This window comes from Limanda limanda, chromosome 4 (genome assembly GCF_963576545.1).
Source record: "Limanda limanda chromosome 4, fLimLim1.1, whole genome shotgun sequence".
Classification (NCBI taxonomy): domain Eukaryota; kingdom Metazoa; phylum Chordata; class Actinopteri; order Pleuronectiformes; family Pleuronectidae; genus Limanda; species Limanda limanda.
The window spans coordinates 16574509-16635456 of NC_083639.1; the positions used below are offsets into that span (position 1 = coordinate 16574509).

At 42.1% G+C, this 60948-nt stretch overlaps 4 protein-coding genes and 2 non-coding genes across 7 annotated transcripts in view; all 6 read right to left on the reverse strand.

Annotated features, from left to right (window-relative positions):
* tafa4b (TAFA chemokine like family member 4b) overlaps positions 1–6356 on the reverse strand; it is a 17831-nt gene extending 11475 nt beyond the window's left edge. The window contains 1 exon segment of the mRNA XM_061069270.1: positions 6236–6356. Within this exon segment, the coding sequence (XP_060925253.1) occupies positions 6236–6350 (115 nt within the window). The 5' untranslated portion in view covers positions 6351–6356.
* An 18230-nt stretch (positions 6357–24586) lies between these two features.
* eogt (EGF domain-specific O-linked N-acetylglucosamine (GlcNAc) transferase) lies at positions 24587–37685 on the reverse strand. The gene is made up of 15 exons (XM_061070406.1): positions 37482–37685; positions 36640–36740; positions 36287–36395; positions 36021–36115; positions 35819–35923; positions 34715–34821; positions 33697–33800; positions 32680–32772; positions 31472–31543; positions 30717–30803; positions 27087–27155; positions 26671–26732; positions 26412–26531; positions 25744–25846; positions 24587–25456 (listed from the first exon to the last, which is right to left on the reverse strand). The coding sequence occupies exons 1-15, from the start codon at positions 37683–37685 to the stop codon at positions 25310–25312; spliced, it is 1578 nt and encodes a 525-aa protein (XP_060926389.1). The 3' UTR covers positions 24587–25309.
* On the reverse strand, positions 29862–29933 carry trnae-cuc (transfer RNA glutamic acid (anticodon CUC)). The gene has a single exon. It is a non-coding gene; the product is annotated as a tRNA-Glu (tRNA).
* Positions 35321–35393, reverse strand: trnar-acg (transfer RNA arginine (anticodon ACG)). Its single transcript has one exon. It is a non-coding gene; the product is annotated as a tRNA-Arg (tRNA).
* Positions 37686–40042: 2357 nt separating the features above from the next.
* Positions 40043–50942, reverse strand: tmf1 (TATA element modulatory factor 1). The gene is made up of 17 exons (XM_061069435.1): positions 50320–50942; positions 48490–49871; positions 47552–47655; positions 47176–47302; positions 46893–46998; positions 46309–46451; positions 45514–45680; positions 44948–45104; positions 44333–44425; positions 44075–44231; positions 43684–43876; positions 41873–41942; positions 41697–41789; positions 41451–41573; positions 41185–41343; positions 40816–40941; positions 40043–40708 (listed from the first exon to the last, which is right to left on the reverse strand). The coding sequence occupies exons 1-17, from the start codon at positions 50456–50458 to the stop codon at positions 40568–40570; spliced, it is 3480 nt and encodes a 1159-aa protein (XP_060925418.1). The 5' UTR covers positions 50459–50942; the 3' UTR covers positions 40043–40567.
* A 3208-nt stretch (positions 50943–54150) lies between these two features.
* uba3 (ubiquitin-like modifier activating enzyme 3) lies at positions 54151–60153 on the reverse strand. 2 transcript variants are annotated; one of them, XM_061069709.1, is made up of 17 exons: positions 60132–60153; positions 59311–59431; positions 58739–58819; positions 58562–58644; positions 58382–58462; positions 57680–57723; positions 57211–57275; positions 56901–57056; positions 56716–56818; positions 56430–56543; positions 56118–56171; positions 55920–55956; positions 55735–55816; positions 55541–55641; positions 55386–55449; positions 54826–54880; positions 54151–54698 (listed from the first exon to the last, which is right to left on the reverse strand). In XM_061069709.1, exons 1-17 carry the CDS (start codon positions 60149–60151, stop codon positions 54610–54612), a joined length of 1350 nt encoding a protein of 449 aa, XP_060925692.1. In that variant the 5' UTR covers positions 60152–60153; the 3' UTR covers positions 54151–54609. The 2 variants fall into 2 exon arrangements, with proteins under 2 accessions (XP_060925692.1, XP_060925693.1); XM_061069710.1 differs by lacking the exon at positions 60132–60153 and adding an exon at positions 59771–59789.
* Positions 60154–60948: the final 795 nt, after the last annotated feature.

Here is a 60948-nt window from a genome sequence, read left to right on the forward strand (position 1 = left end):
CACACACACACACATACACACACTCACTTCTGCAAACACACACACACAGCACACATTCACACTCTGCAATGGGTTCCATTTCTTCAGGCCATGGCCCCTCTCATCCTTTCTGATTTAAAGTTTGTTTGTTCTCTTCTCCAGAGAGCCCCATCAATGATCCCTGGCTCTCTGAGGGTGCCACTCCGCTATCATCCCTCCACTTTCATTTCCCTCACTTCTCTGTCTCAGGCTCTCCCGAGGCTGGAGCAGCTGCCAGATTACACCCCCCACTACCCCCTGCCCTCACACACAAACACATACAGCCTATATCTACAGATAGACATCTACAATAGACGAGAACAGAACTCAATGAGATAAGAAATTTCTTCTTTTTTTTAGCTCTGATGGGGAAAAAAGTGAAAGTGTAGTTCAAGTACTATAAAATCGCCCTTGTTTTAATCAGACTCAAGGCCCCATTATCATTATTGAAATGAATTCAGTGGTGCCTGGGTAAAAGCCCCCTATCTCAGAAACAGGCAGCTTGTTAGTGAGAAAGAGAGAGCGAGGGACAGAGGAGGAGAAGCGGTGTCACAGGCGGCAGAACGAACAAAGAGCGGCTCAACTCCCGTTGGCGTAATGAGGTCAGAAGGTTCACAGGTCTCCGCTATATACTGCCTACATCTGAGCTGAAGCCTCTAAAGGTGTGTTTGTGTGTGTGTGTGTGTGTGTGTGTGTGTGTGTGTGTATGTGTGTGTGTGTGTGTGTGTGTGTGTGTGTGTTTGCCTTCATCAGAGAGCAAACTGCACGTTGAAACATTTTGTTGGCTTGTAAATATCAGTAACTGTAATAAAAGGATTAATAAAGTAAGATAAGGTACTTTTTGCTGTATTTCTTGAATATTAAGTAATTCAACTCTGTAAGATTTATAAAATACTGAAAAGTTCAGATATCCCACAGATTAAACACAGCTGTAAAATAAAGCTGTATTTTCTTGTTTCCTGTATGTGATGGTTGTTGCTTTTCCAACTGTGAGACATATACATCAATTAAATATTTTCAACTGTCTCCAGTTCAGTGGTGAGGTGGAAAAACTGTTTGTGTGATGTCAGACAAATGTTAAGAAGTTAAGAATAGAAGCACGCTGTTAGCAGTAACAGAAGTCTTAGTTACACTATTGCTCTATATCAGAGGCATTCACTCCTTTTTCTTGCTTTAATAATGGAAAGCTGACATTCTCTCGCAGGCAGACAAGGTTTCACCCTCCAACACAAATGATCAACGTGTTGGTATAGGTGAAAATAGTCTGATAATTTCTAAAATAACTAAAATTGCACGCAGCAGAGCTCATACCTCACGCCAGACCCACAGCAGACCCTTCACATTCCATCAAGGCGCACCAAATTGCACACACTCACTAATATCAGTCCCCTGAATAAGTCTGAATATTATCATCAAGATCAGTGAATTGTTCCCTGAGAAATCATCCCCAAATTTGTTGTATAACCTAAAAAAGACAAAAAAAGTGTCAACAGTACAAAAAAAACCCAGACTTTTTGTAAGACAAGAAAAACAGGTTAAAGTTGACCAGATATCTAAAAACCAATGAGTGCATTTGATACAGTAAGACCAAATAAAGTAAAGCGCATATCTCTGCCTAGGCCCAACAGTCCCTTTATCAAGTAAATTCTATCAAGCTGCACCAAATTCCACACACTCATATATATCAGTTCCCTCAATGTGCCTGATTCCATTCTCATCAAGAACCAGGAAGTATTCCCTGGGAGAATGGTGGACATGTTGAAAAACACTGTGTTAAAAACCTGGATTTGCACCAAAATGATTGAATGAGTTCTTCCCTGATGCATAATGCAGCCTTCTACAAGGTTTCATGGTAATCCATCCAGTAGTCTGTATGTAGTCCTGCTAACTACTGAACTAACTAACTGACTAACTACCTTGCACAGACAAAAGCTTATCCTCCTTGGTAGAGGTAATAAAATAACATTTTTAGTTTGTAAGAGCGGACACTTCCTAAGCTCAAGTACACATCGTAGGTGGATCTATGATTTATAACCTTAAGCATCCAGGGTATTTAATCAATAAACAGAGGTTGAAGAGTCATACAGAGTTTACAGTCAAAAACTATCTTATGTGGGAGGAATCAATTCAAACCATCCACCCATGCTGCCTGAAACTTGACTTTTCTTGTCTTTATTGCAAAACACGCTTGTCTGGGATACTGTTAGTATCTTAACTGTACATTGTTTCTGTCTTCAGATATGCTGGAAAGAATAAGTTGTATGTGTATCTTACAGAACAAACTTGTTGAATGTTTCATGCTCAGTGCAACAATACTGAAATACAGGAATTTGTCAATATAAGGACCTAATACAGACTGTTACTGAGAAGTGAATTATTCACTATGTCCATTGTTTGAGGTATAAAAATCATGAAGTCAGATCAATATCTATCAACTCCAAATCCAAAAATTCTGATCCTAGCCTGAACTCAGTGAAATTGTTTGGTTTTCCCTCCCACAACCCGTGTTCGGAGAGCTGGAGCCTCTCACCCCTCATCTGCTAATGATACTTCGGTTGAGCAGTCCCCCCCCCCACACACTCAGCCACCCCCTAGCTATTTACACATAATAACACTGTATCTAATGTCTCAGTGTTGCCTTTAAACTATTCTGTTATGGCCATCTCAGTGTAATGGAGCCCTGCACACGCCGAGATGAAAAGACTTCTCAAGCATGGCTAAACGCTTCTATTCCTGTGGCAGCCAAAAGGGAGGTAGGGTCGTGTGTGTGTGTGTGTGTGTGTGTGTGTGTGTGTGTGTGTGTGTGTGTGTGTGTGTGTGTGTGTGTGTGTGTGTGTGTGTGTGTGTGTGACAACAGTAACCCAGCAGCCAACAAACTTAGTTACCTTGAACCGATGGGTTAGCCAGACGTTTGATGTATTCTGACAGACACAGGCAAGCAGGAACAACTGTGCAATTTATCAAAAGGCCGTGTCTTACCCTCGTCAATATCTGACAAGCATGTCCACCGCTCTGAAAGACCAGATATCTGGCGTATCTGTCAGAGGTGGCCAAGACAGGAACCCACTGGTAAATTTCAAGGCAGCAACATTAGAAAGGTCAGCTGCGTGGGACAAGGTGACAAGGACGTCAAACATATATTCTCTAATATAAGGCAACATATTCACACTAGAATCTCCAAACCATTTGAAACTCTAACCTTTAGTTTCACCTATTTTCTTTATTAATTTTCCCTCTTTAAGACCGATCACTCATTGCCCTTCCTTCCCCTGCTCCACTGCACAATGCCCTCCTTATCCAAGTCCGCCACAGCCCATCAATCCTGCAGACATTATCAGGGCTTAACAGGCCCGCGTCAGGCATCACCCAGCTTTATGCAAATGGCCATTACAAGTTGCTGGTACGACCGAGTATTCAGGTGCTACGAATTCCAAGCAAAGCCTGCTCGCTGCAGCTGGTCAGAGCTGTTGTTTTTTACGGAGACTTAGATAAAAACAGATTGCAATCGCGTACACTTGCGTGGACGTACATACATGTAGGTGTTGTGTAAGATGTGTTCACAAGCATGCTTATATTTAAAGAATGAATATGACAAAAGCCTTGGCAGTAGCACTTTTCATGCAGAAATTTCCTGGTATGCATTCTTCACATGAGCCGAGGTGAATGCAAAAACACTGAATGAGAAGTGTATGTTTCTGTTAAAACAAGACGTCTTCTGTGATTAATAGTATATTGAAGTATATGAAGAAACCAAAAAAAAAAAAAAAAAAGAGCGAGCCCTTCTCCCAGTGTCGCAGCCTCCGGCAGGAGAGGCCGTTTCCCCATACTGTAATGGTGCTATAAATAAATAATAATAATAATAATAATAAGTTAAAATGAATCATTTCCATACATTAGTAACTGACCGATTGATCTCAGATAATTTCATTTAAAACGAAAAGAAGAGAAGCGCATGAGAATTTCAGTGGAAACTTGCTCAGAAGCAGAGCCATGAAAACACATTTAGTTATTTTACCTGTTTCAATAAGAAACAACACGAAAGGTCGAAGTGCATAATTTGTAAATTTGTGTTGCGTTACATCGACACCTCCTGGAAAGCAATGTTCTGTGTGACCTGCTTATGAATAGTTTCATGAAAACGCAGTGCAGGACTAAATGAATAGTGATGAAAAATCAATAGGTGTGTTAATTTGCATTCTCTGCCATAGGTTTCATTTCTGCCCAGCTTTGTTTTATCTAAGTGAGAGGACCAGCTGTGAAAATGGCTGAGAGATGAATGAATGCATCTGTTGATCATGTTTGATGTTCCAGTGTTATGGCAGAGATGTGCCACTCTGTCTGTGCTTTTACCTGCTGCGATGTGTGTGAGAATATTAATTATCTCCATGTTATTGTCTTAAAAGCCTTAGTGCTAGGGATCATAGAAGCTACAAATCCACATATACAATTAGTTTTATTATTACTTTTCGAATTTTAAAAATATATGCAGTACTTAGAATCTACAGGTCACATAGAAAGCAATATGGATTGGTGGATAAACAGTTTTTTAGATAATGTATGCAATATTGAGAGACACAGTAACACTGAATGGAGGAAATGTCCAATGGCTCATTTAAAAAAATGGATACCGCAGAGTTCTGCTTGAAAATAAAAAAAGCAGATGCTATGTTTTCACACTAAATTTAAGTGACAGCTGTCAGTCTTATCATGTCTGAATGGTTAGTTGACATTCATTCTGCCCATTCCCATTATAGATTTGTTTTTTAGGTGAGTTTCTTTAGGATGACAGATTGCCTTTAAAAATGACACTGAGTAAATGAGACTAAGATTTTTTTTAAACAAGATGAGCATTTTTTGACCTCTAGAGCCACCATGTGGCAGCAGATGGTACACCACCAGGAGGTTGGCTCAAACAAATGCCTCACTGACCTGCACGGAAAAACAACACTTAAGTGGGAAACAAAACAAATCTACTATCTAGCAATCCTAAAGCACCTTCAATTATTTGTTGGCCTCAAACCTCTGTTTGTGTGTCCACAGCCAAAGTCTTCAACTCAACACTAATTAAAGTAAACCCTCCGCCAGTCGGTTTTGGGAGAGAGCCCCCTTGTTCCATAGCGCAAGTGAAACAAGGATGGGGCTGGTACCCAATCTGACCTTCACAATACACAGGGCCTGCAATTAGTAGTGTCCCTGCCGTAAGCACGCTGCCTCCTCTCCGTCAAAAGGGAAACTAATACCATCACTCACTGAGCAGACTGGGTGCTGGTAGCATTTCCGTGGCACATAAAGGTCACCTTGCAGAACACGAGCAGAGAGAGCAAAGAAACCGAGAGATAATTAACGGAATTGTCACAATTAAGTTCAAGGAAGAGGTGGCTTGGGAGGTTTGTCGCCAACAAATCTGAGTTTGAGATCCTGTGTGACTCTCCCAGTAGCCAGCCCCAATAAATTATTAACATATGATTGTAAAAATGACTCTACTGTTCATTTTGGGGGGTTGGGGGAGGCATGTCTCCATCACCAATGGAAATCACAGATAGAAGTGTGTGTGTCTGTGTGTGAGAGTGTGTGTGGTCTAGGTATTACTCATGTTGTGGGTCTGTTTATGCAGTCACATTATAGGGACAAGTCCAAAGTCCAAATAACGTAACTCTTAACATTTTAAAGTGTAAACAGGTTTAAAGGTAAGGTTACGATAGGTTTTAGGATTAGACATGTAGTAACTATGTGTGTGTCTGTGTGTGTAGGGTGGGGGCCTTGCAGCCTTGCATATTTCAGACCTTGGCAATTATGATCCTGAGGATTAGAAGTCATGAGCCTCTGCGGCCTCTTCTACGTGACACTTCAAGAATAAAGAATCAGGCCAGTTGAGACCAGCATCACCTCTGACCTCCTGTTACCAGAACACAGGTCAGACAACACCCACACTGATCTGTTGACAGCTTCCACAATTTATCTGTATCCGTTGGGTCTCGAGGATTCAGAGGGGGGTGCTTATGCATCCAGGCCCAAAAACAAAGTATCATCTGGTTCACGTTCAGTCACACTGTGGGTCATTGCAAATTGTCTCTGAGCCTTCCTCCAGGCTGGGGATGGCTCAGTCTGCGACAGGCTCAAGGAACATGTGTTGTGCCTCTGCAGTGACAGTGTAATTAACCTCTCTTGGTCATGGGAAGGGTGGAGGGGAGGGGGTTCGGAGCGAGACCTGGTGTACCTGTCGGTCCCCGGTGGTTACGGTTGCCAGCAGACACCGGGTCAACACTGAGCATCACCAAGGCAACGAGGAAGGCCACCTGCAAAGGCCAAGCTGACCTCCGCCACAGTTTCATCCTGAGAGAGAGACAGAGCGGACGGAGAGAGAGAGGGGGGCATAGAGGAGAGCAAAGGGGGACGAGAAAAGAGATTAGGACCAAGACCAACACCACCACCCAAAACAGACACACACATCGATCAGAGCACAACACAGCACAGCAGACAAAAACATATTGCCTTCCGTACAAGCAGAAACAATGTGAGAGTCGAGCTGGGAAAGGTCAAAGGAAAAAGTGACAAGCCGGAGAACAGAGTAGACCCGAGGAGATGTTTTCTTCCAGCACAGACACACACATAGTTTTACTCTGCCTATTACATAAGGATGAACTCCTTCGGTTTTACGATTTTCTTAGCAATCGACATTTATGAGTCATGACAGGTTTAAATAATACTTGTAATAACATATGTACAAAGGCTGCAGCTATTCATTATTTTCATTGTTATTGTTGATTATATTGCAGCTTATTTCTTTATTATTAGTTACACCCAAGGCCAAATTACAAAACCTCATATGCAAACGCATGAGTAATTAAAGTAAACCCAAGGGTTAAAATCTGATGAGTGAGGGATACATAAGATGTTTGTCCAAAAATTACGAAAAAAATGATATCAGAATTTCCCAGACTGATGAGTGCTGAGTTAGTTTAAAACTAAGTATATTATGTTTAACATATATGGAAAAAGATGTTGATACAGAGGTGATTTTATTTTGCTGGAAAAAGAACTGAAACGATACCTTAGAAAAATAGCGTTTGATCAACTGTCTGTTTATTGACGCTGTTTAAGCTCGACTGTTGTTTTGTTTTTATTTCCCTTGATGGACAAGAACAGTGATAATGGATTAATAACTGAAGGCATTTTTCAGGAAAGAAAAATTTGAATATTTTATGATTTTCTCAGCTTCGTATTTATAACAATACAAGAACATTACATTATATTAATTCAAAAATAAATGAATCACTGATAACAACTAATCATGAGCTTTGGACTATATGGTTTAAGAAGTTTTATTATCTTTTTCTATTCCCCTGCGATCGTGTGTGTGTCACAGGACGTCATCTCACCTGTTGGTCGTCTCAGTCTCTTTTGATCTCTCTTCCTCTGAGTAGCTCCTCTATGGACAGAGCGTAAAGGCCATGGCTGCATTCACCCACACCTCAGCTCTGTGTCACCCTCTCCTCTTCCTTGTCTCACTCCTGTTTCTCCTCTTCCTCCTCTCAACCAGAAGAAACCCCTATAGAGAGAGGACGTACAAAGATATGCAGTCAGAGAGGTCAGTCTGCCCAGGGGTTTTCTCAATGGCCTCAAATGGTCTTGTATGAAGGTCTGACACACACACACACACACACACACACACACACACACACACACACACACACACACACACACACACACACACACACACACACACACACACACACACACACACACACACACACACACACACAAGTAGAGGTGTGAAGGCCTAGATTCAGTCAGATCCATTGTTTACTATAGGTTCACCTACCCCCAGGCTGAATGTGATCACCAATCAAGTCGTCACACACAGCTCTCTCCCTCTGTCTCTCTCCAACATGCACACACTCACACGTGCACACTTCATCCGAGGCTGTCATGTACAAACACGAACAGATGGACGCATTAAAACAGTCTATTTAAAACAGTAGAACTTAAATTGATTCATGAATGGGTTTGCATGAGAGAAACCTGCATAATAACCATGAGATGATCAAACAAGCTATAAACACAAGTTGATGCTCTCCACACACACACACACACACACACACACACACACACACACACACACACACACACACACACACACACACACACACACACACACACACACACACAGACAAAGTACATTTGCACAGTGTTTGCAAGGTAAACTCAAACAGTGTCAGAGGAAAGTAGGAGAGACTCTCCCTAATTACAGCTGAGTGACAGCTCCTGATTAATGTGCACTTCTACACACTCACACACACTTGCGCGCTCAGGATAAACAGCCACCCTGCCGCTGGCGTGTTTTAACACACCGCTCTTTACAAAGGGACTCACTCTGCAATCTAAATGAAAGACAACAGATTCACATTAATAACAAAATGTTCTCTCCTCCTCGGAGCTTCATTATTCATCATGACTCATTGAAATGCAGCTCAGTCTGCTGAAATGCTCATAAACTTCCAGGCGAAGGTGTCAGCTCCCACCAAGTCTCACAGCTCCTCACGCCTAACAGTGTAGTGCCACTGCCCCCTAGTGGAGAATAGACCGACAGCCACAAATCAGCCAAAGTTCTAGTATATACAAGAATGTTGGTTGTGCACAAGTGAGGAACTAGACAAGCGGTGAAAGTGAGAGAGAATAAACTGGGAACTGTTTGTGACAACAAAGGTAAATCATCTGTCGACAACAAGGAGTGTTGCTCAGGTCAGTAAAACCAACATGGGATCATATAGAAGGCAAAAGAGAAAGTGAGACAAGGTGAGAGAAGAAAATTAAGAAAAGCAAATATGTATTTTTTTCTATTAAACTAAATGATATATCATGTTTGCAGAAGGAATGTGTCTGCAGAGGAAGTGGAACGCAAATGTAGAACAACATCAGCACCATCCTGTACAGTATTTGTGTATTTTAGATTAGCATTTTGTGTGTTTATTTGTTTATGAGTGCTTGTGTGTGTGTGTGTGTGTGTGTGTGTGTGTGTGTGTGTGTGTGTGTGTGTGTGTGTATGTGTGTGTGTGTGTGTGTGTGTGTGTGTGTGTGTGTGTGTGTGTTTCAGTACAGTATGTGAAAGAATGCAACGTGTGTGTGATTTAGCATGCGTGTGTGTGTGTAGTGTTTAGGCATGCATAGCAGCAGTAGCCCATTTCTTATTCTCTTTTTAAAGGCTGGGCCATGGCATGCATTTTTATCAGCCTTGTTCTCTAATACACTCATTTAAAGGGCACCATAGTTCGTGTGTGTGTGTGTGTGTGTGTGTGTGTGTGTGTGTGTGTGTGTGTGTGTGTGTGTGTGTGTGTGTGTGTGTGTGTGTGTGTGTGTGTGTGTGTGTGTGTGTGTGTGTGTGTGTGTGTGTGTGTGTGTGTGTGGTCTCCAGATACAGCTCACTCTTGTTGGGTCTTCAGGGCCAAAAACGTCCCATCTGTCACACAGTGATGTCACCTCTACTAGTTGTCACACATATACACAAATTGCGGCATTATAACAGAGTAAGAATAAGTTAAAACAAATAATCAATCCATGCTTGCGCTCATGAAAACACGTCCAAATACATTTTCATATAAAAAATTCAAGTCAAGTGTGTGTGTGTGTGTGTGTGTGTGTGTGTGTGTGTGTGTGTGAGGGGCTCAGCTGGTCATCACATCTGTGAGAAGTTGTTGGATTTAGCAGCAGAGCGCACACACACACACAAACACTTTCAAACAAACAGTGCAAAGACATGCTCAAGATTATTTGAGAACATCAAGTTTCGCTCTTTCTAAAATTATCCTTCCGTCTTTATCACCCTTTCCACCTCCTCTCTCTCTCTCTCTCTCTCCCTCTGAGTCTCTGAGGGTTGAAGGGCTGATTTGTGTCATTTCTCGCAGTAATCACACAGGAGTGACATGGGGGCTCATTGACATGCAATGAGATCAGCCCACCTCGGCCACAAATATATCTCTGTGCCCTGCATCTTAACAGCATCATCTGCCGGCGAGCACACACGCACAATCCCCAACGTAACAAATGCACACACCTCATCTGCAAATAGAGCGACCTCATCTGCCACATCGGGAAAACATACATGACACACGTCAAAATATAAAACAAGACACTTTTTGCATGATGTGCACGTTACTGGCTCTGTGCTGTTTGTCAGTCAGAGAGATTATATCGGTTGTCAGGGCAGCACAGGAAGTTCCCGCTCTGCTCCTGCAAAGAATAGAAACTGCATTATTACCTGATAATCTCAGTGTCACCTGTTTAGTATGTGACTGTGTTCTTCCCTGGTCTTTTGTTAAACCTTTTCTTTAAATGGATGTGCTATCTGTCTGCGGAATAATTGCACTTTCCAAAAGTGCTGTTTATCAGAGTTGATGATAAAAACAGGAAGCAGATATGAATTTGTAAAAGTTGTTTTCAGATTGATTGATATTGCCTAATTAGCCAATGAAGTGTGAAGACGTTGGTCATTTGATTGATACATCTGCAACGATTGGCCCAATCTACACCTTATTTCTTATCATGAGTGTGACAGAGATGAGGTTGGTGACCTTCTATCTGGCACATGAACAGGTCAAACTTCTGCTTGATCATAATTGGTCAGCGACATGATAATTTGAGGATAAAGGTCAAAAAAATCTATGATACTCATATGTGACACTGGACAAGAACATTTCAGTGACCTACTGAGTTTTATTATATTCCACCTACAGGCGACACGTTTCATAAGATAGCATAAGGAAGGATCAAGAAATAACCAAAAGAAAACCATCAGGATGAAATAAACATGGAAATTCACTGAGGTACATTTATGTTCACAACTCTCTTGAAGCACAAAACTTTTCCACTTGTGCTTCATTTAGTGCAAACTACAAGTCAAGCTTCATTATCAACACATGATATATTGGATGATTGCCAGAATAAATAGTGCATTTTATTTATTGAACCTTGAATTTTTAACAATGGATCATCAAATTAAATAATTTGAGTCTGTTGGTTAATTTGAAATACAAAATAAAGCTAAATGAATTTTTTGATCCCAGATAGAGGAGCAAAAACGTCGGCATTGATTTTGCCATGGATGGGTTTGTGGGTTTTGTTTGTTCCCTGGCGTGCATGTGTGAAAAATAGAAAGGCAACGAGATTGAAGACCACACAGGCATCACACCAGTAAATCTCACTATGCTGATTCTCTGTGCCCAGACACAGACCAGGCAGACAGAAAGCATATCAGTGTAAAACAAAGTGCATCTCCCTTAGGCGGAAAGATATTGAAAATGAAACGAGCGACAGCACAAAGCCCAATGGAATCTCATGTGAAGCGTTTCAGATTTCTGCCGATATGCACAGTATTAACATTCAGTCAGGGTGTGTAATGTTCTGCTTCTATATATTTGTCTGCCTCCGACTCCAAACCATTACAGCTCCTCGCTCCTCGCCATTTCCTCTGGGTCGCTGGGCAGATAGAGCGGGTGTGTGCCCACACACAAATGCACACACTCACACACAGAGGCTCACACAAACTTAAATTAACACACCATGTATTCAGAAGCTGAGCCCCTTACATTTTTCTATCCCCTCATGATCTGCCCACTATTTTCCCTGGTGGTTGTTTGCTCGTGCTTATATCCTCTCTCCTTCCATGTGTGTGCATGCCTCTCTCTTTCCCCACTTTCCTCCCTTTATTAGTGTGCACAAATGTATCTCTGCTTTCTTTTCTACGACTGTTTTCTGTTTGCTTCAAACAAAGTCAATATACCCCCCCCCCCGACTGCAGGTACTAATCCTGTGCCAACAATTTTTCAGCGTATACACAAATGTGTATGTGTGCGTGACACATTGTGTGTGATGCTGTGCCAGCCTGTGCATGGGAGTTCCTCTGGCTGGGGCTTTATAGGCAGAGGCGGTGAGGAGGACATCATGGACATACTGCATGTGAGTCAGACACATGACGGACACACACACACATTACAGCACACAGCTCATCAATTGCACATAAATTACTTTGTTTTTGTGTAATTTGTGTACATACATATGTTATAGGACATTGTGCTAATACTTATTTCGGCTTACACACACACTACACTATTTGATACATGGTGGCTTAGTTGTATTAGTCGTTTTGTTTATTATACAGTACATTCCATTAATGGGTTATGAACAAATATCTAGGTTTAATCTTGTATGGATTCTGTATGAAAGTGCCCACAGCCGAGATAAAGATAATATGGTCCTGCAGGTAAGGGTATATTTCTAATATTTTATATAGCAGCCTCTTATAGGCTTTTTATAGCTGAGGGACACACAATATAACATTGCACATGTTAACTGCTGTTCATGTACCCCCAGCACAACCCCCCAAACTGGATTGTTACCACCTATACACCAACAAGCAATTAAGTGGAGGATCCTCTGTTTGGTGAAATGTCCATATGGGGAACAAAAAGAGAGGAAAGACAGTTGAAGTCTGAATTCAGGGCCATTACCTGGCTCTGCTATCGACTGCAGAGTTCAGAGAATGGCCCTTGCACTAAGGTACCATTACAGCTCGATTGATCGGCCTGCACTTAAGTCCAAATCCCACCTTGTTGCACAAGCCATCGTCTCAGGATCCGGTGACCATGGGAATGCGTGTGTGTGTGTGTGTTTTTGTGTGTGTGTGCATATGTACAGGAGGCTGTTTCATCTGATTTTGTGACACTAGACTGATGTTTTCTAAAGATGCTCTTTGTCTCATATCTCATTCTCAGCATACATCTCCTTTTCCATCTATCTGCCATCAGAAATGATCACATGACCCATGCCTGTCTGAAGTGTCAGAGTAGTCGACCAGTCACCTCTACATCTGGTTTACACATCTGAACACGACAGCAGACTGACGCTCTACTCAAAAGTCTTCGTTCACCGTTTTCTCAGAACGAAGAAGAGTTTTACAGTCTGGTTTTGCTGAGTGAAGCAGTATGATCAAGAAGTTCCAATGTACGTCATGTACCAGGCTCTCTGCAACTTGCTTTACTGAGACGAAAGAAAATCACAGACATTAACACACTAGACTAATAAAAATTAGCTCCCTCACATAACAAGTCTGCAACCGCACGACCCGGTCTCTGGTTTCCTCGACGTGGAGCAGAGCAACTCTCCTCTGAGTCACTGACAGACAGAGGCACCGGCCGAGCCGTAAATCCAGCGCACTCTAATAAAACAATAAAAGGCTATTAAAAGTCAGGGTCCCTTTGCAGTAGCTGGAAGACGGATGGAGAGGTGGAAACAAAAGGAGACACTGTTAGACGGCTGTATACACCCACACACGCCTTTTTGTCAGGTTTTCTTTCCCTCTTTGCTCAAGACAAACAAAGTATCTGCAATATTGATGCCTTCCTCCTGCTTTTTCACCTCTTCTTTCTTGCTGGCGACAACTTGCTTTTGTAATTTAAAAAAAAGAAGTAAACACTGTGAATTGTAATCTTTACTGTTCTACTCACTCTGCACCCTCTCTCTCTGCCTCCATGCAAGGTCTACTGAGTGGTTTCCTGCAAGAATGATTTCATAACAAAACTTGTGAATGCAAACACACCCTTCCTTCAGTCACACACACACACACACACACACACACACACACACACTTACATGCACAACTTTGTATTTAAAGTTGCTTTTCACATCCTGTCCATTCTTAAGCACTATTACTAGACTTGTCTACAGATCCCTTTTCCTTTTCATTATTTTTTTTCTTTCAATGCAAGCATATTTTCTTTGCTCGAATGTATATAATGTATTTCTTTCCAACCAGTCGAAGTGAAGGATCAAAACAGGGACAGGTGTAGAGGAGAGAACATGTGAATCTGATCAGAGAGGAGGAGGGAGCACAGCCAGTCCTTGTACTAAAACATGTTTTCAAGCCCAGTCACTGATCCTTACTCTGTTCTGTACAGAGAATAAAAAACAGAAAGAAAGTGTGTGTGTGTGCGTGTGTGTGTGTGTGTGTGTGTGTGTGTGTGTGTGTGTGTGTGTGTGTGTGTGTGTGTGTGTGTGTGCGCGCCTGCTGTATATGTGGCAGTGTATCGCAAACCTTGACTGGACCCTTCATCTTCTTTGGCTCCTTCTATCAAAAGACGGCCCACAGCCAAAAGAAAAGAAAAAACAGTCCCTGACAGTGACTCTCCAGAGAGCAGCGGCAATTCATTGTGCTTTGTGCCCAAATTATGATTAATGGAAAACAAACAACCTTGATGTGGAGCCTGCCTTGATTTTCTATGAGCTTCGACCTCTGTATAGTTGTAGCTCCTCCTCGTGCCCAGAGAAAAGCACCGGACAACCACTTATTGAACTCAAACTCGAATGGACCTCATGTGGCTTTAAAAGGACACACTGGTAAAGAAGCTCACAGAGTCTCCTTTGGCTTTACACTATACAAACACACACATTCTCTATTTTTGCATCCAGATACACACAGAGACTCTTACATGCAGACGAACCGACATCTTAATTATATCAGTCTCCTCTGCTGCTAATGACCAGCATGCGAATGATAGTATTATTTACTGTACGTGCCATGCCTGTCAACTGGTCGGCCAAAGGAAAGGCAGAGCATGTTACAAGGAGGAAAGAAAAGAAGAAGACAGGATGAAAAGGAAAAAACTTTGAGGAGAAGGATCTGGAAGAGAGAGAGTGATCAGATGGCAGAGTATGGGAAAGAGAGGTCGGCGAAAATAGAGTGTCAGAGAGCAAGAGATAGACAAAGACGGAGCGCAGAGAGAGAGAGAGATAGAGAGAGAGAGAGAGAGAGAGAGAGAGAGAGAGAGAGAGAGAGAGAGAGAGAGAGAGAGAGAGAGAGAGAGAGAGAGGAAGCCTGATCAATTGTTCATTTTACAAAGTCACTGAGACGTGTCAGCAGTGTCAATAAGTGAATTAATTTGTCTGTGGGTCTCTGGAGCATGACACCATATCACTCAGCTCCTCTGAGACAAGCAGGGCCTCTAACCCCTCACACCCCATCACACAAACAGCCACGCACACACACACACACAGTCTTACAAAAGCGATTCCACACAAGGATCGTACACGGATCAAATATGAATACGCTGACACAAAAACATTTTAGAACAAATGTACTCTCGCTTGTTGAGGCAATTTCTGGCCACGCACACAAATGCTCGATTTTATGATTTGGTAGGACTTTGCATTAACTTACACTCCTAGATTGACTCTATAATCATTACACTTCTGACCATTATTCCACCAAAAAACAAAATAAAATGGTTTTCTTCATGGGGAGTTACTTCACTTAAAAAATAAATTCTTGATAGGAATAATTTCACTGAAACGGTATGTGTAAATATGTTCAAACCACCACCCTGGATGAATTCTGGAGAATTCCATTGAATGCAAAATGACCACACACACACCGTCACTAACATGTGAATCCTCTTCAGCCGAGCAGCCATCCCCAAGAGAGGCTGTTGTCTGCTCGTGACTGACATCAGTCAGACACCAAGAGGCCCCTCGCTCACTGGCTGCCTGCTGTTTTCATTACAAAGCCATCACCCCCAGCATGCACACACATAAACTGTGCACAGAGACATACACATTTACACACACTCACTCACTCCTCTGACAGATTCCCCCCAGTCCTGACTGCCCGTGCTCCTCTCTGATGAAGGCTCTCTCACACACATCCATTCAATCTGGTTCAGCGAAACACCCGCACCGGGCCCTGGCTTCCACTCTCACCCCCTCTCTGTAGCCCACCCTCTATCCGCCCACCATTAGCCCCTCTCTCATGCTCAGCACCCCACAGGGTTAGACCTTCTACCCCCTTTCATAAGGCGCTGTGCTGTTTGAGGGTCACTGTGATGCTCGCCCCAGGCCGCCACAGCACCGCTTCCTTGCCGCAGCGTCACAGTCGACCCATGCTGCAGAGCATGTTGGGAGCTTTTCATAAATCCCACAAACCTACTAACACTCCCACACACTCAACACTGTCGCTCACGGTTACCGGCACATCTGCCAGCTGTCAGAGGGGAGCGAACAGGCGCTCGCTGTCTCTCACACACACACACATACACAAATACATACACACATGAGTGGAAGCAGCAGATTGCATCCAAGGTGATAGATAGAGCACTGTGGCAAGGAACTGTGCCCGTTCAATTACAATCATTACTATCACTTAGGGAGATTCGTCATGGTCAGAGTGAGTCGGAGCTGTGGAGAAAATCACCTTGAGGCCCATGAAGCAGGGATATTTCCAGTGTTCGCAAAATGTTTACGGCGTCGTCAAAACTCTTGCCTTCAAAATGACTTGTATTAAACCTGAATTCATCACTCCAAAAATCCATGCATATTTTTAAGAAATAATCCCTCAGCATTACACAAGTCTTTAAAAGCCCATGACGAACGAGACATGAGGAAACCATGTGGCAGAAGGAGCTGCCCATCACAACATGACCTAACGGGCAGGAAGTAAGAGTCCGGAGGTCGGAGACCAAGGCCTCTTTCGCTGACTGACAAAGACGAGAGAGCAGTTAAGTACATCCATTGATATATAGTTATAGAAAAAAGACTATCTACAATTATCTAAAAAAATAAAATTTAAAATTACATAAATAAAATATTGAGCCTTTTAGGTGCGGCCTGACTAATGCTGGATTTCTGACAGTTTTATCGACACTGTCAAGTTTAAAGAAATCTCCGCCGATATGTAATCAATACAAATTAAAGGAAACCCTAGATTGATGGATTGTTCTGTGTTTGTATTGATAAAATATCTGCTGAGATATCTTTGAACTTGAAAATATGGATAATGGTTTGAGAATCCAGTATCGATAATTACAAGTTAACAGATATCTCAATCGATATATCTACCAACGAAAATACATTATTTACAATTAATCAATCTTGATGTCAATGCCTTAATTACTTTTTTGTAAAAAATGTTTCTTGCCTTTGCCATTGGTGACATTCTTTCCTTATTAAAATAATGTATGTGCACTGCAGGTTATTAATCAGTTTTCCCATACACCTACAATAAGCTGATATATATATATATATATATATATATATATTATATATCAGCCTAGTCCATTTATAAGCTATTTATAAAACCATGGTTAATTGCGGTATAAAAATATGAAGAAAAAATAATCCATTTATTGACTAACTTCCATAATTAATGGGTTCTTGATGCAGATTTAGCCGGAGATAAAATCCCTCTGAGCTTCAGTTTTCCAACCGGTTATGAATCATTACAGTAACTGAACACCCATCTCATTCACGGAGTCTCAAATTCAATGGATGCCCGGGCCACCACACACTATGAGGAAGGTTTCACAAAACTGTCAGAAACATCTGAACTTTACCCTCTCTCACCCTGAGGGTCAAGACCTCTGTCCAACTGTGGTTTTGTGGTTGAGACAAGAGACAGATACACAGCCTGCGTACAATCATTTTTCTAAGATCTCTCCTTCCTCCATTGGGGTTATGGATCTCCTGTTGGAGAAGAGACATCAGGCCCTGAGTGGATTTCCCCTCAACCTGATTTCATGAGGATGAGTGAAGGTGTTATTGTCCACTGCCTCTGTGTGACGCTAATTCATGCTCTCTGACTCAATACACCCAGGGGCTGCCCGAGATGAAAAGTTGTCCGGGACACTGTCGTTTACAAATGAGAGGCCTCGCTCCATCTTTCTGCCGGTGGCATGAAAAAACGCCTCTCTACTTTTCTCCTCCTCTCAGTTGGGAAGTAGTCATTCATCACAGTCAATCTGTTAATGCCAGTGTGTGTGTGTGTGTGTGTGTGTGTGTGTGTGTGTGTGTGTGTGTGTGTGTGTGTGTGTGTGTGTGTGTGTGTGTGTGTGTGTGTGTGTGTGTGTGTGTGTGTGTGTGTGTGTGTGTGTGTGTGTGTGTGTGTGTGCGTGCGTGCGTGTGTGTGTGTGTGTGAGGTGATCTCCAATCTGTCACACTGCAGTCACCTCTCAAGCTCGTACATGCCGGATTCATCTAGCATATCACAGAGTGCGCCTTTTATACATGAACTGTTTTCTGTCCTTTACACACGTGAACAGGCACACGGATACAAAAGATTCCATTGTGTAAAGTTGCTGTATATTACTCAGGCACACACACAAGCCTCTTTCCTTGCCTCATCTCTCACAAATATTTTTTTCTGTCTCTCCAGCTCATTTCTCTCGCCTCTCTCGCTCTCCTCGCTGCCGCCCGTCGCCTCTCTGCTTGGACGTGTCCTCATGCACAATCACAAATGCACACAATTCCCCCCACCCCACCCCCCCTCATTCTCAGCCAGTCATCCTGAAAAGCTCTCTGTGGGATAAGGAGATCGGAGGCTGTTGAAACATGTAGAGCCGAATGGCCCTCAGAGGATAGTGTCAGTCCCACGGCTGGAAGCTGCTCAGAGGTGGACCAGGGGGGGGTAAAGAGGAAGGGTCCAGATGTGTGTGTGTGTGTGTGTGTGTGTGTGTGTGTGTGTGTGTGTGTGTGTGTGTGTGTGTGTGTGTTTGTGTGTGTGTGTGTGTGTGTGTGTGTGTGTGTGTGTGTGTGTGTGTGTGTGTGTGTGTGTTTGTGTGTGTGTGTGTGTGTGTGTGTGTGTGTGTCTGTTTGTGTGTGTGTGTGTGTGTGTGTGTGTGTGTGTGTGTGTGTGTGTGTGTGTGTGTGTGTCTGTTTGTGTGTGTGTGTGTGTGTGTGTGTGTGTGTGTGTGTGTGTGTGTGTGTGTGTGTGTGTGTGTGTGTGTGTGAGTGAAGGAAGGGTGGGTGTGAGGGGATGGAAAAGGGTGACAAAGACAGAGGAGAGGCCATCTACTGCAGAAAGGAGAAGCAGCACAGCCAGGCGTGAGAGTGCCATCCTCATACAGGTGTGTGTGTGTGTGTGTGTGTGTGTGTGTGTGTGTGTGTGTGTGTGTGTGTGTGTGTGTGTGTGTGTGTGTGTGACAGGGGGGTCAGGTTGGAGAGAGTAATCTCCCCAGGATTAAGAGTGCTGCTCCTGTGTTAATGTGACTGTCAATGAGAATTAAGTCCCTGGACCGATCCTCTCCTCCACCGGCCACTCCTCTCCTCCACCCCCCGCCCCCCCCCTTCTTTCTCCCACTCCTCCTGTCCGCCCCGTCACACTAATGACACCACTTTGGAGTGGAGTGCCAGTGCCGCGCGCCGAAAACAATGGGGGAATAATGACACTCTCTCAATACAGTACAAATTGCACAATCGAGCAGCGGGACGGAGAGAGATATAAGCCAAAAGAGGGAGAGGAGGGAGGGAGGGAGAGAGAAAGAGGGGAGCGAAGGAGGGAGGGGTGGAGACAAGGATGACTAACAATTACAACACGATAGGGGTTGGGTCTCATTACTGCGCCCATTAACATGCACCAAGTAATTTTCCCCATCTCACCGTGTGTGTGCGTGTGAGAGAGAGAGAGAGAGAGAGAGAGAGAGAGAGAGAGAGAGAGAGAGAGAGAGAGAGAGAGAGACAGAGAGACAGAGAGAGACAGAGAGAGAATGGGGGGGGGGGTACGTGCGTAAATGCGTGCGTGTGTGTCCAATAGAGATTGCCAATAGGTTCTGCAACATACCTCTCTCTCTCTCTCTGTGCGCAATCTGCTCGGAGAGCCCGGCGGCTCCTCATCTCTCTCCCATATGTGTGAGCTCCAGTGCGCTCTCACTCCTCTCCTCTCCTCTCCTCTCTTCTCCTCTGCTCTCCCTCCTTCCCCCTTTCCCCCAGCCGGTCACGATCCGTGCAGCGCGACCAGAAAAGAGCCCAGGTCAGCGGATCGTCCCCGAAAGATCACTCCATGGGTGTTGAGCATCGCCGAGCTGCCACAGGATCGTTTATTCGACCTCACAGTCGCGAAACATTGCATCAACCTCACCTCCATCTCCCCCCCGCCACACACACGGTCAGTGACACCGACCCTCGGCGCGTCATGTGTGCCATTTCTACGCATGACAAGCTCCGGCTCACCTGGAGATCAGGGAGGTGTGTGTTGGAAACCCGCTTCTCTTTTTAAGAGAGCGTCCCTCCCTTCAAAAAAGAGGTGTCCGCTGCGCCCGGAGACAAGAACATCAAAGTTGCGTTCAGCTCACCAGGCGTAAAGTGAGTCAGTCAGCCACTCACCAGCCCTTCTCTCCCTGCTGCCGCTGGCCAGATGTTTCCATCTCTACAGAACAAGTCTCCCCTTGACCTTACACTAGTCTATTGACCGTGCGCCGTGGCGAGGCGCATTGAATTAAAACGGGAAAATATGTTACATTCGAATAAAAAAAGACAACCTCTTACCCAAATCTATAAACTCGATGGCATGATCACTTGGAATTGTAAAGGATCCAGGTGAGCCTTCCCACTTCCAACTTCAACTCCACTGGTTTTGTTTCCCACTAATCTCCAATCCTTTTGCGCCTGATGTCCATGGGTCCTGGAGTCCGCGCACAAACACACCGAGCCGGGGGGGGGGGGGGGGGGGGGGGGGGTGAGGTGGATTACAGCCACGCCGGGGGAGAGCCAGCCCCATGGAGCCGGCTGAGAGACCAGAGCCCGCGAAGAAGTGGTGATGTGGTCCAGTCCGGCAGCGGGAGCTCACCGCGTCCCGGCATCTCAAAACCAGAGTGGGGAGAAAGTCACCAAAAAGTGCGTAATTCCCCTAAAAAAGACACCACCGACCCGATGTGTTCTTTTTTTTTTCTTCTGGCGACCACTCCACACACACACACACACACACAAGTTCCTCCACCTGAGCGCGTAAGAGTCGCCGGAGAGATGCTGATGAGAGTGATGGTGTGGTGATGTGAGGAGTGAGAGTTGCTCTCCCGTCGCTCCTCCCGAGCGGGGATCGATTGGACACAAGAAATGCGAAGCGAGTCCGTCTTCCCCATTCAGAACACGTGCAACAGCGCCCGCCCAGTTCACCAGCTCCCAAAGAACAACCCCCCCCCCCCCCCTTTTCTTACTCCCCCCCCTTCCCCGCTGATGTCATGTAGTTTACAAGTAGCCTGGGTTGTTGGGGCGGAGGGGACGAGGAGCACGGTTGTCATTTTATTTTTATTTTTACTATTACTCGTCTACTTTTAAGGCGTTGGTTCAATGAGCTTTCCTAAAAAGGTGACAAGAACCACAAATCAAACATGAACAACACATCACTAAGGGACAAAGTAATTATCTTTTGTAACAAGAATGGGATCAAGAAAATACAAATGGAAAATTCAGGGTGTACACGCTTGGTTTTATACGCCTGTAGGACTGCAATCAATTTGACATATATAGGATTTACCCTTCCTACGTTAAACGAGTCCAATATCTGAGAAAGTTTTACCGGGTTTGTTACAACAGATATAGAAGTTGCGCAAATATGATAGAAGTCACCTTGAGTTTCCACTACTTCACTGCCATTGTGCAACTTACTGTCATGGTCCACATTGCAGCCCACCTCGTGCACAACACTTGGTTCTGCGGGTGAAGTAGTCTCCACCTAACCCCCACCCCCCCTTCCCCCCCCACTCAACGACATGTTAAACAGAATTTAATCACAGTCGCCTCTCCATTACGCACAAGGAGACAGCCTATCAATTATTCCATCCCTTCACTATACACCAGTGCGTTGATGGCGATTGATTGCTTTGCGCTGTATTTGCAGTCGTTAAGGCTTAGAGGAGGTCGATGTCTGCTAACGACCCAAGGTGAGAGGTATCCGATACGTTCAGATGTCTCGCCGTGCAGCACTGATGGTGCCATATACGGCGGGCCAGGTGTCATTGGGAGTGGCGTACAGATAGAAAACTAGAAATAAAAGAGCCATGCACCAAATGTGATGGCAGAAAAACACACAGCGCAATCCCCAAGCATCCACTGTCCCCCACCTCCTCTGACCACTTCTGCTCCTTGTGCATAGAGTGAGAAAAGTGTTGTTATTTTATTTTCAGCCGATTCATCTAAGGCTTGAATCTGTTACAAATCGATCCGTCTGGCTTGGAAGTGAGAACAGATTAGACGCTGATGCAGGTTTGCCAGGAGTGAAGCCCTGTTAGTTGCAGGAGTCAGATGAAAACATTAAATTGAAGTTAAAATAAAATAAAATCCCTGCTTTCAGCACCGCGGACAGAGCCAACCGCGCTGCATATCAATTCAGCACCACGGACAGCTCCTGGCTGTCCTGTCACTGCATGGGCTTTTCTCTGCGTTTACTTTGCTGTCAAGCAGTTAATCCAGTTTTCAGACTGAATAGACAAAAGTGGTTTGACTGTGTGAAGTGGAATCGAGGCGGAAAAGTTGATAAAACATAATAGATCCTGTCTGCACTGTCAAGTGGTTGAACCTGTGTGTCACAATGGTAACCAGAGGCCTTTTAACTTAAAAGTGAGGCAGCTAATGGATTCAAAAGCCCGTACAGCACTTATCTCATCAATCCTTCCTCACATCGGTCAGACAGTATCAGAGGAAACCACATCATTTTGCTTTAACACTCCGCTGGACTAAATAGTGTGAGGTTGAACGGTGTTAAATTTGATTTAACTCCCTATACTTCCCATTGTTGTTACAGAGCAATCCGTTTTCTGAACATGTTTCACAGTAGGCCTATGTATCTGTTTCCCATTTGTAAGCAGAAGTGTTAGGTCGCACATCCGAATATATAACGGCACTGAGGGCAAGGTAAGAGCATATAGGCAGAAGTCATCTTGGAGTGTCATGTATCAGAGATGAGGGGGTTATAAGATCTCCTGTGGGATTACTGATCTCCTGTCCTCACGCGTCTCAATAATCTTCTTTTCCTGAGCAAACGACCTGTATTAAGGCGCAGCAGAATCAGTTATTTAACGTTTCTAAAGGAAAACACATCATTACTTTTATGGCATGACGAAATAAGGCCACACAGGCGGGGCTGTTGGAGAAGTCTGAGAGGTGAATTTCCAGAGAACTCGAAACGGGGCCCAAGGCAGTAAATGTGGGCCCTGTTTGTAGATGATGGGTGAGAGAAAGTGTGCCTGCAGCACCTCGAACTACATGAGCGCACAAACTGCGCCCTGGTGGCCAATGACGCAATAAGGTTAAAGTTACTGAGCGCACAGAGGCCACGCACACACACAGGAGAGGAGGAAGTTGGGTACTTATGACTTTGTGAAATGTTTTTTGTGGGAAGGTTGGTTGAATTATCGTGTTTTCTTCTTTATTTCTGATCTGTTCTCTTCCACTCTAGTGCTCCGTTTTAGAGACATCCAGCGGCCGAGCTTTGCGCTGAGAAACAGGACTTGGCCATCGATTTGGAGCTGCCATGAAGGTTAATGAGAACAGACATCTTGGTTCCTCTGCTTTTGATGCCCTCCCTGCATAGAGATTCTTCATTTCTTTACGAGGTCACTGGCAGTAACCCGAGCAGGGCCATAAATAGTGTCCATCCCAGACAGGCCCGGTGTCTGTCAATACTCAGAAGGTTTAGACACAACATCCGCAAAAAGAGCGGCCCGGGAGCACGACTGCTGACATCAAACTTGTGATATTAAAGCAAACACACTTTAACAAACATCGCCTCCTTGTGACCCAGTGGATATATTGGTGCATAACTCATTCTCGCTCTCTACTCTGTTGGAAACAAGTCTGTCAGGGGCCATCACACAGCGCAAGGTGAGGATTTGGACTCATCTGTGGTGTTGTACTGCCCCCACGTGGCTATAATGTGCTACAGATAGTTTTTGAGGCCATCCAGATTTATTATGGTGACAGTAAAAACTGAACTAGTGCCCTTTTGCGGAGAGCTCTTTTCCTCCTTAGACCTGAACTTACTAAAATAATGAAACCCGCCGCATAGAGCTGTCTGGCATCAGCAAGAACTGGCAAGACAGAGGCCCCACTCCCCCCCGCAAGGTCAGACATCGAAAGATGATTGATTATATTAAGATGAATTAAATCTCTAATGCCTCATGTGGCCGGAGCAGACAGGAGACATGCTTCAGCATTTTTGGAATTATTTATTTCAAAATGTTACACAGCTTTAGAATATGAAATCATCCAAAAGACCAGCAGAGCCCTGACCGAAAAAAAAGGTCTGACTCAGTTCAAACTGGTTTCATCGATAAATAAAACATCAAACTCATGGAGAGGCCAAAAAAACACAGAAATGATCTTCTGATCTCTCAAATGCTCTTGTGCATTGCAGCAGATTGCATGCAAATTGTGCTCGTTCTCTTCCAGACTAATTTACTGTAAAGTGTAAAAGCAGCAGCACTCAAAGGGCTCGAGGAGTGATAATAACTGGCGGCAGCCCCCTCATCGTTTGACCACACTGAACAATAATCCAACTGGACTTGAGTTTAAATAACAACTGTGACAAATGTAAAGAAAACTATGTGAACAAATGGAAAAGTTAAAGGTAATATTAAAATAAAAAATACTTTAATGTTTAATTCGCAATACTTAATATTAACCAACTGGACTTGAGTTTAAATAACAACTGTGACAAATGTAAAGAAAACTATGTGAACAAATAGAAAAGTTAAAGGTAATATTAAAATAAAAAAAACTTTAATGTTTAATTCGCAATACTTAATATTAACCTGTTTGAAAGTATTACTGCACTTGCATGTACATATAACACGAATACTGATATCGATATTTCACAGATACAAAAGAAGCCTCTTAACAGTTGGAGTCTCTCACTTACCCTCTGTCTCTTATTATGTGAGTTTTTGGTGAACATCACAACATGATTTCACAACCGCAAAGTAAAAAAGTTTGCTGCTACGCTATACGTGAAAAATCCAGCATGTGAACGCGACACATTACGTTAGAGTGGTGCTGCCGCTGCATGTGCTCAGAAGCTCTGCTGTGATTGTCAACAACTCGGAGGAGGCTTGCTTCAAGGTGACACTGATCAAATGTGACAAGATGTCGCATGTGACAGGACGCGGCAACAGCTGCTCATTAGCTAACTTTGTCGGCGTGGAATGAAGTCGACGCAGTGGAGGTAATGAAGAAACATAGGACACATCTCATCGCTCAGACTGCACACGCCTCGTCCTTTCACTGATTTGACACTCATAGAGCTGATGACAGCTATTCAAAACCGAGTTGTTGGCCATACCGCTTTCACTCATCCATACTTATCAAAGCAGTGGACAGGAGGTGACAAAACGTTCTGTCAGACCACTGGTGAATGAGGTAACTTTGAAATAATAATGCTAAACGTACACTGCCAGAGTCCAGATGTCTTTTGATCACAACAAAAGGCCGGATCATGTTGGAAGTTCTTCAGCAGTCAGATGTTTGTATCCTCTCTGTGTGTCTACAGTTCATCATGAAGGGCTCTGCGTGGCCATTTGGGATGCTGTGTGATGAGATCGGCTTCCTCAAGCACGAGCCGCATGAATTCCCCCACATCAAAAGAGTAGTTGGTAAACTTTGGATGGTCCCCGAGGGTGGGATGGTGACCCTGCGAGAGGGGTAAGAGGAGAGTGTGTACAGTGAATGAACGTGAAAGCATCGGGAAGCAACACAACCAGGCAGAACAGGAATGTGTGTGTTTGTGTGGGTGGGCTTTCCTCTCAGGTGACACACACACAAAATTAGAACTGCACATTTGTTCTGCTGTGTCTATAATTGCACATAATTTAAGGTGAGAATGGGAGTGCAAGTGGTTGTGTGTGTGTGGGGGGATTGGTGATGAATTGAGAGAGCTCATGCTGAGGAGCCGAACGCTGGTACGGGAGTTTCCCCTACCTTGTCCTGTGGGACCACTTTGTCCATTTTCTGCCAAGTCACGTATCGAATGCCCCGCAGCCGAGCCAAATCTCGATAGCAGCTCTCGTCCTGACAATTATATCTGGGAGGGACAGATGCAACCACTTTATCTCTTTCTCTCCTTTGTCTGCCTCACTTTTACTCTTTCTGGCTCCATCTCTCTCTCTCATTCTCTCTCTCTCTCTCTCTCTCTCTCTCTCACTGTATGCACACTGTGGCGCTCGCACACACACACACTTCAATCAGTCGCTCTACACTAGGTAGCTGGGTGTGATGAATGCCTGGTTAATTAGGCATTATTTCACAGTCATACACCAAGTGGCTGAGGGGCACTTTGGGCTCAGAATGCTGCCAAGCCCATCGCTCTCTCTGTTCCCCTCTCCCTCTCTCTCTCTCTTTTTCTCTCTCTCTCTCACTCACAGGTTTTTCGATGCTAACTATTTAAGTTATTTTACTTTTAACTATGTTACCACAACATCAGCTTAATTAGAGCATTAAATTGATGAGCAATTATTTTCTATGTATACATTGACTTGTTTTTTTTTATAGTTTTAATGAACTTAAACATCTCTCTCTCTCTCTCCCTCTCTCTCTCCCTCTCTTTTACGCATACCCATACACATAGGCAAACATGAAGTGTCACTCACAGCTCAAAGATGACAGCCCAGTCAGGGAGGAAGAGGAGGTGTGTGAGACCTGCCCCGTGCATCCCTATAAAGATGTCAGAGTTGTGGGTGATCCTCAGCTGCTCCAGGAAGGGAACATCCCTGAAAGACAGACACGGAATCGGACATCGATCATCTTCGTTGTGTGAGCACTGTTATATTACATACAGTTTAACACCTTCTTTATTCTTACACAGCACTGAGCGGCACTGAATAGCTTGTGTAGCCCTCTATAACTCACTTGTATTTGTAGTCCACCACATTGACCTGCAGTAAAGGCACGGTCTTGAGGGCATTTACCAGCTGTAACAACAACAGAGGGACGTGTTGTCTGATCAATGAGAGAGCAAACAAATATGGGCAGTGACCATATAAATCACAGGCCAGTTTTTTTTACTCATACTGTTTATAGCAAATAAGATTTTAAATAGGCACTTAACAGAGGCGGGCAGTAAATCAATGTTAGAGAGGAGGGGCTGAGGGAACGGGAGAGTTGTATAAAGTGAAGGAAGAGAAAGAGACACAAAGAGGGTAAGAGACAGACAGGAGAAAGGGAAAGGAGGACAGGTGGTGGAACACGATGAAGGGAGAACAAGTGCAAGGAAGATAGAGGAAGAGGGAGAGAGAGGGACGGAGGGAAGGTGGTGCTGGACTCACCTCCACTTGGTTTAATATCCTTCTGTATTCCGTGCTGCGTGCCAGCAGGGTGACACGAACACGCCCCTCCTGAAAAAGGCGATGCACCCAATAATCAATCAGCCAAGGACAGAAAAGACAAGTGGCTGGGAAAACATGATGTTCATTCAGAATCATTTAAAGCCCTCTTCTTCAAATGCCTATAAACATCAGGGATGAACAGATAAAAATTAGCCGAAGTCAAATTAAAAAGTCTCTTTTTAAAGTGTAACCTCAGGTTTACTTTTGTGATATGCACTGGCAGTACAGAGATGTTTCTTTTCTGCATTCTACTACTGCCACCTTGTGTTCTGACAGAGTACTTACATTTTTATATTTTAGGTGTCACCATTTGCAGCATATGCGGGCAATTAATATAGATCATAACATGACTATAATTGAATGACATTTATGACAATTACAGCAAGATAAAGCCTGTGCGACCACCTGTACTTATTAAAGAACCCTCAACAACACCACCTCACTACAAGCAGTGAGTGTGTGTGTATTCAGAACAGATCCATCTTCTTTGGTTTAAAAAGCATTTAAGAAGGTATTAAAAAAGATGCTGTACTGAGGAGACAGGAGGAGAGGGGCTGAGGAGGAGGATGAACCGAACACAATGGACGAGGGCAGCGGTTTGAGTCCCTGGCAGTGCCATTAATCTAGGAATGAAAGGGGGAGCTGAGGAGAGGGTCAAGGCAGAGGAGACCTTTCATTCAGTAGCTGCTCTGATATCGCCAGCGGCCTCATGTCTCGCTGAAAAGCTTCTTAGCATATTTCCAATGAAAGCCATGAATTCCCAATGAGTTGCTCCACAGGAAGGAAAGAGTTTTCAGGGGTTTACGGGTCATAAAGATACAGTCAAGTACTTCAAACCCGGGATCATAAAAGTCCCATGAGGAATGTTGGAGAGTTAGAGATATAGGACAGGTCTTCCCTTACTATTATAAGAGTGAAGTACAGCTACTAAAGATGATGAAAATAAACTGATATGATAGTAAAAAATAAACATTCTTGGAGTTCTCTCCAACTCTGAAGAGAAATTATACCATACTGGCTCGAATACAAGACTTTTTCCTGAAACTTTGATTTATAAAAATATTCCTGATGACAAACAAACAAACCATGCAAATCAGGGTGAACAGGGACACATATAACCTCCTTGAATGGTGATAATAAATGTTCCCTGACCAGGAAACTGCGGCGGTGAAAGCACCCAATCGTAGCCACTAGACCACCTGGGAGTCCAAAAACTATTTTGGCAGCACTTTTACCAGCATCATATGTATTTTACTACAGCTATGTGGTTATTCTGAAATATAGTGATATTTATAAAAAATATCAACTGTATGGATAATTGCCAGAAAGAAGTAAGAGGGTGAGTCAAGGAAAAGTCAGCTTCTAGTATTTATCAGGCAGCGTGCCAAAACTACTGAAACTACTCAACTAATTTCATGTGTTTTGGAGGCGTACCTTTAACGTGTCAGTTAGAAGTGTAGGCTGCTCGTTCTCGCCTTTTCAGAATTACCAACCCTAGCTTTAATTAGTGTTTCCTAAAAGACGATCTTACTACCTTCGGCCTGTCTTGCAGGATGTTTAGCCGGTGGAGGACGTGCTGGGATCATAAAAGTCATAAAAGAGTTATAGATATAGGACAGGGCTTCCCTTATACTATAAGACTGAAGTGCAGCTACTTAAGACAATAAAAAAAACTATGAAATCATAGTAAAAAAAAAAAAACATTCTGAAAGTTCTCTCCAACTCTGAAGAGAACTTATACCATATTGGCACTAATACAAAGACATAAAGATTTGTGGAGATGATCGAAACCTACTAATTCACACACTGTCTGCATTAGCAGCTGTTTAAACTACTGAGAGAAAACAAATGCAGTAATAAAACATTTCGTTCCCTCACTGGTAATAAACCCTGGGGACAGATGCAAGTGCATCAGATGTTAACCACTAGAGGTGAAGATATTGCTAGTGCAGCAACAGCGGAGCCATTTGTGGGTGAACGTTTGTAGCAGGTCTTAAGTTAATGAGACACAGAACACATTAATGTTCCTATATAAGTGCAGAAAAGTTTTTAATTGAGTGATTTGAACAGGCAAAGAACGAACCGTGACTTGTTTGGTAACACTCTGCCAGTTGTTCCTTTCACTCATGCTATTTTGGTACATGTGTTAAAAGGACACCGAATGCGCAAATGTGCAAGCAGGCTCTGGTTTCAACACTGTGTTATCACTCTCAGTTTGTTTAGTTTGGAAAAAGGCAACGAGACATCCTAAATATCTGTTGTGTTTTTTATCCGAGCAGGATTGAGCAATAATCCTGCAAAAAGATAAGCACGCTTATGTATATATTCTGAAACACAAAGTAAAATGGGAAACAACATACCACCCTCACGGCCCGGCCTTCCACTCAAATTCAATCAAGCTGCACAACATTCATAGATATCAGTCCTTTAAATGTGCCTAATTTTTTAGATAAAGATCCATTGTTTATTCCATGGGAAGTCTGTGAAAATGACAAAGAAATTGTCTATTATTAAAAGTATTAAGATATTCCTGGATCCACTTCTTTGTCAGGGTCTGTACCAAAATGTAACAGTTGTTCCTTGGCCAATTTCAAGATCTTTACCCATATTATGTAGAATCTGTAGTATTTGCATATTCCTGCTGACAAACAAACAAACCATACTAACCTAGTGGACAAGGACATATATAACCTCCATGAGCAGTGGTACTAAATGCTCCCTGACCGGGAATCGAAACCGGGCCGCGGCGGTGAGAGCGCCGAATCCTAGCCACTAGACCACCAGGGACATATTACCTAGTCAATGTAAACAGTTTTTTTATCTTATGTTCAGAGGTTACACACACGCTGAGATCTGTCCTCAAATAGATGAATAATGAATAATGAAGTCACCACTCACCTCAGTGATACACAGTAAATATAAATAAAATGTGACTCATAAATATGTAATTTCACTGTAATAATTCTAAGGTACTTAATGCTTTCATCTACTTCCACGTAGTGTCTGCAGTCACATTTGTTGCTGTGATCATATATCTGAGGGAGCAAAAAAATACACATGGCCTCTCAGAGCAGTGGCCCAGAGGAATGAGAACATACCCAGGGAGGGATCTGGGGGGGTGGTTTGTGAATCTGTTCCATTTATATTCCTGATGACAAACAAACATACCATACAAACTGTGTGGACAGGGACATAAAACCCAGGATCATAAAAGTTTTAGGACAGGGCTTTCCTTAATATTATGAGCGCCGAATCCTAGCCACTAGACCACCAGGGAGTCAAAAACTATTTTGGCAGCACTTTTACTACCATCATTTGTATTGTACTACAGCTATGTGGTGATTCTGAACTATATTGATGTTTAGAATAAATACCAACTGTATGGTTGATTGCCAGAAGTAAGGGGGGAGTCAACGAAAAGTCGTCTTCTAGTAGTTATCAGGCAGTGTGCGTTCATGTGTTTTGGAGGCGTACCTTTAACGTACCTGTTAGAAGTGTAGCCTGGTCGCTTTTTGCAGGATTACCAACCCTACCTTTAATTTAGTGTTTCCTAAAAGACGATGTTCCTACCTTTGGTCCGACTTGCAGGATGTTCAGCCGGTGGAGGACGTGCTGGGAGAAAGCCCTGAACATCCCTTCACTGTAGCAGTCTGAGATCTGCCATCAGCACACAACACAGGGTCCATGTCAGTCACACATGCAATTTATTTTAATGTTCAATTCAAAATATTGTATTACAATAATAGTTTTGTTATACAGTCATTCAAAAAGATTAACAATATCTACTTGGAAGTAAATTTGATCTGACCACACTTGGACTTTGATTGAAAAAAAGTAATACACTGGGAATATGACAATTGTAAATATGTTTCCTTATCTCTCTGGAATGAATATCACATGAGCCCATGCATTACTCAAGTCTGAGAATTTCTCACTGCAGCTGTAAATGTGAGCACATGAATATAAACATGACATGTGCACCATGGGCAATCAAGAGCCTCAGCCTGAGTGTGACCTATCAATATTTCACACATCAAGGCAGCAACCACAGGAAAACACATATTTACGTTGTATTGTCTTTATAGTCATCTCCTTGGAATTATCATTTATATGACATGAGCTCTTGCAGAGCTTCTGAATACATCACATTAATATTTGAGCTGAACTGCATGTTTGTGCATTAATGTATCACCAAATGTGAGATAAAAAACATAAATGCAGACACAAACAAGGCAACGCTGAAAGACTAGGACAGTACAATTCGATCAGATGTATGTTCTGTTAGTGGACACACGCACAAATATACGTGTGGGGTGGTAACTTACGAGAGGTGTGTTGTAAAAGAGACCATATCTCATTCTGGGAAGTAGCGAGAAGAAGGCTTCTTTGAAACACACCTATGGACAAGTGTGAAGAAGGAACGAAGACAGTATTCAGCATGGACCAGAAATCTGTTTGTGTGTGTATATGTCATCATGTAATACTCACATGATAGAATATTGATGGACATTGAATATGTGTCGATGCCTGATGCTAATTTTTTTTTCAAGGTGTGATTGAACATACTAACTTTGCAGTTTGCCATATATATTCCAACAAGACCATTGTTGCTGTTTGTGGATACAGGCAGCAAACACAATATTTTCTATGACCTAAATTAATGTTCCTGTGTTAACATACCAGAATTATATAATTTAGATAACATTTTTTTTCTTACCAGCAATTCAAGATGGTAACTACAAGTTTGCACAACGTAATTTTAATTTTGTGTCTTATTTACTCATCTTCATTCTGGTGAAAAAAAGGAAAGATAATGGTGCGATTACTTGTGACACCCAAAAAAATATCTACAATATCTAAAGTCCCTGTAGCTTGGCTCACACAGGAATAACTACACCCTGTCACAAGATTTAGTGAAATATAGAGGAAGCATAGTCACAACCAAGAGAACCCTGTGGCTAGAAGCATTTAAGAGTTTTCAACAAAATCCTACTACACTGAGATAGTGATTAAACTCCCAGACGAGGAGGAGACGTCAACCATATCCTTTTGAAAAGCTTTACCTTTACAGATTACATAACTAAAATGACAGAATCTCCCAAAAATGAATAAAAAGGTGCATCTGTTGATGCAACTTCCTTTCTCTTTCTCTTCCTGTTGTCTTCTTGACAGACAAATATTGATCTAAATTGTTTCCTAGTTGCCTGCTCTGTCCCTAATGTGGTAACATCAGTGTTGTAGACGTACATGATTGTAAAGCCATGCAGTTCTCAATCACATTAAAAGTGAATGTGTTTGTGTCTATATATTACATTGTTCTACTTCATATTAGTGATTTGACAATAAAGATCTCTGGTTGAATGTTGCTCAATGAAAAATGATGTGAGCCTTTATATGTGGACCTTTTTCTGATTATTGCCTTCAGTGTGATCCAGCTACTGTGAAAGTTTTTCTGTATGTGTCTTTGATATTATTAAAACACATACTTGAGTATGATTCCTTCAAGGGACCCCCTACAACACGTTATACCTACTCTTTTCGAGTCATAGGTCTTCAGGTGGATGATGTCATAGTCTGAGAAGGCCTTCCACGTTTCCCTGAACAAATCTCCATAACCATAAAAACTCTGAGGAAAGACATAAAAAAGAAGGGAACAAATGCTGTTTAAATTAATGGCACAGCTAAAAATGAAAAACAAAGCAATAAAATTAAAACCATCAACAGATGTGAGCAGTGCTTGGAGTCACTTGTCTGTTATCAAACTTTTACTTTACTGAGGCTTAAGTTTTAAACAGAACCTGTAAGCGCACTATTATCCGACAGTCGGATCCTGTTCGGTTTGCAGTCTGTGATGAAAGGTCGCTGCTCTCCTTCTCCCTGTCAATTCTCCCACCCCCTCTTCTTTTACTCTCTTTCCTTTTTTCTCTCTACCTCCATGTGTGGTGGGGGAACAATGGGCCGGATAAGGCTGCCCATAAATCATTCTGTTTTTCAACTGGTGGTTCCCCTTGATGTCTTCATCGGGCTCTCATGCCACTGACAAAAACTGTGGACATTGTAAACTTCAGCCAATCTAGTGTTTGGATTTCTTGCGTGGTTACAGTGATCATTTTGGATTCTTGTGTTTTCATATCACAGTAACATCAGACAAGAGAGAGAGGAAGCTAGAATACATAACTCCTTCTGCCAAAATATTGAAGCGCTTTATGCATCGGCATTTTAAAATCTTGTGTTGTGATTCAAGAACAGACTTTAATGTCCTATAAACTGAGCCCAGCCGGAGGATTTAATTTGATAAATGTAGCTAGAAGACACTATCACCAATCACTAGAGGCAGGCCACATGGAAAACCTACCCTCATGTTTTATTTTCACACATAAATAAAGATGTGACATGACCATATTTAAAATGTGTCTTCTTTTGCATCAGTCTGGAAGAGTGACATTAAATGCAACAACAAAGTCAGTTTTTAATGAATAGCAGTAACTTCCAGCTAATATAGCAGGAATGTTCCTCTCAATTTGAACAAATACATCTCATAACAACCCACCGTGTCCCACATGACGATGTTGATATCTGTGCTGAAGGAGTTGTTGATGTGCTGGGAGATGTAGAGGTTGACAAAGTCACAGAAGTGGTGGTACATGTTCACCCCTGAAGAACACACACAGTGAAAATAGAAAATAAGTGAACTGGCATCACTCTGTTTCATGCGTACAAACTAAAAGAATAATAAACTAGAGTCAAGCTCTCACTACATTATTACCTCAACAGAGGAGGTTGTGTTTTCATCAGTGTTTGTTTGTTAGTTAGTTTGTTAGTATTACACAAAAACAACAGGAGAGATTACCCTGAAGCTTGGTGAAGCTTTATAACACCATGCTGAAGAGGAGGGGGGGGGGGATCTTCCCTGCATAAGTCTACCTCAGTCTGCCCTCCCCTTCTCTACTCTTCTCTACTCTTCTCATCTCATTATTATATACCAACCAACTGTTCATCCCTTTACTGGCTATAGCCCCATGCACGGACTTTACCACCACATATTCTTATATATTTATATATGTATATATTTTTGTTGTTTTATATATATATATATATATATATATATATATATATACACATATTTTATTGTACTTTCCACTTCAGCAGCACGAGAACACTTCCCTACTGGACACTGACACTATCACATCATTGCATTCCATTCCTGTATCTGTAAATATGTTCTCCGTATGTGATTTTTGTATGTATGTCAGTGTGGTGTTTAAGTGTTAACTGTATAAGCTACTGGATGATCTGAATTTCCCTCGGGATAAATAAAGTATCCATCATCATCATCATCATCATCATCAACATCAGAAGGATGAGATATGGGTCAGGGAAGAACCTATTACATATTGACATATTTAGGGGACTCATCTTTTTTTGGCTGTAACATGTTATTACATGCTGAAACGACTGCAGGGAAATCTTCAAGTTTAACATGCACAGGTACGTTTTGGGGTAAGGTTAAAGCTACTTGTTTTGATTGCAGGGCTTAAAACTAAGTCAGGTAAATCTGTGTTATTTACCAGCATCCAGCTTCATAAAGACAGTGGGTTTCTCGATGATGATTTCACAGTGTCCATCCTCTATGGGATGAAAGTCCAGCTCTGTGTATGTCTGAAGCTCAGCATACCTACAGAAACAGCAAATAAATGTAGTATCATAGGAAATACTGTAGAAATGCTGCACAGGTGGCACAATGTGGAAATAAAAATCATTACAACCCCAAAATATGATTGTTTTCTACTGTGATTTGAATTATGCTCAAGCTCCTATATGTAAGATTTAAAAATGTCTGACTTTGGTTGTTCAAAAAGTAAACTATATCAGACAGAAATGCAGACTGATGACTCCAGCATTTGCATTGACAAGTGGAATGAAAGCATTAAAAAGGTCAAACTAATTTTCACAGCGATTATAAAATGTTCCTCTGAATATCTGGAAAAAAATATGTAATATATTGTACTCTATATATATATTATGACTACAGGCCTATCTCTTGGGACCAAAGATCAGCAGGATGGAGTGGATTCATTTCATTTTACATTGGAATAGCATGGAATATGCTGACTGTGACTACAGTAGAGCATGCTTTACATATCATGTATCAAATCAGTAATGGAAAAGATCATCGAGCCAGCCAGGAGTCGAACCTGGAATCTTCTGATCCGTAGTCAGACGCGTTATCCATTGCGCCACTGGCCCTGTTCTCCCTATGAGCCCCACCCCCCAATTTTGGCCCTGGACATGTTCTCATTCCTCTGGGCCACTGCACTAGGAGGCCATGTGTATTGTTTTTTTTACTCCCTAAGATGTATGATCACAGCAACAAATGTGACTACAGTAGTGTCTGCCTTAGAATTATTTGAATGGCATTACATATATACGAGTCACATTTTATTTATATTTACTTCTACTTCTGTAACTCAGTCGTCAAGAGAGTGTGTGTAACCATTGGGAAACATGTCCCTGGTAGTCTAGTGGTTAGGATTTGGCGCTCTCACCGCCGCGGGTTCGATTCCCGGTCAGGGAACTAAACTTATGGCCTGGTTGATGAACCATGAACACATATTCAGCATTCCCAAGAGCTCATATCAAAGGGAGTTGCTGAGAGATGTGTATTCACTCACCAGGACTGCAAGGGGCTCTGGTGCTTTCCCTCAGCAGCGAGTGCTTGCTTGTTCAGTCTGCAGCGACCACCAATCTCCCCCATCTGGATGAAGTCCTCCTTGTACCTGTAGGACAAACGTGAAGAGTTTCAAAACTCTCTCTCATCAGTATTGATGTCAAGCTTTCTTTAAGCTTGTGTCACTTTGAGTTGTACTGACTGACCTCTCATGACTTCTGCGTGGCCTCCGTAAGTCCAGATAAAGGTTAGTTGCCTTACAGAATCTAGTGTGGCTGCTGCATCTTAGTGATGAGTCACCCTGGAAAAATACATTAGGTTAGAAATATGGAAGTAATTGTGAGAGTGGTGTCTGTATCGTTTGAACTGTGTGTGAATCAAACTCCTGTTACACACTGGGTCTCTTTCTACCTGATGTTTCTTCCTGTTTACTCAGTAGGCCCGTGGGAACTAAGGAAATGAGCACACTAACCGGCTTGCTGGCCTTGCAGAGTCTTTTGAGCTCAGAGAGACGTTCTTTGACATAGCCAAAATCAGCCTGCTTCCAGAAAAGCTCCTGGGCTGCCTCCAGTGAACGAGCCCTAACAGATCAGAGATGTACGGACAGATCATCAATGATTCACACTACAAGTGGGTGAAATCACTACCTATGAATAAAAGAGCACTATTATTTGTGATACTTAAGATTACAGAGTATCTGACACTTCACAGGTGACTAAAATGAGAATGTAGAATGTAAATTATGTAAAGTGTGTTGCATTATACAGATGGGAAGAACAAAGTGAGAACATGACGTGTGGAAGACAGTGATGTGAGGAGCGGTACCATCCAGAGTCAGCTATGGTACAGACTGGATAACCGAAGCGCTTCCCTGGATCACAGTTCTTCTCATAGCCCCAACAGGCCGACAAATCCAGAGGTGCATCCTGTTGTAACACGTGTGTGTGTGTGTGTGTGTGTGTGAGAGAGAGAGAGAAGGAGAGAGAGAGAGAGGAGAGAGAGAGAGAGAGAGAGAGAGAGAGAGAGAGAGAGAGAGAGAGAGAGAGAGAGAGAGAGAGAGAGAGAGGGGTTTAAGTTCATTAAAACTATAAAAAACCAAGTCAATGTATACATAGAAAATAATTGCTCATCAATGTAATGCTCTAATTAAGCTGATGTTGTGGTAACATAGTTAAAAGTAAAATAACTTTATATAATAGTAAGCATCGAAAAACCTGTTTCGCCCAAATACTCTTCTTACTACAACTATAATTGGAATTGTATGATTAACTCAACTGCTCCAATTAGAGTAGAACAAAATGCTCGGACTGACCTATTTAAAGAAGTTAGAGGGACAAAAAATAATCCTGATGTGTAACAAATGAGTAAAGTCTGAGGAGGCTCAGACATCTGTCAGTCTATGAGGCATCGGTGACACCACAAAAGAAAGAGCTGGGACCATCATTTGAGTCTTCTAGCTCGCTACAGGAGAGCAGTGTGCACATCTTTATACAGAAATTAAATCATTTGAAAATGAGTAAATAATGAGCCAGCTGACAAAAGATGTGACACAACAATATCCAACAATACAGTAAGTGCATGTGGTTATTGTTGTAATCATATTGTTAAAAAAACAGTCAATGATAATATATACGACCAGTGAAGCACTCACAAAGTCCATAACTTACTTTAAAAGGGCAGAGTGGGTCCAGACGACACTGCTTGGCGACCCTCTTGTTGTTGTAGAGGAAGTAAGGTATGTGCTCTGGCGGCAGGGAGATCCTGCTGTAGTTGAGGAGCGGTGCTGGTGGTTCGTGGTGTGTGTCCGCAGCCTCCTCAGTGGGGACCACAGCTTGAGAAAATATTGTTCCCAGCGCCACCAATAGCAGCATAGTCGGAATTACACAAACATGTGAGACGGCCGCCTGGCTTCAAAGCCCTCTGTGAAAAAAGAAGAGACGGACAAGGACTCAGACTTGCACTGTGTGATCTTGGGAGAGAGCCTAACACAACAGTATACAAAGCGTGTGTGTACAAGCTTAAGTGTGGGAATGTAGCTCCAGGCGGATCTGGGGTCCACAGAAGGAAAGGTCCTGTTGCAGGAAGTCTTACTGACCATTTTTTTTACAACTGTTGTCTGAACAATCAGAACTGAGACTGGAGGGGCAGCATGAAAACTCCTGGTTGGTGATAATGTGACATTTAGATTTCCAGACCAGTGTTTATACAACACTTATATTTCCAGGACCCAAGTCTCAAGCATTTATCTTCTGAACAAACCATTGATTTAAATATATTTTTAGCTCCTAAAATCACAGATGGATCAAACGTGGGACCTCCACCGAGGAAGTTACGTTACCACCCCTGTTGGTGTGTTATTCTCTTTGTTTGTACACAGCATTACGCAAAAAGCACTGATCAGATTACCACAAAGCTTAAAGGAGGGATGTGTTATGCGTTAGAGAAGAACCCTACAGTCTATGGGAAGAACATGGATTAAGGGGCAGATCAAGGATACTTCTTTTCAATTTCTTTATCATTCATGGAACAGGAAGGGAATGGAGACTGGTGATGCTGGATTTAGAGAAATTAGTTAACAGTGTATTCTGCAGCTCTGGTGACACTATGAGTTGAAGGATAAAGTCTGGGCCAGTCATTAATAACACATTTTCACAAAGTTAAATTCAGATAAGAAATTGACATGTTCATTATACTTTAAACATAGACACGCTTTCCACTATGGTACACACTTTTTCTTCTAATCAATGTTGTGAACACTGTTATTGTATCTCAGTTACACATGGTATCTAGTGCACTTCTGTGGCTCTCTGAGGTTTCTAAGATATTCCCCCTGTTAATAAGGTAGGTTTTTGTAATTCTTATTGAGGGTTAGGGGCAGAGGATTGGTGAGTTCAGTAACAGTAAACTTTGTGTCTGTAAAACGACGTCTCGCTTCATCAGTGATATCTCATGGAACAGCTCAAGCACACGATGATGTACTGAGGAGCTTCACAAACTCTTAGCGCATCAGTAGACAATCAGAGTAAACAAGTTCCCTGACGTTTTATCCATGTGTTTTCGTCCTCCATGTGAGAAGCATACTTTATTGTAGCTAGCTAATTAGCCTGAGTGTCCTGAGCTAGCTGGAAGCCAGTTAGTTGAAGTTGAACGCGGTCAGTGAGTGGACAAACTAATGTTAATACTGATTCTAAGAGGCAGTAACAACGCATTACTTACTATTTTCTATTTCGAGAAGTGGAAGAAAACGACGCTTGTTTCGCAGCTGACGTGTGAGAAACTCGTGTGTTTGCTAACGTGTCGCGTCGGTTCTTCACAAAACCGACGTGAAGCAGAATAACTGGACCAAGAAACAACCTTTAGCATGTTGACAGTATACAAGTGTTTGCTGTCAGTGTGAGTGAGGGACGTTTTACCTAAGCACACAGCCTCCTCCTCCTCCTCCTCTTCCTCCTCCTCCTCCTCCTCCTACTGCTGCTGCTTCTCTCCTCACTGAAGCGTCTGTGGTGCCGGTGGTCGCCATGACACCGGAAACCTTATACAGGCCTGCAGTGTGCAGACCCCACCACAGGGAGGCGCTGTCTACCACACTTTTCTCTGTAGACTGCACTGAATCCTCAGCCCATCTTCTACTGATCACTTTATAATAAATGTTTAATATAGAAACAAATCTACAGCAGGAACATGAGACAAAACTTTAAGAAATGTAAAAATACACCATTAAAAAGTTCAACGTCTCATACAATCCGATCCCAAATGTGATCAACCAAATGCCTGTGTGGGTTACACCCTGTTCCTTCACTATTTTAGAATGATAATACGTTATATAGTTCATATCTCATGGATAAAATGTAAAACAAAATATTATTTTTTTCAACATTTATCTATCATATAGATTAAACAAGTAACACACCTCCTTCAGTCCATCCATGAGTTTTCATTAAATAACTCCTTTAGTCTTCTACATAGCCTCTATTGATAGTTTATGATTAACATTTCAAAAAAAAATATTTCAGCTGTGTTATATTGTTTGTGTTGTTTTTCAAAAGAAAATTCCAGGAACTTAATTTCCTCTACTGCCTCTATCCACTTTTCTTGACTGGGGTGGCCCACCTTATCTTCTGGTGATTGCTTTCTTAATAGCTATCAGCCACAATTTAAAAGCCATCCCTTATTCAGAAAACTTTTAATGTGTGATTTAACACAAATCAAATAAAGAATGACAGTTACATTTCACAGCCCAAATAAATGTTTATTCATTTACATATTTATATAATTTAAAATCCACTTTCCAGGTTTTCGATCAGACTACTCTCAGGTCTAAACCACATTTGTGATTTGTAAGGAGTTGCGAATAAAAACATGTTTCTCTGTACAAATCTTAATACACTTCTTAAACCCCCCGGATTATCCCTCGAGAAATAAACAAGGAGAGTTTTGTGTAGTGCAAATATAACATTGCCATCTCCTACAGCTATAAAGTGTCTATACAATACAATGTCATCGGTCCAATCGTGATCTTAATGTCTAAAGCAAAGTTTGTTTTAGCTCCCTCTGATTTCAAATGGACACCTGAATCATAAACTCGAGCTATCCTTCATACTGATTCTGTAATAATGCAATGTATGTTATGAACAATCCCAACACCCCAATTAAATATGATCATTAATTAAAATAAAATAAGAGATAAAGTTAAATTTTTTCTTTTAACAAAGATTAAAGTTTAAGTCTCAGAAGTCCCAGTACGGTAAACAGTTTATTTCTGATTCTTCAGCAGTTCATCAATCTGCAGCTTGTACATGTTCTTCACATCTTCAAGATCCAGTCTCAGCTCCTCGGCCTCTTCAGCCTTTTCTCCGTACATCTGAAGGATGGTGTTGTGCCTCTGCTCCAGTTCCTTAAATGCACAGGTACACAAATTAGGAGAAAGGATCTTTTGTTAATTGAGGATTCACCTTTTTTTTTTTTATCTCTGGGACTTTTCTCAAGATTTACAGTACCCACCTTGAGCTGAACTTTCAACTTGGGGATCTCTATCACCTGCTCCTCCATCTCGTCGTTTAGATTGGTGAGTCGAACTAGCTCTTCTGACATCACGGAGCGACTCCTCTCCAGACCAGAGATTTCAAGCTTCAACAGAAGAAGGAAAGAAAGAAGGCCTGTAAAACTAGTGACGGCTGTGAGTGCAGGAGATGATGATATCTTTTTGATAGACAATTCCGCACAATGAAATGCATTTTTTAAAAATTGTCAAAACGTAGTACATTTATTGAGCCACCCATTTTACAGGCAGGTGGTGGGGACATAGATGAACCATTAAAATAGTCAATTAAGTTCTAAGTAGCTTTATGCAGATTTTTTCTGAATTGCTACCTGTAGCTGAGCGATCTCTCCTTCTCTCAGTTTGAGCTGAGACTGCAGGTTCTCCATGATGCTGGAGCCTCCCGACAGCCTGGCGGCCTCATACAGGTTGGTTCCGCTCATGGACACAGACATGGCCATGGTGCTTAATGAGTAGTCTGAAGGGTCATCCTGTGTGAGAATACAACAAAGTATAAAACCATTCAAGCAACAAGATTCCAAGCATGTAGAAACTGGACTTAATTTCTAGAGTTTAACTTTATTCCCCCAGTATGTACCTGGGAAAGAAGAGACGTGTGCAGGAAAGGAGTGTCCGCCGCACTGATGGAGCTGGAGCGGGACAGAGAGGGTGTGGAGGACGCAGGGGGCTCTCCAACAGAGTGAGTCATAGCCTTTCGCTCCTGAATTGGAATAATTTGACAACTGATCAAGAGAAAAACTAAAACAAATCCGTGGTTTAAATGGAGAAATGCTAGTTAAAAGCGACAGATTTGATGATAATAATGTCAAAAATCCTCCTGAACCTTTTCCCTGAGTGACTCTTGAGCCAAGTAGCATTTCTTCTTCTCTTGCTCCACCTTCATCTTCTCCATTTCTAGCTGATTGGCCAGCAGCAGCTAGTAGAAGAAGCAAAAATGTGCACGTGAAGAAGCCGTTTCATAGACATTGACAACAGTGGTAGGAGAGAGCATGATGGTACCTTTTCCTTCTTGGTCTCTTCCAGCATTCGACCGTGTTCTCCTCGCAGATTTTCCAATTCAACATGCTCCCTAAATTGACAAAACAAGCAAGAAGTCACTACAAGCAATCAACAGTATTTAAGACTGAACTGATGGAATATGTCTCTGGTGGGTTTGTTGTCAAATAAAAGTAATAACAGCATGAGATAAACAGACAAATCTCTGAGTCAGAGACAGGGTTGTGCGATATATCTTACCTCAGACAGCAGATTTGTTCATTTTCAGATAAATGGTAACATTTTAAATAGTTTTTTTACTGCCATGTGGTATATTTTCTCTCTTTGTCACATACTGCCTGCACAGTGCAACACAGGAAACAGTAAAGGTTTCATCATATACACTGTGCAAGCAACACAGAGCCACAAAACACAGCAATTAAATGACCACAAGCATTTCCTGATAAATAGTTAATAATAAACAGTAGATAAAGCAGAAATCACTGTGTTGATCTTGATAAAATGTCAAAAGAGGCAGTTTGCCTGTTATAACTTGGTTAAATGTCATGTACATTTGAGACTCAAGCTATTTAAAAGAAGACCATAGAAACAAAACTTTATGAAAACACATCAAGTTGTCAATAAAATATCAATCGTAAAATAGCCAACGCATGTGTATGGATTTACTCAGCTTTTAAACAGATCCTATTATGCGAGTTGCCTGATTAACCTGCTTTATTCTTTGATTTTGAAACAGTAACCTTAACAGTATACGAACAGGACAAAACCCCGGGGCATTGGGTTGAGCTTAGATGGCTCCTATCCGGTGTGTCGCACCACAACACCCAGCACTTTAACCACTCTGGTCTGAATTAAATTCCCTGTCAGGGAATTCTGCTATTTATAGATTCTCTGAAGCAGCTTGGAAAAAACTGTTTAATAGCCATGATGATGCTCTCACTTCTTTATACATCGTATACTATGACTGCAAAGTAGTTAGGCTCCTGACAACAAAATTACATTATCCTCATGATTTAAGCTGCAATATTTAGATCTACACACGTGACTAAAACACATTTACATACACATGAAATTCAACCCATCTATCCCACACTAGGGCAGCGCGATACATATAAAATGTATCCTCATCGTGGTCAAATCTAGCTCCACCTCCTCCCGACTAAATTCTACTGTGGAAACTTCTAGTGATGAAATTCATCACTATGAGCGGTTGATTATATAAAATAATTGTGTAGCATATTTATGATGATCCCAGAACCTGAGGGAAAATACACACACACACACACTGAGTCCGCTGCTCTCTCTGTCTCTCTCCGTGTCTTTCTCGGTTTACTTTTCTAAATGACTTAAATCTTTGTTTAGAGAGCGCACATTCATCAGCCGTCCCGTGCAGAACCCAGGGCAGATGGTAGGGACTCAGAGAGGAGCAGTAAATTACTGACAGAGCCGTCAAATCAAGCACGGCCCAAACATGTATGAAAAGACCCAAAATTAACAATTTAAGTGGACTTAGTGGAGCTTTGCATGGCTTCCTGGTGCCTGCCCTGGACTTGGCTGCGTGCCTTCTCCGTGGGCTGTGGAGCTAAATATAACTTGAGATTAATAACCACATTAATTAACACATTAACCATGTAGCCAGGGACTGTTTGAGGTTATTAATCGCAAGTCATATCGTCATCACGATATTCAACAAGGTTATTGCATGTTTGCCTAATATCCTGCAGCCCTATCCCACACCCTACTGTCACAAACAGAACCAGTTGACCAGTAGATGTACGTACATCATAACTCTATGTAAAGTTGTAATCTAATACCTGCTGCTGTCATCCTCCAGTTTCTCTCTCTTGTTCTTCTCAGCATCAAGTTGTGCCAGGAAGCGGGCTTTCTCCTGGCGGAGCAAAGAATTCTGGGAATCCAGAGAGACCAGCTGGGACTTGATGGACAACATATCCTCCGTTGCTGAACGCTCCTTCTCCACGGCAACAGCCAGCTGTGTCTGAGCATCGGCTGTTAAAAGTAAAGAGATATAGTTTTTACCCACTTTGCACAATATAGTATTTTGGTTGACTCTTTTATATTACATTATTACATTTCATTTAGCTGACGCTTTTATCCAAAGCAACTTACAATTAGTGCATTCAACCCTGAAGGTACAAACCCAGAACAACAAGAATTTTACAATACAGATAAACTCCCGCCTTTTACCTAGTCTATCAGAAATGTTCTTCTCCAGTTTTTCCCAAGATACTGTTTGTCCGCCCAATGAGGCCTGTAGGTTCTCAATCTGTCGTAGAAGGGGCCGTGTTGCCGAGGTAACACTCTGACTAAGCTCCTGGTTCCTAGTCTCCCCCTCCTGCAGCCTCTGTGGAAGGTGACAAGAAAAAAATAAATAGGCGTGCATTAAACAAACCCTGCCCTAACACAATTACCTTGCATGGCTACCTTCTATCAGTCATTTGTTACCTGTTGAAGCTCACTGATCTCCTCCCTCAAATAATCTTCTTTCCTTGCCTGCTGCTGCTCCGCCCTTTGCAGAGCCAGCCTCAGGTCAGCCACCTGTGCACAACATAAGAAAGAGTAGGTGACGAATTGAACTTGGCAGTTAGGAAGTGACTGTCTGTAAATGTGTTAATTAAAGAAATTATCAAAAGTGTGAGAAAAAACTTCATAACATAATGCTATGTTTACATTTCTGTCCAACATACCTCCAACAAAATTATCATAATATTCTGTAAAGAAAATAGTTATTTTTTCCCATCTCTGGTCATAGTTGTGTGAATGTAAGCAGAGGAAACTGAACAGTGAGTCCAGTGAAGAATTAATTAACATCAACAAAGGATGCCTATGGCTTTAACAGCTCATGCAGCACCTCAAAAAAATCTGTTTCAAATTAAAGCTGCACGACTGACTCACATTTGAGGATAAAGATTTAGGGAGTATAAACCACAGCACACTGTACATGTTGCAATACTTATTCGGTATGAGCTAGGTCCCTCACACAGCAGTAATCCGATAAGTCTGATAATCCTTCAACACCTGCAAAAAAAAAAAGATTCTACTGCTTGAGCATATTATTACCTGGTTGGCCAGGGCCTCCTGTTGCATCCTGGACTCATCCTGGGCTTTCTCAAGAACCAGACTCAGCTTCTCCTTCGCCTGCGTGTCCCTGCTCAGGGCTGCGTCTTCAGCCTTGCTGGCTCTGCTGGCATTTGTCTTGTGGAGTTCTGCAAGCTCCCTGACAACAGATGATGAAGAAGATCATTCAAATCATGACCCCTTTTACAGGGTAGTCAGAGAGTAGAAGAAGAAGAGTGATTTTTTTCTTTTTCTTTGTTGCTTTGGCTTCGTACTCCAGCACGTAGGATATGAAATGGAACATTGATTTTGGGGTATTTGCACACGGTATTATTAAATATATACAATTGAAATGACTACAGTTCTTACACTGTTCACATAACTAAAATACAGGTGAATGTAAACACTTAAGCTTCAGTTTCATTGCTTCACTTCAAATCAAATAAAGCTGGAGTGCACCAAGTACACAGTATATCTCTTTCTAAATAACATGTTGTGTACTCAACATTGACACTAAATTCACAGTAATACAGAGTTTTGTTTTAATAGCAGGGCATGGCAGTGTTTACTTGTAAGAGTTGTCCAGAGCAGCTTGTACGCTTCGGGTTTTTTCCTGCAGCTCATCAGAGTCTGACTGCAGCCTGCTCAGCTCCCTCTCCTGCCGCTCCACCACAGAATTCAGCTTCTTGATGTTTTCCCTGTGCTGTTGCTCCAGCTCCTCCTTCCCTTCTAGAACCTACACACATTACAAAAATGGGCAGCATGGTGGTCAAATATTATACTAACACATTATCTCATCATGACATCAGTAACCAGGGAGCAATAGCTGAGTCAACAAATCATGTTGTACACAATTTCATATGATGAAAGGCAAAGAGAATCCAGGAGTAAACAAATAAGAAAAGCACAGATACACCACAATGAAATGCCTTTTGTTCTTCAGCTTTCTTGAACTATAAATAGGACATTGCAAGAGAACAAGGTGTGTCATTGTGTATTTGCAAACTATGTATTGCCAGGACATATTATTAAGTTGTTGTGTTGGGTTTTCTGACTTAAGGCTTTATACACTATCTGAACAAAAAATGACATGATCCTGCTGACTACAGTCATCATTGTGTTAGGTGAACAGGTTTAACATGTTTTTGCTGCGAGTGCTGTAGGCAATAACATTGTTCTGAGATATTTGGGCTTCAGTTCACACAAAATATCTTTCAGTCTTGAGCGAGATTCTTTTGGCTCATTAATTTCAAGAGGGTAGCATAAGAAACACCTTTAAAAACAAGTTAAACTATGGATCAACCCGTCCTCACAGACAATTCAGTCTGAATGTGACTGTTTGAGAAACTAGACTGAATTCTGACCTGCTGGAGCTGCCTGAGCTCTTCCTCCTGCTCCTTGATTTTCCTCTGGTGCTTGATGGTCTTTGTGTCGCTCTCCTTCTCCTTCACACGCAGCTTCTTGATGATGTTACTGTGCTGCAGCTGCTGCTTGGATAACTTTTCACCTAAAAGTGAAACAAATAAATACATACTTAGGAAAACACAAAAACAGGCACTGAGTATAGACCCACCACATCTGAGCATTGCGTAAGTATATTTCAAACTGTAAAGTATTTTTAGGGTATAAAGTCACCAGTAAGGTATAGTGTCACCAAGTTTTCTTTAAATCATCCATTTATACCAGAAATAGCTTGTAACACAACAATATTGATGGATGCAGGAGCCCCAGAACATAAGACAAAGCTAAGAAATGCAGGGTCCCATAGTTAAAATATGAATTCTTCATGTGCTACATGACCCAAGATGGATACCATAAAAGCAGGAGCAAGACCTGATCAACAGCTGGCTTTACGTAGCATGTTTTGTTGACTGTGCAGCTTGTTTTGAGTAGACAGGTAGTGAGTGGGTGAGGTAAATAATTGGTTTAATCTTTTAACGTGTCTCACCCTCTTCCAGCAGACCTCTGATCTGCTCCTCCTTCTCCCTGATAAGCTCCATTGTGTCGCCCGAGTTCAGCCTCGTAGAAAGCTCTTCTCGCAAGCCCTTTATCTCCTGTAGCACAGAAAAGAATCTTTGATACAGAAACTTTGGACACTTGTGATTTTTTTTTTGAGTGTCAAAAGAGATACATGCAGGTTTTTTTTAAAGATTGCATAACTATTATTGTGAGGGGGGAAAAAAATGAGTGGGAGAAGGAGAAAGTTGTGTCTGATCTGTTGTACAAGTTACCTTCTTGGCTATATCTCTCTCTTTGCAGGCCAGCTGAGCCTTCCTCTCAGCATCTGCGATGCGCTGGGTGAACTCATCCTTTAGAGACTGCACAGTGGAGCTTTCCTCCTTGAGGCTTATCACTTCACTGGGAGACGAACAGACTCATTAGTGAAAGAGCTCATTGTTGAAAAAAAGGGAGATTATTTTCAGCCAGATCACTTAACTTCTCAGCAGTATTTCTCAGCTGTAGGTTTAATGAATACTTGAGTAAATAAAGGTAAAAAAATTATTACTATTTAAAGCTTTCCAGACGCTTCACTGTGTGTCTTTCAGAAATGCCTTAAAAAGATTATTCATAGTGCCTGTGCGAACCAGGTGTGTGTCGTATACTGACTCTTTGAGATTGTCACAGTCCTCCTCCAGCCTGGCCTTGTCTTTGCTGACTGCCAGCAGTTGAGACTCTCTCTTCTCAAGGCGACCTGACAGCTCATCAATGACCTAAAACATGTCAGCAACATTTTTGGATGTTTTACAACAGTAGTCAAAAGCCACAAAGAAAACAGTGTTTAAACACATTTTTAGAAATGCCCTGTTTCCATAGAAAAACAATTACTGGACGGAATTATTTTGCGGAACGAAACTTCTATGCTACATAATAAAATACATAACTGTGCAATAGTCCTTGAAATTGATGTGACAGTGTTATAAAGATGTTACTTACTCTTTAGCGTTCTTCTTGATAATCATCATTCTAGTAATCACTAATGCATCGATTTTGATTGTTTCAGAGGTTTTAGCATACTGCTACAAAAGTGTACATACAAAACTAGTCTATAACAACTATCCTTCATATTTGTTAACCAGTGTTGTGAAGAAATGCACTGGTGAAGGGGTGTGGTTGAACAAAAACCTCTAGTGTATTCAGCATGAACAACATAATTATATGGTCTTTGTAACCTTACATTTTGCAGAAAATCATATTTAGCCAACTATTGCCCATAGAAAAACCTCTACTAAGCAAATACAGGCCAAAACACACAAAATATATGTATCATATGTGCATTAAACATCTTTAAAAACTAATATTACCAACTACATTTTTCTTAGTGCTATGCGAAGACACCTTGACTTGCACTTGTTCTTGAAGATGTTTCACGTCATACCCGAAAGAGATTTTCAGTTGTGACATGAAGAAGCCTTTTGGATGAAGTGAAATGTCTACAAGAAAATCCAACAAGTCCAAATGCCTTAATACAGCCTTTAAGAAATACCAGGACCTGGATGACTGAAAGCCTTCACATAGTTTCTTAGTAAGTTGACGTAACTTGTTACCTTTTGAAACTCCAATATCTGAACTGTTGAGACACTTTTCATCTCCTCTGTGATTGGTGGAGTGATCAGTTTTTCAGCGTTGGAGAAGAGCTCCGACAGTGTGACGGTTGCCTCCGATTCTTGATCCTGCTCCACTAACTCTTCAGGATGCTCACAATTCACAGGTGTTGCACTCCGTCCACTCTCCTCCATCTCATCTAGCGACTGCTCCCTCGCCGGTTCAGTGAATCCCTCCTCGTCTTCCTCCTCTCCTACCTTGTCCACCATTCCATCTTCCTGCTTCTCACAAACAGCTGATTCCACTGTAAGAGAAGCAGGGCCTGCAGTGACAGACGCTAGTGTCCGACTGCTGGGGATGTCATCGTCTGAATTGACCTCACTGACACTCCGACTATCCAGTGACTGCATACTGAATGAATCGATGCGTTCGAATGCGTCTGAGGAGGAGCCGCAGCTCTCTGTTAGTTTGGGGTAGTCCTCCAGTCGGGCAAAATCTCCACAAGTGGAGGCAGTGAGAAGCTGGAAAGAGCCCTGCATTAAGTGAAGGGCAGACTTCCCCTCACCCGTTTCTTGTCTGGAGCTGGCTGAGCTCTCACTCAACACACTCTCGTGATCGAGCACTTCAATGTCACTGGTGGTAGAGGTTCCGGAGGAAAAAGCACTTACTGGAGGGGACGGGGTATCGTTTTGACGGTCCTCAACCTTTGAGTCTTTATGCTCCATGAGTATTTCCTTAGCCGATGGAGGGGGCGAAGAATCAGTGGGTGTAGAGCTGTTCAGTTCGGAAATGGCAGCAGAAGGTTCAGAGGAGTCAATGGTATCCTGCTCAACCTGGTGTTCTGATGGCAGCTGTGGCTGCTCTGTTTCTGGATCTAGGGAAACTGTTGAACCAATATTTGTTTTAACATCACTTGTTTTGCAGTCAGGGTTACAAGGAAGATCACTGGAAGAAGAAACAGGAGAAATTGGCTGCAGGAGTATGGTGTCTGCATGAGGTGCTTCTGGTGAAGACTCGGACTCAAACGACTGGCTTTCAGAAGCTGTTTGATCCTCATCACTCTCATCAGTGGATAATGACTTCTGTCTCTCAAAGTCTTTCTGGATCCCAGCCTCTTTCTTTTTCTTTCCCCTCACCCGAGGGCGCCTTTGGGCCTTAGCAGGAGCGACAGACACAACCTGGGTCTGGGGGGCATCTTGTTCATCTACAGCTAACAGAAAGGCACTGAAAAAGTTTTCTGATTCATCCACAACTGTGCGGGTGACAGGCGTAGTGATGGCCTCAGAGGAGGGAGGCGGAGTGTCGGTCTTCTCTTCGGGGGATGCTTCCCACTGCGTCATCCCCCATCCTCCGCTCAACGACAGCTTCCCAGGCAAGTTAACATCTGGCAAAAAGATATTTTCAATCAACATTTACATATGGAAACAAGTGGGCGGGACTGGAGGGCGGTGGCTGCTGCTGATATCGGATTGGTGCCTGAAGTGTTCCGGGTCTTTAAATAGTCATTTTTTTATCAATAAGCTTGTCACTACTAACAATAAATGCGACTATTTGTAGGGTTATTTGTAAGAACTTCTAAAGTACACAATGTGCTTGAACAGGCAACAATATTCAAAAATACATTCCGAACATATGAGTCTTGACTCAGAGCTATAGAGCTGAACAAGGAACGATTTAAACGTGCACCTTACTGAATCAGGAGGTGTGCATGGATGTTGAACATATAAGGGCCACTCTGTGTTAATTGTGGCCCCTGAATTAGAACAATCCTAGATCCCCCACTGTGTAAAGTGGAAACATTAGCTGCAACCACCATGAGCAACATTACTTACCATCATAGGGCATCACAGTCATGTCACCCCCCCAGTGGTCCTCTTCTTTGATGTCCAGAACACGGTCGATGGACTTCTGAGCTGTGGTTAACGCCTGTTTGGCGAAGCTGGACAGGTGAGATGCGTTGAACCAGCTCATGTTGATATTTAGCTAGCTACCGGACCAGCAAGTTCACGAATGGTTACGCTGACGTAACAGGGATTTTTGGCGTCGCGACGCAAAGCGCGGTCACTTCAGCCGCATTTATTTCCTCGTCAACGTCGCTATCAACTGGCTAGAATGTTGTTTGGCAATGTCAAATTCCTTCCGTACCGTATACGGGTGTTGCCAGCTAGCGACCACCGAGCTAGTTAGCAAAGCTGCGCGTTAGCCGACGCATATCGCTGGTGCACAGGGACAACATCGATCCCAGACACAGCTCGCAGGATCAGCGTTTCTCTCTCAAAATCGCATAATGTCAGCCAGTGGTTTTCTCTAACTCCTCATTGTGAGCTCTATACCTCTACCACCGAAGCAGAAGCATCCCCATGCTAAATCCAAGCCGTTTCCCGACTCAGTCGCTCGGCCGCCACCGTTTGTTTTGGTCGCTCTCAGCTTGAAGCACAGCTAGCATTAGCATTAGCCTGCTCCCTACCTACTTCCTTTCCACGTAGCACCATGACGTCATGATCCGGGTCTGACAGGGCCTTTGAAGACGTGTTTTTTTTGCAGTCCTAAAATTTTTAGAAATTGTATTTAATAGATGGTACTTTCAAGGTTTATTTAAAAATTTTATGCAAAACATTTGATAAGCTTTTTTTGCATTACTATTCACCCTTACTGAAAATGAAATTTTGGGTAATGTCTTAAAGATCTCTTATCAGATACATTTCCTTGTTTAATATTTTTCTTATTAATGTGTATTGTTGCCATGGATACAGTTGGTTCAGATCAAAGCCACATATACACATGAATTCTAGGATGCATTTGTAAGATTCGGGGCGATCTCCTGCAGGAGGAGAAAAAGAGTGTAATCTTCCAGTGTTATAATGGAAAGGAGCCAATCGTTTTCAAGATCAAGCTCAAAAAGATGAAGAAGTGCAAACCTGCTCAAACTGAGCCAGTCGCAAGTGCTGCCTCCACTGAAAAGCAGCCATAGGTGGAAGTTATTGTTGATGCTTCATCCAACCAGAACACTGAGGAGACACAGCCAATCAGCAGCCAGACTGACCCCACTCCGCATGTCAAGACCTCAGTCACATAGGATGAGATGGAGAAGCTGTATGAGGACACTGTTGATACTGTTTCCATCCAGAACACTGACAAGGAGATGCAGCCAATCAGCAACCAGACTGACCTCACTCTCACTCCTTGTCCGAAGACCTCATCACAGAGGAGGAGGTGGAGAAGCTATCTGAGGACACTGTTGATGTTGCATCCACCCAAAACACTGAGGAGGAGATGCAGCAAATAAGCAACCAGACTGACCCAACTATCAATCTCCTACAAGAGTCTGAAATGAGAGAAATCTTCCAGGGTTATGGTGGAAAGGAGCCAGATCAAGATCAAGATCAAGGTAAAAAAGAGGAAGAAGCATAGACCTGCTCAAACCAACCACAGGTGGATGGAGACACTTTCCAAGATCATTTTTGACAGTTTTCCAAACCATGGCAGCTTGGAGGACACCAGGAGCAATGTGGCAGACTGTGTGCCAGGTTTTGGTCAGTTTAAAGGAGGATGGGCCTGTTGCTGCGTGAAATGTTGAACAGCAGAGCAGGTAGTTTAAGTGCTGTTGACATTGATGAAGAGGTGCCCAGCATCTGGCTGTACCTCAGTTAGGTGATCCGCCCTCTGCCTCCGGAGACGTCTCCGTTGATCAGCCTATTCAAGTGTCCTGTAAAAAACATTCTATAAATAAAAGTTTTACATTCCTGATCCCTTCTCTGCTTGGTCACATCATTAATTATTTATGTTTTATGTCATTTTGCTGATATTTTGTTTAATTCAAATCGTATTATATCGACCTTGGTACTCTTGAATTCAGACGTTTCTACAGATGGGATGAAGAGGAGAGGAGACAGTGGGACCCCCTACAGGTTGAGAAGGACTTTAATACAACATTATGAGTTAGAACTTCCACCATCAGGTTAGTATTCTCATCCACTCACAGAAATACTTCCCTCTGCGTAATCTACTGCGGTCAAGCCAGCCAGCACTCGCGTCTATGTGGTCAAATCAGCCGACGCAGAAATTCTACTGCGCGCATATACTGACATTTATGGTAAACGCACCCAAAGTTTTTTTCAAAATAAACTGTTGACATGGAGCATATACAAAATGCATAATTGAAAAGTAAATGGATTGGATTATATTCACTAAAAGTATATATAGTCTCACCTGTCATTTTTATGAATGGCATTTTGACTGTATCAATTTAGATTTACAAAATTAAAGTCACACATTTTTAGCTTCAAGTAAATAATTTCTGGATATTTCAAAGTACTGTAAAAACATTTTGATGAATAATTCCAGAGAGAGACTGATATGCCTGTGTTCAGGACCTCAATCAATCTATCTATCAATGTACTGAATATTAAACATATTATTTACTGTATAGATTAAGAGATTTTTCAAAGTAAAGTCCAACATTTTCACTGTAGAAAATGGATTTCATGATACTTCAAAGTACTGTAAAAACACTTTGCTCAATAAGTTCAGAGAGAGACTGATATTCCTGTGTTCAGGTGCTCTCTGACTACCTACATACTGAATATCAAACATTTTTACTGAATGGATTTGGGGATTTTCCAAAGTGAAGTCCAACATTTTCACTGTGGGTTCTGCGCAGCATGTGCGCAATAGTCTTATGCGCAGGATGTGCGCACGCAGTTTTTTTTTTCTTCTTTTTTTAAATTTAATTTAATTTAATTTTTTTATATTTAATTTGAAATGGTTATGGTTCATTTTTGTTTTTAAATTTACATATTATTAGATATTGTGCAATGAATAGCTGTTTGAAGTCCTGCCAACACGACAGCCGGCCAAACTTACCCATGAGGTCAGACCCAGCTCCTGTGTCCACTGGTGTCCTGATTCCACCCATAACAGAGTAGTGGCGTGGGGCTGGCTCATCCCTGCGGCCCAGGGAGCGCATTTCTCCGCGCTGGTTCAGGGGTAAATGATGCTGGTCTTCACAGGTGACTGACCTACGCAAGCCTGTAGCCACCCCCCACAGGAGATTATGTGCTTGTGTGTGTGTGGCCGCGGCACTTCCCGGTTCTTCCCGGCATTACGCTGCCGGTGCGAACATGGGCGAGGAAATGAGGCGGACCGCTTTTCGCGGCGCTTCTACCTCCGGTGCTTCCCGGGGTTAGAGGATGATGGTGTGACGTTAATATATTGTTTTACATTGCATGTGTCACGTCATGATAATTCAGTCTCTTGTGCCGCCCTCTCAACATTTTTCACCCTAGGCAACCGCCTATGTCGCCTGTACCAGGAGCCGCCCCTGCTTCAAAGTACTGTAAAAACACTTTGCTCAATAAGTTCAGAGAGAGACTGATATTCCTGTGTTCAGGTGCTCTCGTACTACCTACATACTGAATATCAAACATTTTTACTGAATGGATTTGGAGATTTTTCAAAGTGAAGTCCACATTTTCACTGTGGAATAGATCATTTAATTTTATGTTTCTTATTGACAAAATGTTTTATAATGATGAACTTAAAAAAATGAATGTTGAAGGGGAGTTTAGTCAGCAGATGGTGATCCTCGGAATTTCCCAGATATACATTTTTAAGAGATCTAACAATCCATCGATCTTCAATTCATTGAAAACGCTGAAACAGTATTCTGTAAGAAAAGGAAACATTTTTATTTCTGTCCAGTCATCATTTTCAGTGGTAACTGTAACTGAAAAGCTGTCTTGGAATAAATAAATAATTTAAATATTCAAAAGCCTGAACGAGTACAGAATAATCTTTTGCAGACTGACCACTGTTTGTCTCTTTGCACAAAGACCACTTGAGGTTGTAGTGCAAATAACACATTAATGCAGAAATCCGCAACGCTTCTAGACGATTTATCATCAAACCATGACAAGGTATTAACTGTAATTTGGCTTTTCAGTGCAAAAACATTAAATTTAGTCAATAAGTAAATACAAACAATAACGTTCTCATTTATACTGTGATTGGACACACTGTAAACTGCTCCAGTTTTTAGACCATTTTAAATATTTTGCATCCAGACATAGTTGGCAAAGAAATAAGAATGACAACAACTGGACAATGTAGTGCTTGATGTCATCCTATGAGGTAAAGCAGAGTCTGAATAACAAGGTCTGGGGTGTGGTGACGTCAGCTACAGCCAACTCCTGTCCATGAGTCAAACCCAGCTCTGGAAAAAACATATTCAGAACTAAGTCAGACTACTAACATTTTCTTTCATCATGTTTTCACTGGAGTCTGACCAATTCACACTGTATGCAAAGCAATTTTTAGGCAGCACAAATACAAGGGCTCACCTTTCATAGTTTTGGAGAGATTTGGCCGTGTCCTCTGTTCAATTGAGACGACAGACTGTAACAACAAAACAAGATGACCTTGAGCTCAAAGTAAAACTTGTGTTTGACATTTCATCAGGACACACCTCACATTACCATGAGAACTTCAGGCTACATTCATTATTTTTGATGTGGTTTTCAAACAAGGCATTACTGGTTTCTACTACAACCCGCACAAATTTTAACAGACAGCATGACGAATGAGAAAAAACGTTGGTGAAAAGATAAGCAATTTCTTTTCTTGGACTGGGTAGAACTGTAACTGATAGTCTATACGTTTTGACTTCAGCCCTTGAAGACAACTTGTAACTGATGAGAACCAATCCAAATGTCTCGGATTTTGCCTGTTCATCACAACTCAGCCCCGGCATTGTAATAAATAAAACAGGGACAGCAGCATTTCCAACCTAATCAGTTTTAGGACCTCAAAAGATGACAGACGTAAACAAAGCAGATTTACATTAAAGAATAAACAGAGTAGTGTGGATGTAGCCTCGGGCTTTCAACCAGGTCTGAATTACCTGTAAATATAATGTCTTGTTCTTTCCTTCCACTGTTGCTGTTATCGCAGGTGATTTCATTTGTCTGGAAAAAAAAAGAATGACATTTGGATTTTTGAGATGTTAGCGATTCTGTAATAAACAATCATGATTTCTAACGCGGAAGACAAACTTACAGGGAAGTGCTCTCAGTGAGGTAGTTGAGCAATTCCTGGAGTTTGGAAGAAGGAGCAAAGTGCAAGTCCATAGGAACTTGACTGCAGGCTGGACAGTTTTCCTACAACAACAGTGAACACATACGCACTTCATCCAAAAAGCTCCTTGATCACCGTAGTAAACATGAATAGGCAGATGCAGCTGAGGGACAAACCTTCCGTTCTGCCTCAAAAGTGTATGTGTATAGGCCGTCCACATCATTGAAGACCATGTAGTTATTGAGAGGTATGTAGGCACTGCAAATTGAAAAAGTGGGATGATGAGCAATGGCGGAAGGAACGTGCAGTTCATATAAAAATTTACATAATATGCATAAAGCTGCCAAGAAAAGGCTCTCACCTTGAAGCTATCTTGAAAACCTCAGTTGCACAAGCAGCTGTGTCAAATGAAGCAGAAAAAAAGTTCCATATAATTTCTGTATACTGAAAGTCAATAACCTCAGTACTGAGTGAAAATGATTCACTTTTATTTAGGGGTCATAAAATCCTCCATAAAAGGTCTCTACTACAATACGTTCTCTCGATCTTTGTTGCTTACCAGCGATTACAGCATTTGTAGAGGCTACAGCAGGGATTATCCGCTTCACTACACCTGCAACGTTAAAATGGAAGCAGAAAAATCTTTAAAAGTTTTGTAAAAATCTAATTCAAAGAATTTTTTTCTTACAAATCTGCTAAATGAAGTGAACCTCAGAAAGACACAGTACAGACACAGACTAAGTTGAAGTATCCAAAATAACTCAGATGAAAACGTCTTGTGTTTTATATACTTAGGCTCCTCTCCAGGCAAAACTGCAGGAAAAATAGCCCTTTTTTGGTTGTAACAGTTAAATGTGCCTTGGATACTCACCCTGGGTTAGTCTGTAGGTGACTCCTGTTATGTTGAACTCTGCTGCCCGCTCCAGAGATTTCTGGTACACCCACTGGATGTGCTTTGGGTCATCTCCATCCAGGGCCACACCATCTGACACACACACACACACACAAACACAAACACACATACAAAGGTTTATGTCATCGTTAATATGTTATGTAAGCCAGATGGCAGGGATAGTTGAGCTTCAACATGCTGTTCATTACAGACATAATAAAGTTTATTAAACAGACATAATAGGTGCTGCGGGCTGATAACATACCTCCAAAGGGTGTCTCTTTTGGCCACAGCAACATCCGCACATACTCAATGCAATGTTCTGGCAAACGAGGCATGGAGGCTATTGTACACATGGGGAAGTTGATCTGTAAAGACAGGTGTATTATAGAGAGGTGACCACCAACTGTTTCTGTAAAACCATTTAGCCATGGTTAAATGCTACCTTACCTGCGGAGGATAAAGCGCAAGGGTGCAGTCGATGCAGGCGGTCATGCCGGGGAGAATGACTCTGGCGTTGCCTTTAAAGCCTTCAGTCCCGCCGTCAATCAAAGGGATAACGGAACCTGGATCCAAGACACCATCCTCAAACAGCAGCAAAGACAGCTGCACAGAGAGACAGAGAGGTTACACAAAAACCAACAGCATTACCATGAATTCATTATAAACATTAGTGACAGAGTCCTGGCACAGACAGTTGGCAAATGTAACAAGGAAAAAAGAGCAGTAACAAAGTTTGCAATGAAGAGGAATTACTTACCAGCATTCCATTCATCCACCTCCTGGCAACTACAGAGTCCAGTCCACAGACGATTATGTGGAACTCTAGATGAAAACAGAGATGAATACATTCAAATCCAATGTCTGATAATGATGCAATCCAACTGGTAGGGCTATAAAAAAATCTTGTGGAACGATATTTCGTGTGGCAAAATAAGAATGTGGATTACAGAGGTTAAAAATTGGTCCCAATAAAATTCAGCACGTATCATATGTTATATGAGCAGTGCTGAGTGGGAAAGTTCTGCAAAAGGATTGAAGTGAATTTTGGCTCCTGTTAAAGGCAGGTATTGATTTTAAATTCTACTTTTGGTCTCCAGTAGTTTATCTCAGTGAAAATGATTGTGAGTGTAATAAACCTTGAGCATCAAAACAAACTATTAACTGCCTGTACAGTTGCACCCCATTATTCCCAACAATGAGGAAATTTAAAGACATAAAATACTCACGTCTGTAGAATGTTTCATCGAAGTCTTGAATTTTCTTAAAATGTCTGAACAAAACATAAAGGAAAAAAATCATACAGATCTTTTTTTAAGAATGTCTACTGTGTCTATGTTGGGAACTATATTATTTTGAGATAAAGCAGCTATAATATCACAATTCTATGAATCTTAGTCTTTCCCCTACTATGGCAGGGCTGCCTTGTTCTTTCCATTTGGATTATAATTAATTATCAGGACGGTAACAATTCTCCAAATCCATGGTTCAGTTCAGAGCAAAATATTTGAGCCATCACACCCAGGACTTTTGACTTGTTAGGTGTTTTTTGCAATCGTTGAATCATTTCATTGACAAAAAAAAAAGAAAAGAAATGTGCAGTTTTTAAACAATTGAGCTAAACCTGACCATATATGGAATAATAAAGTTTTGATTTAGTGTTAAAGTGTTAATTGTGAAATGAAAAATTTGTTATGTAACATAACTCAACTCAATAAGTTGCACAATTGCAGTGGCAGCAGTTGAGGTATCATGGTTCCTCTATCGTCAGACGATCATGGACATTTGTACCATGAGTTCAGTCTCAGTTTAAGAATAGTTCCACCCCCTTGAAATTATCCATTGTGCTATTGAACAACTGCATTTTTATTGACAATCTTGCAACAATTTGTGAACCACTAACAGACAAACAATTAATTTCAAAAGGATACGGTACTACGCAGCATCCAGGTACGCGACAGTTGATAAAATCTGCTGCCACATTCGCCTTGGGTCGACCTACATCTTTTGGTCTAGGAAAAATTAAAGGAGAAGAAAACAATTAATTGCTACCTTACTTAATAATACAGGTCATAAACTTTACACCAAAAATATTCAATAATGATACTGACCTGAAAAGGAACTGTCGGTTGAGGTTAGAAACATCAATGGTGTCCATGTCAACAACATGGATGTTGTGAATGCCTGATAAGGCCTGGACCACAAGAGGAATAAAAAGAAGAACATGTTGAACATTTATTGCAGCTTAAATAATACCTTTCAAACACTTGTGATAATAGTGATCATACCAGGTCTTTCAGCAGCTCACATCCCAGACCCCCAGCACCGATCACCAGGATTTTGCAAGTTTCTAACATAAACTGCAGTGACTGGTGAGAAACAACAGACAGGACTGAGGGAGATGACACAGGACAGTTCAAATGATAAATGAAAATGAGCATCAGGTAAGCACATTGGGATATAATAAATACATCTGCCTCAGAGATTATGTTTTAGCCCCTCCCATTTGCATAAGCACTAATGAATAGGTTTCCATGAGACTTAGTAGAAGGATGGGACATAGGCCAAGAAAGAACCCAGTGCATTCTAGGAATGATTCAGACAAAGGGGCAGATCCAGGATTTTGGTTTTCACTTTCTTTAATATGGCGAGACTTTTGACATGTTTTGACATTTTCACTAATTTCTTATTTATGGATCTTGATGGAAAAAAATCTGGCATATTCAGGACACTAACATCTATGAGTTTGTGAAGTTTCATGCAGTTCCAAACCCAAATCTGGTGGACATAAATGTGGTGTCATTAGCAGACTGTTGGGCCTTAGTTTAGGTGTGTGCTTCATTGAGATCCCTTTAGTTACCTCTGTGCTTGGCTCAAAGTCAGGATGAGTGAAAGGTCCCGATCTTTCCAGAAACTTTTTGATATGGTTCCATCGACCAGCCCACTCGCAGGTGCCAGCGTTGCCTCCATCCACCACCATCCTGAAGACAACAACGGGTACATGTAAGATGCAGCAGCACCTCCTAAGTAATACAGAGTTGCTGGCATGCAAACAACCTAAACTCCACACTAATTAATGATCACACAGTGAGGGTGTACGGTTCACAGCAGATCGTGCTGTAATTCAAAGGGTTGAGGAACTAAATGGAAATATTGTAAAACTTATCCTTTGAGTTTAAATGCCTGCCACATGTCGGCTGCTCTCTAACATATGTTTTACATAATTAGAATCAGGGTATTTGGTCAAATATCATATCTGTCTGACCCATGGGTATGCTAGCCGAGTAGCTAATATGTCAACAGTGAGCAAGCACCTCTACCTTCAGATGGAGGCGAGTGATACAACAACAACAACGACTGTATGTTCACGTTAGCGACTCATACTCAGCGAAGCCGATAGTTTAATCCGCAGATGAGATATGTTACACAGTGTTTACAGGCAGCTTCCCCGGGTGGCTCGCTAGCTAACGTTAACCTTTCTCGTGTAACCTCGAACCTTCGGGCACTTCTGCCACATTCATCACTAACTTCTCAGTCAGCTCCACTACTCTGCTTCTTTAATTCTGCCTAAAAAGAGAGAGTAAAATAATTCATGCTGAGCCTTCGTGGGTTAATGAGACGTGAGAGCATCTTTCGGGCAGTTAACGACTGATGTCGCTCGCTTCTTCGGCAGCTACTTACGGCTCATCCGCGTCCGCCATGTTTGAATATTTAACTGCCTTCAAATGTCGAGTGTAGCGGCAGTAAATTCAAACTATCTTATGCAGTAATGTCAATATAGTCTTAACTACTGAGATAAATCTGGACCATGTTATGAATAGAGACATTGAGTGCTATTTTGTCTTCAGTTTACGTGTTATAGAGGATAGGGCGTATAAGTTAACTTAGATGTAGATATTAAAGTTCCAATAGAGTTCCAATATTTCCGATAGTACTGAAGGCAGCACTGAAGGCAGCACTGTCATTAATCTCCTACACAGAGTGCAATTACAACAAATATCCCAAAGGTGGCAGCAATTGACTTTTATGTGGCATGTACTCACTGCAAATTATTACATCAAAGTGTTTCTGATGAAGAACAACCAAGGTTTAACTGTGTGCTGATATGCTCTGATACTTTTTAATCCAATATTAGTTTGGCCTTAGATATAAGAACAGTAGGTTAAAAAATTGGCTCTGTATAAGTAATTGTATCTAGATATAGTATTCAACTAAATTGCCTGGACTCGCAAGGGCAATTGGTGTGGAGGTAAAGTTTCAGTGGGTCATCCACTATTAAGAGGGTTTACAGTGTGATGTCAGCAACTGGATAATCAGTTACCGAAGTGTCCTTGGGAAAGATACTGAACCCCAAATTGCTCCTGATGGCTGAGCTACAGGCGTGTTATTGAGTGCATCTACTGTATGGGATGCGCGGAACTACACAGTATGAATGTGTGTGGCAAAACTGTACTGTGAAGCACTTTGAGTGGTCATCAAGCTAATAGAAGCTGCTATA

Coding starts and splice junctions, on each gene's coding strand:
- eogt (XM_061070406.1), bottom strand. CDS start 37,685: ATGCTGCTATTGGTGGCGCTGGGAACAATATTTTCTCAAGCTGTGGTC. Junction 33,801..34,714: donor CTTTATGAAGCTGGATGCTG/GTAAATAACACA, acceptor TGTGTTCTTCAG/GGGTGAACATGTACCACCAC. Junction 26,532..26,670: donor GTGGTGGACTACAAATACAA/GTGAGTTATAGA, acceptor TCTGTCTTTCAG/GGATGTTCCCTTCCTGGAGC.
- uba3 (XM_061069709.1), bottom strand. CDS start 60,151: ATGGCGGACGCGGATGAGCC. Junction 58,463..58,561: donor AACCGACAGTTCCTTTTCAG/GTCAGTATCATT, acceptor AATTTTTCCTAG/ACCAAAAGATGTAGGTCGAC. Junction 56,544..56,715: donor AAAAGAGACACCCTTTGGAG/GTATGTTATCAG, acceptor TGTGTGTGTCAG/ATGGTGTGGCCCTGGATGGA.
- tmf1 (XM_061069435.1), bottom strand. CDS start 50,458: ATGAGCTGGTTCAACGCATCTCACCTGTCCAGCTTCGCCAAACAGGCG. Junction 46,999..47,175: donor AGAGAGATATAGCCAAGAAG/GTAACTTGTACA, acceptor TCTGTGCTACAG/GAGATAAAGGGCTTGCGAGA. Junction 41,344..41,450: donor ACACGTCTCTTCTTTCCCAG/GTACATACTGGG, acceptor ATTCTCACACAG/GATGACCCTTCAGACTACTC.